We start from the raw sequence: 72089 nt of genomic DNA on the forward strand, positions 1-72089 counted from the left end.
AGAAACAATAAAACGTCAATTAGTTAATAAATATAATTAACACCAAAATAATCTTAGACACCAAAAATGAAGCAACATATTACGCAAAATTGGGAAATAAAAGAAGATTGAAAAGACAAAAAAAACCCTCACGCCCTGATCATATCCTGCGCCACGTGTTGGGCCAGGATACGTTCTCACCGTTCTCACACTTTAGGGCATTTGCTCCTGATCCCGTACCTATATATATACACACACACACACGCACATACTATCGTTAAATACGAGGCTACCGTTTTTTATCCAATAATATTATTTTGCCGCCAATTCTCATCAATAATATTCGTTCCCTGTTCCTGACCATTTTATATGTAATGTAATGTATATAGGGTTAGCATATACTAGGAAGTTTATTTGGGTAGGAATGATAGAAGTAATCTTAACCATCAATTGAGTAATCAAGGGCTTGGATTAAATGGATAGAATTAAACAAAAACCAGGAGGCGCATGAGATTCTCACGTGTATTCTAGTCCATCTACGTTAATAGTTTTCTCTCCTGTAATACCTGATCGTTTTTAACACGTTATTAACTTTTTCATACGATATTATTTTTTTTTATAAAATTGCACCATAAAAATGAGCGTTTTTTTATCTTTAAAACGAGTACACTATTGCTATACTTTTGAAAAAAAAAAGTTTCGATAACCCAGATGCGTAAAACGCAATGAACAAAAAACACAAAAAAGTTTTTTTTTTTTTTCTAATACGCAATGAACTAAAAACACAAAAGAAAGTGTTACTTCTAAAACGCAATGGACTAAAAACGCAAAAGAAATTGTTCTTTCTAAAACACAATGGATAAAAAAGGTGTATTTTCTAAAACACAATGGATAAAAAACACAAAACAAAGTGTTCTTTCTAAAACGCAATATACTAAACATACAAAAGAAAGTGTCTTTTCTAAAACGCAATTGACTATAAACATAAAAAAGTGTTCTTTCTAAAACGCAATTGACTAAAAACATAAAAAAAGTGTTTATTCTAAAACGCATTGGACTAAACACACAAAAGAAAGTGCTATTTCTAAAACGCAATGGACTAAAAACATAAAAGAAAATGTTCTTTCTAAAACGCAATAGACAAAAAAACACAAAAGAAAATGTTCTTTCTAAAACGTAATGGACAAAAAACACAAAAATGTATTTTTTGAAACGCAATAGATAAAAAACACATATAAAGTGTTCTTTTTAAAACGCAATACACTAAAAATACAAAAGAAAGTGTCTTTTCTAAAACGCAATTGGCTAAAAATATAAAAGAAAGTGTTCTTTCTAAAACGCAATTGACTAAAAACATAAAAGAAAATGTTCTTTTTAAAACGCAATTGACTAAAAACACAAAAGAAAACGTTTATTTTAAAACGCAATCGACTAAAAACACAAAAAAGTTTTTTTTTTTCTAAAACACAATGGACAAAAAGCTCACATAAAATGTATTTTTTCATTCTTTTGAAAAACGCAATAGAAAAAACCGTTGCTTTTTCATTTTTTGTAAAACGCAATGAACAAAAAACACACAAAAAATATGTTTTTTTTCATTATTTTATAAAACACTATTCTAAATGAAAGTTTAGAGTTTACAGTTTTTATAAGATTAGAATTACAAAATACTTTTCTTATCAAAATCATGGTCTTGCATATTTAAACATGTGATTTTTAGTTTTAAGATACACATAAAGTATTATTAATCACGGTCTTGCAAATTTAAACATGTGATTTTTAGTTTTGAGATACACATAAGGGTGTACGGTGTGGTGATTGGTAAAGGGTGGCAAACCCCTTTATCGATCGGTAAACACCACCGCCAACATGTGTTTAATCACCAAAGTTTGCCAAATCGGTGGTGGTATGCCGAATCGGTAAGGGAGGAAGGAAAGAGATAGGGGGTGTGTGGGTGGGGTCCATTCCATCTCTCAACCAATCACACTTTTTCCTTTTTTTTTTAAAAAAAAAAGTTTACCACTTTATCAAATGTCTAAACCATTGCCAACACTTTTCACCAAAGTTTAAACACTTTTCACTGATTGACATGGCGCTCTCTGATTGGCCGTTTTTTTAGTTTATCACTTCAAAGTGTTTAACCACTCCAAAGTGTTTAACCACTCCTTAGATTATTAAAGACATAGGGTACAAGGCAGATTTCAACTTATGAAGTGTATGTGAGAATCTTGGCCTTAGATTATTAAAGACAAAGGGTTACAATTTCAGTACTGACAATTTCGTAAATAAAGGGAGATTACGAAAAACAAATAACAAAAGGGTATTTTTTTTATCATTCAACTAAATACCCCATTGATTTTCAAATGGCTATAACTTTTTCATATAATATTTTTTTAAATTAAATGTATTAACGAGCATTTCATTCTCTTTAATTTGGGTAGAGTATTGCTATAGTTTCGTTAATTTTTAAAAGATTTTGTTTTACAAAGCTATGTGGTTACGTGAATACGTGATTTCATAAGCCTACGTAATTACGTAACATTCATTATATTCATAATCAAGTATATTGTTATGTGATTATGTACCAGTTCGTAATTACGTAATATGCTTTTTATTCGTTAAACAAAGGTTACGTGATTTTTGTATACTGTGACGTGATTTTGTGTTAAACAAGGGTAACATTACGTGATTTTTGTATATTGTTACGTGATTTTGTATAATGTTACGTGATTATGTTCAGCACAATTACGTAACACTACATGACTATGTACCATTACTTAACATTACGTGATTATGTATTTTCTGCTATGTGGTAAAAAGGCAAAAATACGGTGCCCACATAAGTATTATTACGTCTCTTGGTAAAAAGGCAAAAATAAAAAAAGACACGCGTTAGGCTCAAAATCTCACGTACTTTTCGCACGCCTTTTATCTCTTGTACTTGATTGAATGCCCACATTAGTATTATTAATGTCAATTTCACTTGTCCAATCTAGTTTTTAGTAAATAAGGTCACTGTGGTTGTAGCTAGTTCTGAGATCAATTCTTCCAGTTATTTTCACTTCATTTTTTGCTCGACGAATTCAAATTATCTTTGTATATGTTCCAATTAAATATATCATTGTTATAATAGACTTGGTAGTTTATATTTATGAGGCGTAAACGGTATTCATGGTCTCACTGGGCTCATGTCTCGGGTCGGCCCATTTAGGGCATCATTTTATAGTAAACCTAAGTGTGAATTTTGTAATGAAGGAACGGTCTTGTTCTTAGATCATTGTTAAAGCCCAAGTTTAGCAATTTTTGTATGGCCAACAAATAAAAGTCCGGCTACCGGGGTTAACCCAATGACAAAAGGCGACTCCATACGCCCATGAATCACAGACAACACTTGGTAGTACAAGCCCACCATCTCCAAAGAGATTCTTGAAAATAAGACGCAGAATCCTTGAAAATAAGACACATAATCCTTTTGAGACTCCTATTATGTTCCCTAAAGGGAAGTTCACGTGTAACCTATTGTCTGTTAGTCGATTAAGTAAAGATTTACACTTGGCAATAACGTTCTTACGTGATTTTTGTGTCATGCGAAAACTCCATACGAGTACCTTGATTGGTGCGGGTGAGTGCAGAAAGGGCTTGTACCAGATAAGGTTGTTTAAAGATGAGAAAAAAGGCAATGATATCTTGTGATATGTAGTATAAGAGGTCGGGGCATGCTTCCCCTGGAAAGCTTGGCTAAATTTCCTTAAAAATTTCTGTTTCAATAAATTGTGTGATTCTTGAAACCCCAAAGTTGGCGAACCATAACAAGGACGGAGGATGTTCCAGATTTTAAAGTGCTCAAAACCCAACTTCTCCACTTGACATTAAAACCCATAACCGCGTCAAGGTAAATCCAATTAACCGAGTCGAAAGCTTTATAAAAATCAACTTTAAAGAGCATACGTTTCTTTTTTATCGATTTGGCTATGCATGATATAATTGTGTTCATAAGCAGGGCTGATCCTATAGGCTTAGCATGCTAGGTAAAAGCCTAGGGCCCCAAAAATAAGAGCCTCTAAGTTTATATTATTTTTAGAAGAATGTCAAATGGCTTTTAATGGAATACTTTATTAGATTAGACCGCGGGGTGTGGGTTGGGGCGGCGTTGCCAAGCAACGCTGGCTAAACCACACTGGGTCATCGTTGTCCATGGCGTTGCCCCGCTGGCGTGGGTATTGAGCCTGGCGTGGGGCAGGGGGGGAGGTGACATGGCTGACTTATTGGCTGGTGGGATATGACTGTTGGGCTAGCCATTGGCCAACGACTATTTAATAAAAAAAACTTTTAATTATTTTCTATATAAACTAAACATTTCTTACTCATTTTTACTATCTAAAAATTCAAAAACCACTATCAAACTTCAAAAGAATATATAAAATGGATTCTTCAAGTTTAAGCGATTCGTATGATAAATTTGTTTTGTCATCCTCATCCGACGACAGGGCGGAATTATTATTATCAACAGTGGCGATGATGGTGAAGGCTATTGTTGAAGATTCAGATGAAGGGACTTCCCAACCCCAACCCAAACGGAGGAAGTATATTGTTCGTGAACGCGAAACCGCAAACGATTTGCTGGTAAGTGATTATTTCTCACCCGAACCAACGTATGATGAAAGAATGTTTAGCCGTCGTTTTCGTATGAGTAAATATTTATTTTTAAGAATATCAAAGGATTTAGAGGATAATTATACTTTTTTTCCGACAAAGAACCGATGCGCGTGGTAATTTAGGATTTACCTCGTGGCAAAAGGTCACGATCGCCCTAAGAAAAATGGCTTACGGCAATAGTTTTGACATAATGAACGACTATTTAAAAATGTCGGCACGAGTGGCTAGGGAAAGTCTCCACAATTTTTGTGCATATATCATTGAATTATATATGAAAAGATACTTGAGAAAACCGACGTTTAGTGATATGCAACAAATTTTGAAACATCACGCTGAATATCATGGTCACCCCGGGATGATAGGTAGTTTAGATTATATGAAATGGGAGTGGGAACTTTGTCCAACTAGATGGCAAGGCTCTCACACAAGCGGATATCATGGAATGCCGGCTATGATGCTTGAAGCGGTTGCATCACAAGATCTTTGGATCTGGCATGCATTCTTTGGTATTCCCGGTTCACATAACGATATAAACATTATACATCACTCGCCCCTTTTCATGATCTAATAAATAGTGTTGGACCGAAAAGAACATTTTTTTTGTAAATGAGGTTGAATACAAGTATGAGTACTATCTTGTTGATGGAATTTACCCTGAGTGGGCTGTTTTTGTGAAATCATTTTCAAGAGACGGAACCGTAGATTCGAAAAGAATAAAGTTTAACAAAGTTCAAATGGCGGCACACAAAGACATCGAACGAGCATTTGGTGTTTTGCTGGAAAGGTGGAGCATTTTGAGCATGCTTTGTCGATTGTATGAAAAAGACCAAATAAGAAACGTGATGTACGCGTGCATCATTCTACACAACATGATTTTAGAGGATGAAGAGTGTGCAATAGTTGAATATTATGGCGAGGAGCCGGAATCAAATAACGAAGACATTAATGATGAAGAGAGAACGCAAAACCAAAATCTAATCGAGTCAAGACAAATAAATTCAAACCTTCGAGCTGATTTGGTATAACATGTTTCAACATTTCCAAGATTCGATTCCAATGAAGATGAAGATGATTGATTTTTTGGTGATGTAATGTTATTTAATATAAATAAAATGTGTTTTAAAATAAGTTTACTAAATTCTATGATTAATATCAAAAAAAGAAATTTAGGTGACATGGTAGGGATGAGCAAATGGTACCGAGTACCAGTATCGAACCGGTACCGATACCAAATTTACCGAACCACGTACATTTTCGATACCGAATTTTGACATTTTCAGTACCGGTATTTACTGGTTTTTACACTAAAATACTGGTACGGTACCGGTACCGTACTGGCCATGTGAAAGGATAAAAACGGAAAAACGCTCATATACCCGTTTTCATCAACTAGTTGTAGGGAAAAAGCCTTTTAACTAGTCGAAAGTATGACATACATTTTGACTTCGAATTATCTGCAAAAAAAGGTTGACCTTATTAACATGAGATTCATGTTGTTTAAACTTTTTCATGTTATTTTTTTTTCTTTTTCACCTTAAATAGAGTGTTGGTACCATATGAATACCATAACGACCCGAATCCATATCGAATGAATTTCCACCGCATTTTGTGGGTTTGATGAGTTGTCGGTTTGCGAAACCACTTTATTAGAAGGGTATACCGCTCCTACTAGGATTCCTAGCCTTAGTAGCTTTGGTATGTGTTGTATGGTTCCTAAAGTCTTTTTTGGGTGACTTTGTGCTAGGTTTATCTAGGATACCCGTTTGTTTTTATATATATATATATACACACACACACACACACACACACACACATATATATATATATATATATATATATATATATATATATATATATGGGAGAGATGTATAGAAAACCCACTTTAATTTAGAAAACCCGGGAAACTCAAAGCTCCCGATGTTTTTTTTTTCTTGAAAAAATTTACACATGTTATATACATGTTTTTAAGGGTTTTGGGCAAAAAAAATCAAAAAAGTGCCAAGTAGATATTTAAAAAAAAAAAAAGTTTTGGTGTAACACATGTTACATTCATCTGACATATTTGTAACATGTGTTACACCAAAACTTGTTTATTTATTTTTTTTTAAATATCTACTCGGCGCTTTTTTGATTTTTTTTTTGCCCAAAACCCTTAAAAACATGTATATAACATGTGTAAATTTTTTCAAGAAAAAAAAACATCGGGAGCTTTGAGTTTCCCGAGTTTTCTAAATTAAAGTGGGTTTTCTATAGATACCTACATTATATATATATATATATATATATATATAGGGCCAGGATCATTTCAGAACCATAAATATTTACAGAACTCGCAGAACTACTAATAAACAATCTTTTTATTAATATATTTTTATGTTTATGATAATTTTATCATTTATTATGTGTATTTTTACGATTACATACATGTTAAGAGTAATTTTATCATTTTTTATATGTAATTTTATAATTACACATATGTAAACTAGTTTTTTTACATATATGTAATTAGTTATGACACATATATATAATTTTGGCAATTAAACATATGTAAACTACTTTTAACATGTATATAATCAAAGAAATACATATAATACATGATAAAAAGATCCTAAATACAAAAACTTATATATAAAAGAGTTAATTGCCCGGATGCTCCCTGTGGTTTTACGTTTTTTCACGTTTAGTCCCCACCTTTTGAAAATAGCATGTATGTTCCTTATGGTTTGTTATTTTGTTACTCGGATAGTCCCCCAACATTTACTCTGGGGACTATCCGAGTAACAAAATGACAAACCATAGGGAGCATACATGCAATTTCCAAACTAACTGACATCTACTCATGGACTATCCGAGTAACAAAATGACAAACCATAGGGAGCATACCTGCTATTTTCAAAAGTCGGGGACTAAACGTGAAAAAACGTGAAACCACAGGGACCATCTGGGCAATTAACTCTATATAAAATGATTGTTTATTAGGAGTTCTGGAAGTTCTGTAGTTATTTAGAGTTCTGAAATGAACTCAACCCTATATATATATATATATATATATATATATATATATATATATATATAAGACTAGTGTGTACAAAACGGTTAGATGAGTTGATTCCATTCTTGATTAAAGATGATATCATTGTTAGTCCCGAAAAACCCGAGATATCACTCAACGGTTCGATCGAATGCGGAAAGTAAGATCAAACCGACAAGAACAAAAAGAAAATATTCATTACATAACGTAGTGCCGCTGCTTAGATCGCACACAGTCTCAATGACTGTCTGGTACGATCTTCGAGAACTTTGCACACAATCCCTAGGATTGTCGGGTACAAGGCTCTCTATTGGGGCTACATGATTACTAGAATAGGAAAGCTCTACCACTAATAATCTAATAAGACTATTTATAGGAGCCTCTACCCCATTGGCCCACATGGCCTAGCCCAAGCCCAAAACATAAACTTAACCAAATAAACATAAAAGACTATAATAAAGATAAGCGTAAAACTTTGAACCTAACAATCTCCCCCTAGTTTTATGCTATCTTTATTACGGTTTAGGTAATCTCCAATCTTGGGTCTCCTCCTTTAGTGGCCCACGGATCCATTGAACGTTTTGCTACCCAAGTCAGACCAAATTTGAGCCCAAGAATAATACACTCCATTAATAGCCCAATCAAAAATTAAACCCCATGGCAAATTGTAAAATCACAACAATGACAACATCATTCTTAAAAAAATGTGGGCCACAATGTAGTTTTCTAAATTCTTTATTCCTGGCTTGAAGCATGAATGTAGGTGGGCCCAAGATAAAACATTTAACTCACCTGAGGAATCAAGTGTGGCCGTCAAAGAGCAGACAAACATTTTAGAGTCCATTAGCCATGTGCTTGGCCCAAATAACCATGCGAATATTCTGTTAAAATCAAACATTCTCATGATCCAAGCCCATGCTACCCTTTCCAAACCCTAGTCGCAACCTTTTGCAGCCGACAACATGCAGATGTGCAATCTCGACCGTTGATCAATTCCCCCATCTGACGGTTGACAAAGATTAGGGTTTTTGAAACCCATGATGAGACATCATATGTGGCTGACAAAGAATGTTCCAAAATTCTTGCTGATGTCATCATCGTCCATCACCACCAACATTTTCGGGAGTAAATCCCGATGATGTCTTCGATGATGACTCCGATGCAATAACATCTGCAGTCGCTAATAACTGATCACATTTCATCATCTAAACTTCGAACTCATTTTTCCGACAATATATTCTCCGACGATACCCTTTCATGCATAGTAACCGGACAAACAGATTTCGCCGGAATTGTAATATTCCGATTGTCGTAAACCAGGGCCTCTTGTAACGAGACAACCTTAGGATTCTTTATATCATTTCCATCAGGTTTCTTCATGACAGAGGGAGACGAGTTTACTGACTCATCTCTGGCCACCGTACAACCTTCCGACGACCACCACAACCATCTCCGTCATCAACTCTGGTCACATCTCTTGTCATCATTACATCTCCGACACTCTCCGTCACCGGCGACTGTACCATCTTCCTTCTCTGTTCCGTTACGAACCGACACCATCTTCTCCATATCCGTACATCTTTCATCTTCATCATCTCCGTGTACCACCTGCAACTTTTTGTTTACCTGTCGTCTTTATCACGTCGAAACCTGCAACTCTGTACATAATCTTCGGTCATAACCTCCACTGTTACTCACAACGACACCGATGGACCAACCTTTTCAGCTTATATCCACTGCGCGGTTCAGCTTCCGATCTTCGGCAGATCTTATATTTTTCAGATCTGTGGATGGATATCAGATTACATAAACCCGAGATCTCTCCTTTGACAAAACATACCACCCTCGACACTATGCAAAACTTCTTGTTCTTCGAGTGATATCAAAACCAAGCCTTTGAAAGGCTACAATGGCTCTGATACCACTTGTTAGTCCCGAAAAACCCGTGCCATCACTCGACGGTTCAATCGAACGCGGAATGTAAGATCAAACCGTATGAACAAAAAGAAATATTTCATTGAATAACTTAGTGTCGCTACTTAGATCGCACACAGTCTCAAGAACTGTCTGGTACGATCTTCGAGAACCTTGCACACAATCCCTAGGATTGTCAGGTACAAGGTTCTCTATTTGGGGCTACATGATTACACAAATGAGAGCTCTACCACTAATAATCTAATAAGACTATTTATAGGAGCCTCTACCCCATTGGCCCACATGGCCTAGCCCAAGCCCAAAACATAAACTTAACCAAATAAACATAAAAGACTATAATAAAGATAAGCGTAAAACTTTGAACCTAACAATCATAATGCACAAAACGGTTATTTATAATTTGTTAAGTCTGTTACTTTAAAACGAAAACAGTTACCCACACATACACTCTCTCTCTCTCTCTAACCTTCTCTCTCCCACTACGATGTCACACTTCTGGAGAATCTTACTTACACCATGGTTTATCCTCCTTTAGCTTCTTGGCTACCGTTCGCCGGAACCTATACTCACCTCGGGAGAGCACGTTGTTATCCCGGTGCCGCCAGCTGGCGTCGTCTCCGGTGATCTGCCAACTGGCTTCGTCTTTGGTGATCCGCCAAATGTCCACAATCAACTGGAATACTCAAGCTCATCCGCCGGCCTACTTTTCTCCTCCGTCTTCACCACCGAGCCACCGCTAGTGACCAATCGTCAACACCTCAACTCAATCAACAATTCCATTACCGCCGTTATAACGGATGCTGGATTCTTTGACGTAACGTCTCAGATTAATAACCTTTCCGGCCGAGTTGACGAAATCACTACGAATGTCGAGGCGATCACTTCGAATGTTGAGGAAATCACTACGAATGTGGAGGAACTCACTACGGATGTTGAGCAAATCACTACGAATGTCGATGAACTCCGTAGAGTTAGGGTTACACTCTCATTAGGTTAACGTCGTTGTCGTGAATGAGATGATTTGTAAACGTTCTTGATGCGATAATAATGTTGATTATAAAATGGCAGTTATGATCGGAAATTTCAGTGACGCGTGTAGATGTGGTAGTTGTTCTTATTATATATATATATATATATATATATATATATATATATATATATATATATATATATATATTGAGAAGATCATGCGAGAACCACCTCTTATTGTGAGAACCGCGAGAACCAATGTGAACACACCAAAAATGCCTAAAAATAGATAAAAATCACACAAATTTTTTTTTTGGATTTTTTAATATTTTTATAAAAAAATTGCTACTTTTCGAAGCAAAAAAAATTTTTTTTGGCTTCTAAAAGTAGCGATTTTAACATAAAAAATATTAAAAAAATTCAAAAAAAAATTTTAGATTTTTTTTGATTTTTTTAGGTTTTTTGGGGGTTTAGTTTTTAGCATTTTAGCTTGGGGGGGGGGTTAGGTTTGGGGGGGGGGTGGGGGTTAGGTTGGTTGTGTTCACATTGGTTCTCAAGGTTCTCACAATAAGGGTGGTTCTCGCATGAGCCCCTCCCTATATATATATATATATATAAGAAGTCAATTACGATTTGCTCCCAGATTGCCACCTGATCTCCAAAATCTCCAACCTCTTTTGTGTGAGGATGGTGAATATGACAGTTTTTAGGGTTTCTCCCGCGATTGGTGAGTCTGCAAAATGTGTGGCGTAAGATTGGAAATTAAAATTTTGGTTCCGTACATATTGTGTTTTTTGTTTGGCACATAAACTTTAGGGTTATAATTCAACATAATGATTATTTTTTCTGTTTGTTTGTTTGTCTTTTTTTTTTGGTAATAAGTAGTGTTATTATTAGTATTTAATCTAATACTAATAAAAGAGTAACTTGAATGCAACATGGCATTCTTTTAAAATAAAAAAATTTACCAAATGCCATGTGGTAATTTATCATGCTATCTCAACCTTATAATAAATAATAATAAATTAATATAAAGACTATTAAATACTTGAATTTAATATATATTAGAAATAATCTTATATTCATATATTTTTAATTCTTAATAATTAATATTAGTTATTTAACTTTAATATAATATCTCTACTTTAATAAATAAAAACATACTTATCAAAAGAAGATGGGATAACCAAAAATTTATACACCCATCACTATTTGACGTAAACAAAAATTTACAACCTCATCATGTTTATAATTTGTTATTATCGTTTTAACAAATGTTAAACATATGTATAAACGATATTTAAATATATATATATATATATATATAGGGAGAGGATAATGAGAAAACTACTTCTAAATGAGAAAACTAACTTAAAAAGCTAAAAAACATACCAATTTTTTTTTTTTTTACAATTTTTTATTAAAAAATCGTTATTTTTTATATATAAAAAAATTTTCAAAAAAAAAATTTTGTTGTACTACACATGTGCATTATATGTGTACTACACATGTGTACTATATCCGTAATAGTGCACGTATACACTATATCCGTAATAGTGCACATGTGCAATACAACAATCTTTTTTTAATTTTTTTCCATGCATAAAATATAGCGATTTTTATAAAAAGTGTAAAAAAAATGGTATGTTTTTTAGGCTTTTTTAGTTAGTTTTTGGCAAATTGGATTTAAATAATCCCAACTCACTGTTATTAGCCAATAATAATCCCAACTCATTTAATAACCAATAATAATCTGAACTATTCACTTTTGTTTGTAAAATACTCCCAGTTAAAAAAACACTAACTAGGTTAAAAATTTGCTGATGTGGCTTGCCACGTCACCTGCCACATCAGTTGCCACGTCATTAAAAAAGCCACGTAGACTGCCATATCAGCTGCCACGTCATCAAAAAATATCACATCAACTGCCACGTCATATGACACATCAGCTAAAAGGGCCACATCAGATCAGCAAATTTTTAACCTAGTTAGTGTTTTTTAACTGGGAGTATTTTACAAAAAAAAAGTGAATAGTTCGGATTATTATTGGTGATTAAATGAGTTGAGATTATTATTGGCCAATAACAGTGAGTTGAGATTATTTAAATCCAATTTGCGTTAGTTTTTTGGTTTTCTCATGATTCATCCCCTATATATATATATGTGTGTGTGTGTGTGTGTGTTTAATATATATAATCTTAGATCATGAACTAATTCCATTCCATCTTCTACTTTGATAACACTTTTTAAAACATGAAAATATTAATTTGAAATAAAATATACTAATTATTTTGTATTCAAAAACAAAATTCTTACTTCGTAAACGCATCATTTAAAACAAGTAATGTTATATTTTCTGTAGTTTTGTATGCATAGTTCATATTCGGGTTATATGTATTCATATCAAAATTTATATTTATAATGTGTGATGTAAAAAATAATATGAAATACAAAAAATAATTTAAAACTTATAATCGTTGTGTCCTTCAAACGTAACCAACCTCAACAATAACATATTTATTTTAAAAAACTCATTCAAGGTTATAAAAATGGAACACATTTATTTTCCCAAAAATTCGATCAACTCCATAATTATCTTAAAGTCTTTCATTTTCTATCATAAAACCCATGTAATACATGGGTCATTAATATATGCTTTAGTCCGCTATAAGTAACATGAGCCGCTCGAATTAATATATATAGTATATAATACTTATATTTAATCATAAGTAAGTACCTGTGTGCCACTAAAGCTTAGAAACACGTCGTATTTGCAAGATATCACCAATAAATAATTTAGACATCTTTGCCATCTTATGAATATCTCCCTGTTTGTTTATTATAAACATCCAAGCCTAGATTAACAAAGCTCAAGTAGTTAGTGACTAAAACCAAATTAGCATAATGTACCACAAGGTTAAACAAGATTATAATGGTGTAGTTAAACTTAACTTTCATTTATGCCAATTCTATAAAAAGTTAAGTCTATAATAATACTCTTGATATTTCTTCACGAGATATATATGGAACACTGTATATATAACATTTGACCAATATGACTATTTTAATATCATCAACTATTTTATTAGCAATACTAATTTAGTTGAAGTTTAAAACGTATTTTCATACTATAAACTAACATCTTGATGTTTTATGGAGTTCTACTGAAACCATAAGGAGTTTTCCAAAAAAAATTACTTTTCACTTCTAACCTAAAGGTTTTAATTTTTTATATTTTAACCCATTTGATTTTTTTATTTTTTAACTTAAAGATTTTCATCTTTTGCAATTTAAGCACAACTCTTTTTTTTCAACATTGACCCTCCACGCCTTTGATCTTTTGCAAAATTTTCATTTTACGTTTCGTTCTGAATTTTGCGAGTAAACACGCAGTAACGTGCGTGTGAGGTTCAACGTTTTTTCGCCTATTTTTTCCTATCTAACACCCCCCCCCCCCCGCAACGCGTCTATTATTCCATGTTTGACAGATTCGTCGCAACGCACACGGTCCTAGATAGACTTAGTTATTCTTTTCTATATTTTATGTTTTGGTCTAATTTATTCGCATTAACACGCCGCAACGAGCATGCGTGATTCAACGATTTCATGTCTGCTTTTCATTTGGTGTTATTTTTTCCTTTTTATTTACTTTGTTTTTATGAGCCTTTCCGGTATTACTAGTCACTAATAGTGGTGCAGCACCGGTGCTACTTGGCATGGTTTACGCCCCCGCCGCAACACAGGGGGTTAAATACTAGTTATATTTAATTGAAAGTATAGTATAGACGTATAGTGGCCTAGTGGGAGAAGATGGACAACACAGTGAGCAGCTTGCTAAATACAGTTAAGCTGCTTATCCAAAAATTACTTTACCTGTGTACGGACACTAAATGTATGATGAATAAGCAATAATGTATGATGAATAATGTATAAAAAGTAGCATAGGAATCGATCGATACCCAAAACATGTCGGCAGAACTTCAATTTTGTTGTAGATCTGGATTTCGGATTATTGTCGGCAGCGTACTATGGTCTAGCAGCAGCGTGGAGTGGGGGTGGAGATGGGTTATTGGGCTATGGGAAAAGATGAGCTAAAGAAATGAGATGGGAGACTGAGAAAGTGCAATCAGAAATGAGTAAAGGGCTCCTTTATATGGCGATGAGAGACAATGATAGTTCAAGGTTTCGGCGTAAGATCAGGGACTTGGAGGTGTTATCGTTTTCAAAACGATTGATATCATTGCTGGTATAGGACTGAACCGGTACTTTGACGCATGGTACTTACTATATAGTACTGAAATTTGGCTAAAACCAAAACCGAATGTGGTACCATATATGTTTGGTTGGTACTGATATGACATGGTATTGTTCAAAGTTCTGAACTGGTAGCGTACCGTATATGCTCGACCCATACCAATATAATGCACGATATATGTTTGTTAGGTACATATATGAAAAGATTCTTGTAAGTAGTGGTGGACCCATGATTTTTTTTTCATTGGGGTCCATTTATTGTGTAAGGATTTTTCAGAACGAAACATTAAAATTTTCGTGTCGGTCATTGTAATGGGGTCAGGGCTAAGAAATAATGTAGAAACATTTAGTAGACATAAAACCACTACATTATATGTTGGGAGTTTTTTCTGTAATCAAGTGTTAAATAAAAGCGGCATTCAATTTATCATTTTAAAGAATCAAATTAGAGGGTCAATGGGTGGTTATGCTATTTTAAAACACTAGTTTAATTTTGATAGAAAAAAATAAACTAAAAAAACAAGACATATAAGACTTGACCTTGGAATCTATTTGTTGGAACATAAAGAGATTTACAACCACACCATCTTTGCTTTTAATACTATAAAGTCCAATTAGTTTATTTTATGAGATCCTTGAAAAATTTAATATACCGGTTCTACTATTTTCTAAAAGATTGGGATCCATGGATGCCAACCCGAACCATATGGTTCCACCCTGCTTGTAAGGTACGTTAAAGTTGGCTTCTTTACTACTCCACCAATTAGATGCCATTAGCCATAATTTTCTTTCTTTGTCTTTAAAAAAAATGTGGGTCACGTTTTCTCCATTTAATCATTTAATTAATTTGTTTTACTGTGTTAATAGATAAACTTTGTCTGCCAATATGCAGCCAACAAAACACCAATGCTAACAATTAATATATAACTAGTAATGAATCGCGGGTGATGTGTCATGGGCCTGTTGAAAACATCGAATGGATTAGTCTAATAATTATGTCATACGTTAATCATATAAAAACACATGTCTCGATATATTCAATTCAACTTAATGTAAGCTATATAAGCATTGTGGTTGAACAAAGCGTAAAGTAGATCAAATTTATATCATACAGTTTCAGCGTGATGTACAAAAAATCATAAAGCATGTATAAAGAAAGAACTGACATGTGTAATAAAAAAGGGCTTATTATAGCATTAAAAAATAGAAACCACAAAAGAACAAAAGAAAACACATTCACATCAAGAAGCAACCATGAGTGTTTTGCCAAGTGAAAAGATTAAGGACGGGAGGTATGTACATCAACAACTATGGTTTTTAGTAAACATATATAATAATATAATTCTAATTTTACCCGTTTTACGTTGCTAGAGGTCGAAATATAGAATAACTCAAATTTATACCATGGAAATAAAATGTCTTATATTTAACCACACCTGGTTTGGTGCGTAACGCAAACGTATTATGTTTGCGCTGACTTGTTTCCTAAAAAGTGTTTACGTCTAAACGCAAATCAACAAGAATTCATATCGACACATACATAAAAAACCGCACGTAAAAAGTTAGTTCTTTTTAAGTAAAGGAACGAAAGGGGTAAAGTCAAAACTCTAAAAACTTAAGGATGTTAACGAGAAATTAGTTTTTTTAAAAGAAGTCAGTGAACGAAAATCATTACAGGAAATAATAGGTTAAAATGGAACATTAGAAACATCAGAGATTAAACATTGACGGTTGCAAAGCCAAGAGACTAAAATTGCAATGCGGTGAAACTTTGGGTTAAAAACATGTGAGGAAAAGCTAAGGGACTGAAGTGCAAGTTGGTGAAACTTTAGGTTAAAAACGTATTAGGGAAACCCGAGGGACTAAAAGTGCAAGTTGATGAAACATTAGGGGGGAGCCGGTGGAAAGACCACTTTCCCTTATAAGATATTTTAGAATAACTAGAATTGATTACCCGCGTTGCGGGGTCAGTTTTTTTTAACATGATTTGAGCGTACTAGTTCTTTTTTTTTTTTTTTTTTTGTAATTGCTTATCGATCAAACGTAGACCAATTGAAGACGTTCATAAAAATAAGCATAAAAACGTATTATATTTTACATGACTCATTTTTGAAATAAATTACGTCAAAAAGTAAACTAAATTCTATGTATACCGAAACGTTTATATGTTTATATATATATATATATATAGGGATGGGTACCTTGAGAACGCTAAATATTGCGAGAACCGTGAGAACGATTGAAAAAACCAATCAAAACCAATTTTTTAATACAAACCTCATTGTAATTAAGATACAACATCATAAAAAGAATTTACAACATCAAATAATTCATTTCTCCTTTCAAAATCACTTTTTTAGATTTTCTACACATGTGTAAATTTTCTTTATTTACAAATTCATGTAAATTTAAACGTGTAAATTAAATTTCTAACATTGTATTCGAATAATAATGATAAGTGTAGATTTTATTTTTTTGTTTTTAATTGTTTTTAACCAAGTTCTCACGGTTTTTTCATTTGTTCTCACGGTTCTCACAATATTTAGCTTTCTCATTTAAACCTTCCCACATATATATATATACACACACACACACAAAGGGTTAGGTTAACGTACAATGGCCCTTATCGTACAATATGTACGCGATTATTTTAGCCGTCCGATCTGGTGCGAATTCACTTTTGAACATGCGATTTGTGCTGAAAAACCAACATGCGAAATTGCTTTATATACCAACACACGATTTCATCATATTTACCAACATGCGAAATTGCTAAAAAACCAACATGCGATTTCATCAAAAATACCAACATGCGATTTCCAACATGTTTTTTTATAACGTGCGATTTCACAATATCGTACGTATTGTACGTTAAGGGATATTGTATTTTACACTTTCACTATATATATATATATATATATATATATATATATATAGAATGGTGAACTTCATGTATAACAGTATAAGGTTACCACACTCTCCAAATCAGAGAGACTCGTATTGCCCCACTTTGGCCAGGCTATGTTGTCTTAACCGGTCTCACTATGGCTTTAAAGTTTGGCTTTTTTTGGGCATTCCCCTGGGAAACCATACCGCCGGCTGCCACTTGATAGTCATTGTGCCACCACAAGAGCAGAACTCTCTGGCGTAACACACGGTGGGACGCAAAACCCGGTAGGGATCGGGAAACGGACTGACAACCTCACATAAGGCCTAGTCCAAATCCTTCATTGTCTATATCTACCCTAATATGACACAAGTGAGAGTTGAACTTGAGTCTCAATTGGAAAACCCAAGCCTCCTACCACTAGGCCACAAGTGGGGGGATTGTAAGCAATATATGAGAGTGGGCTTTTTGTTGCAGTAAGTAATAAATGCAGATGGAAAAAATCTTTCCTATGTTAGGAATAATCTTGATCGGGTCATTAGATATGTCACACCCCGATATTTCCACGTATTACTGGTGGGCGCGGTGGGGAGTATCGTGACGTAGTTGATATCATCATAGTCAAATAATCACAGTTCAAAGCACAGCGGAAGTCTAAAGTAAAATATATTACAAACCGAGTGAAAGTAACATAAGTATTACAAACGGAATGTAAGAGGATCCACAGGCGGATCTTAAAACAGAAATATAATACTGTTCAACAGACTTTAGACGTTTAGAACTTGCAAGATTCCCTATTAACGCCCTGAGCTCCCAGCCAATTTACGTACAATACCTGTCACTTAACCTTTTTGAAAAATACGTCAGTTTACACTGGTAAATATAATTAACTGACTCTTTTGAAAATCTTTATGAAAATTGATTTGAATGCACAAGGCACAAAAATTCTTTTATAACTTGGGACAATTATATTAATAACAATCTTGTATCAGATTTACATGTTTGTCCAACATTTAGGGCCGGTGATTATACAAACCGATCAAGATTAATCAACATACCACAAATATAATCTCACAAGAAGTTACCTTACGAGTGAGTATATCTTTTACATACGCAACAGGAGGTGTTATGCCAACACCTTGTGCTTAAGTCGTGGCCATTCACTTTTTAAACGAGCCAAGGATATCCAGGACACGGTCATTAACCCCCAATGTTATTTTTATCAAGCAATACCGATTAAAACGGGATTATGCAATTTAATCATCTCCGATTAAAAGGTTTCTACACCCGACCAAGCGGTATTTTTATAATACCATATCCCAAGCCCGTACAAGGGAAAATAAGTTAAAAGTATTTACCTAAGCTAAAATGCAATTTATACTCAGCCGTATATTCTAATCAGCAAGCACAAGTACCTCTACTGGGGCTCTCAATCTGGAACGAGGGTTTTATTAACCTATTAGATTCCTAACGGGTCTTATTTAAGTTGAAATTTAGACGGTTAGTTTTCAGGAAAAGTTTACGGTTCAAAACGCAAGATTAAGCGCAGACCGGATTAGAATGTGATTCAGACCCGACAAGTATGAATACTTGTATAATATGGGTAAACTAAACACATTCTGGATTTTGAAGTGAAAATGATAAGGTTTGACCCGTTTCGGTTAATTTATGCAAACTAGTTACATAAACCGTACCGAACGCGAAAGATGCATAACGGGTAACCAAAAGAGTCATGAACATGTTTCACAAGTTGGTATGCCTTAAATATGTTGTGATATCAGTAAGATACCTTCCATTATGCCCAAAACGAATTTAAAATCAATTTAAGCCCCGTAGGGGTATTTTGGTCATTTTAAAGTTTATAAAAGAGGTTAAATAATAATATGAGGTTCTGGTCTAAAAGGATCAGTAAAAATATTTAATTTAGTAAGTTATATCAGTAAAATATCTCATATGTGTGAAATTTATCATTTATGGCCAAACTATGCACCGTAGAGGCATTTTGGTCATTTCACATATGCTTTAAGGGTTAATTTTGGAAATCTGAGTTCAAAACTTTTACTTACTGTTAAAGTATAAAAACTTATTCATAACATCAGTAGGTATCAAGATTTAGGTGCCTAATATGGTTTTAAACCATACTATGCGCCTAAATCGCATAAAAGTCGGTATTTGACGATATTCGGTTTAAATGGGGAAATCTGAGATTTTGACCGGCCATTACAGTATAAAATAACTTATTTATCATATAAAATTAGTAGAAAAAGGTTTGACATGTAAAGGATGTACTAAACTCATTTTATTAGCAAAAAGTGCGTTATCGTCAATTACCGAGCCTATGCGAGAACTCAATGTTATCATTATCTTAAAATTTAATAAAAATTTCCAAAAATCCCAAAATATTATATTACATAAGTAGGTAAAAGGTTTGATGTTAAAATTTGGGTTTAAATAGGCTTTATGCCGAAAATGCCGTTTAATTAATAAAAAGCTTTCATTTTACGCTATTGCGCATAACTCCCATTTTAGACCACGAACTGAAGTGAAATTTTATGGACATGTTTATAATTCAGTAATACAGGTTTTTGTCCTTTCACATTTTCAAAAATCTCGTTTTAATATCAAAAGGGCATAATAGTCAACTTTAAGCATATAACGTAAACAAGCATATGAACTCTAATTCTAAAGGACCAAGTAGTATAACTTTAGGGGGTTATACTAACATATAATACGGTCACAAAGGAACCCTAAGGCATAATCAAACTAAGCTAATTCGGGTCAGAACTGAAAGTCAAAGCAAAAGTCTACTTTTGCGACTTTTGGTTCCGAACCGATTCTAAACTTAGAATGGTCGGGTTGAACATGCTTAGACATGTTCAACTAATATTTACCAAGTTATTAAAGTGACAAAATTGATTTTATAGCCTTTACATCATTAGTTATGAATTTTGTTTAAAAACGACTCGTTTGACTTTTATTTTAATTACTTTGACCCGACAATTAACTAAGTAAACGTGGTAATTAGGAGGTGCCCTTATGAGGGTTTAACACCTACCTAATTACGATCACGTAGCCATGTTCGTTGCAGACCATGGCTTGACCATACAAGGTCTAACTAAAAGTCAAAGCGTTTATCGAAACGTTTTGACTTTTCGGCTTTAAGAGCCAAATAAAATGAACTAGCCAAGATAGGACACTTACAAATGGTCCAAGGGACAGAAGATAACTCAAAAGGAGGTTCCCTAAGGTCAGGATCCTCAGATTTGAGAAGAGAGCAAGGAATGAAGTGAATGTGCAAGTTATAAGCCAAAAACCCACACCTATTTATAGTGATTTGGATTTTCAAGGATGATGACAAGTGTTAGAGAGGGGTAACAAGATCATAACAGGTGTAAAACCAGTTTTCTAAACCTTCAAAGGCCCCTAGAATCAAATGTGTGAGACAAAGAAGCAAAACCAAAGCTGGTTTTCAAATTCTGTTACTGGCACATATATACGGACCATATGGGTCCAGGTATACGGTCCGTAAGGACCAGGCCAGCTCACTACATATTTCATTTGTTGTCACCTTTGGTCCCTGCACTTGATAAATGTCATTTCCGACACATTTAAGGCCCGTTAAACCATTTTTAAGGCTCTAAAATGATGCCTAAACATAGGTAACATGAAACATGCTCAAAAATATGTCGGATGTCGGTTCGTTTGGTCGTACAGTCTCATTGTTCGGCTAATTACGACGAAACACGAACAGACGCGAAAAACGAACCAAATTACGCGACGAATGGAATTTTATCAAGCCAATCACTAAAATAAAATATTTTAATGATTACATAAATTTTTGAATGTCCGGATATATTCAGAACGTAATGCGCGAAAATGCAAACTTGTGCACTTTTTGACACTTTTAGTCCATGTTGATCAAATAAGTTTATTTTTGCGCACCAAACATCTCTAAGCCTATTTCTAAGCTATGTAAAGAATATTTAGGGCATGTTTAACTTATGATCATATCCCGTAAGGTTCGATACCACACGAATCGATAGACTTTTGCAGTTTGACGCAAATAGTCCCTCTAATGCGCAAACTTGCGCATATCATCATATAATAGCATTGAAGCCTTATCTAATCCATATTAGGCATTCTTGAGAGTATTATAAAACATCATAAGGCTTCGGGTTCATAAAAAGGTCATTCAGAGGTATAATTAAACATATTGACGCTGTTAACCCCTTAAACTTGCAAAGTTGCGCGTAACGTCACTTAAAGGCATAAAAACCTTAGACGGCCAATCATTGGCATTACCGAGAATATAATCAAATATCATGAAGCTCCCGGTTTGTTAAAAGGTCACTCAGAGGTACGAATTAACATGTTGACGCTTTTAACCCTTTATTGCGCAAACTTTCAATTAATTACGCAAACGGCTACACTCGATCAACAAGTGGCTCATTTGTGAATATAAATATTGTAAGAGGTTATTCAGAAACTTATTTTTGGTATGATAACACTTACAGTCCTTTCATAATCAAAGTTTTTGATTTTTCGGAAAATTAGTCCCTTAATTTCAATGTTTGACTTTATTAGGGTTTATTACACGTGTCAATACATCATTGGACGTGTTTTTACGAGGTGTTACAAGATACGGGTCAGATATTTTGAACGGGTCAAAATAGCTGATTATATTCAGCAGTCAGTTGATACGTGGTCGAATAACGGTGTTCGTAATTGCGTAACTTGATGTTTTTACATGGGTTTTAATTCCGACTAGCCTACTTTTAATTAAAATTGTGTTTTGCAGGTTTAATGAAGTTCAAGGTGCTTTTTGTGAGCTTTACAGACCATCGGGATGAAAAACGGACAACCAGGACACGAATTGGGTCAACCGAGAGCAAGGAAATGGAAAAACGGAGATCAAGGGTTCAAGGCACCGTAGCCGACACCGTGGAGGGCCGTCGGTGACGCCCTCAGATAAACTCTGTCGCCTGAAATACGTCGTATTGGTATCGAGTAGTTTCAACCATCAGAAGTGTTTTGGAGAAGCACTAGGCGTCGCCGACGCCACCCTTGGCCATCGGCGACGACCTTTATAAATGGGCGATGCAGATTTTTTGGTTAGTGAGTTGTTGGACGAGTTATATCGTGTTTTGACCATCTATTCGGGAGTTACACTATGGTTTGAAGTTGGAATCCATATTGGAGCCACAATACACCATCTTTATCATCTCTAATCCATCAATTAGACAAACCTTGATCCGAATCATTCAAATCCATCATCCAAATCATCATCACAACCATTCCCCAAACCTTAGTTCATCCACTCATTCATTCTTTCATCACCAACACTCACCAAACCCCTAACCATCATCCTTCATCCATTTCAAAGTTTCAAGATGACCAATTTCAAGTTCTCAACATCCGGTGATCAAGTCAATTCGATCATGAGCGGCTAATTTTGTGGAGGTTTCACCCCGGGGTAGACTATTGTAAGATTTAGGGTTTTATTACTTGTTTGATATTTGGTTTGTGACAAATTGAATTGCGTTTGAATCTTTAGACAATTGTCATACGTTTGTATTAAATTTGCGAATTGTCGAGTGAATTATTAAATTTGACTTTGTGAAATGTATATGCGTATTTATGCTTTGTCTTTTGAGATGATTTTCTAATCCAAGGTAATGAAGTGCATCGTGGTCCGTATCTATAACGTTGATAGCGATTGGCACCTACGCTTTGTGATTGTTAACCCGTTAATGAACTAATTCGATTAAACCAAATTAAAACATGTAGTAACCCTAGATCTTGCATTTGTTGAACCGGGCGTGAACCTTGTTATTCCATCTTATTTTATAATCGATAATCAAGTTTTCTTGCAATCATTTGATTTCTAGTAGTTAATTAATTCAATCAACTTTGTTAATTTAATTCAATATCTTTTCAAACAAACAAAAACCATAAAAATTAATCTAGAAATCTTCATAATAGTGATAACATAATAGTGATAACTCTTCGTGGTTCGACCCCTTACTACCACTAACACATTTGTTAAGGGTAATTTGGGAATATAAATCTTATCTTTGACTAGAGCGCGACATTCCGATCATCAGTTTATTTTTAATATGTTTTTATTATATGGGTTGAGTTATAATATAAAGGATTTTAAAATAAGAAGGGTAAGAAGCTACCATAGAGTGACAAGTGTCCAAAGATGAATCAATTGAGAAGGTTAATTTTGTCCAAAAGAATAAAAAGAATATGCACATGCAAGTCACATGCTATTTCTCTCATACTTTTTAAACGTCCGTAACTTTTTTATACTTCATTTGTTTTTTTTAAATCATAGCATAAAATCGAGTGTCTTTTCATCTATAATATGAGTACCCTATTGTTATAGTTTTTTTTTTTAAATTCGAAAACCAAGTTGCGTATTAAACAATAAACATAACGTAAAACACAATGAGTTTTAAAATAAAAAAACACAATGGCAAGTAAACCAAAAACATAATCGGTGACAACAGATAAAAGATACAATGAAAAAAGATACAATGAACAATAGACTAAAACACAATGGACATAACGTAAACACAATGTATATCAAACTAAAAAAACAATGTAAAGTAGTATATTATTAACCAATCGGTTACCAGTTAATCACTTCGGTTTATTCGATTAGATTGATGGTTTTCGGTTTGGTTAATTTAATTTCAGTTAATAGCAAAAACCAAACTTGGGCTAAAACTTTTGCTTAGAAATATGTGAAATTAAGGTATAAATACATGAAATGAAAGTAAATATATGAAATGGAGATATAAACTATGAAATATCTGAACTGGAGGTATAAAATCTATAAATATATGAAAATAGGAATGATTCGGTTCGATTCAGCTAATTTTGGTTTAACGGAAGTACAAAAAAATGATAACCCATTTTTGGTTAATTCGATTTTCAGTTAATTCGGTTTTTGGTTTGTTTCGTCTGTTTTTGGTTTGGTTTAGGTTAACTATTTAGTTATTGGTTAATAACCGATAAGATCGCACGCGATGCGGCGGGTGTAACACCCCCAAAATTCCACCTGCGGAAACCTCGCGAGGCGTGTTACGCATCAGAGTTCGAGCCACCAATCACATTGAACCAATGATAGATATTAAATAAGTCATGACATTAACTACTATTATAAAATGTCAACATGTTATCAATTCTCAAAAGTTGTGTAGCGGAAGCATGTATTAATTCGTTTAGTAATAGTTCCACGATAACATTCAAAATCAATGTAACGTTTATAAGTCACCCAAGAGTCTCGATCCATGACCACTCCAGCACTCACAGATAGCAAGTCCAAGTTCCAAACGTTAATGACCTACAAGCATGCAAACAAGTGTGTCAGACTACCCTGGTGAGTTCAAAGTGTTGCTTACGTGTTGTGTTACCAGTTATATGTTAATGCGATTCAATGATACGTTACGATGTTGCTCAAGTTAGTTACCCTAGGAACTATGCCCTTACGTAACCGAGGAGTGTGCCTCTTAGCAACCCACTATGTTGTCCAGTTAGTTACCCTAGGGGAACCGCCCTTACGTAACCGAGGAGTGTGCCTCTAAACAACCATAGTGAAACCCAGATAATTAGTACCTAATAGCGCTATCAACTAATCACCCCCATTGCCCTCCAGGCAATAACCAAAACCGATTAAGTTATTTACCCAATGTTTTCCCTTCCAAATGTTTACCAGTTGTCCCAAACCACCGGGACGCATGCTTGAGAAAAGTGCAGTGAACTCACCTTGGTTTGCTCGGTTAGACTTAGTTACTTGTATTATCGTTGGACACCCCAATCCCTAATATGGTTCCAATAATAATCAGTTTTGTTTACATAGAATTCACGTATTCAACAAACATTGTTTTACAGTCGATTTACAATTGATCGATACGTCCTATCATGGCTTACCAGTAACAATTAGTTGGGTATTCACATATAACTACATATTTTGTCTCAGGTTGCACTCATGAAACATATACACACAATATCATGCAACATGTAATAGTGGATCATGTAATACTCTCTAACCCTAGCATACATTACATTACTACATGTACTGGATACTTGCCCACCAGCTAGGTTATTTGTTTTCCATGTGAGGCAGCCCAAACTATATTCGATGATGTGTGTGTGTGGCCCAAGTTTAAGAAGCTAGCCGACATGTATGAATCCGACTATTGTGTGCGGCCCAAACCCAGTCCCTATTAACTCTTAACGAATCACAATCATATGTGTAACATCTACCCCTTTTTGTTTGAGATTTGCATTCCATACCATTCATCTAATTGATTAACCCAACCCAAATCAGCCCATAATGTGTCCAGCCCACTAGACATCAAAATCCAAGAACCTGCGCGGCCCAACAGTTGGATTTCCAATTCACAGAATTGGCTTTACCCCCACCGATCTACCCACTATTCCTATCATTCCAACTAATCTCAGCATAACGTTCAATTCATGCAGATTTCATTATTTATCAATCATCAATATAATCCGATTTATTATTTACGTGTCATGTAACATAATCATCATCCAGTTCAATCATTAAATCTATATGCATATATCATCCAGCCGACTGACATGCCATATCACCTAATCGACCCTATATCATCACATTCAAAACATGTAAATCATTCAATCAATATCCAAATACTAACCGTAATTATTCATTATAAAGCGATCATCATAATCTAGTTAGTCTATAACCGAGTCAATACTAATCATACTCTTCATGTTAACTATGATACATGATGATTCTAAATCAAGAACAATTAACAAGAATTGAATGTAACAACATTACTAACCGGTATGTATGATTACTGGATACACAACTATGAGCTTCGAATGAGGGGGAAGGGTTTCTCCTACTGCCGTACGTAATCGAATGCCAGAGGAATAGGGTGAAGTTTGTTATGCTTTTAAACTACATCAGATTAGATTTAGAATATAATACGTATGGGAGGTGTTGGGTCGGTTAACTTGGTTAACAAGGAGGGGCCGGTGGGTTATATAATCGGTCATGGGCTCAAGCCCAAGTGATTTAAGTGACTGATCGATTTTAGTTAATATACAAGTTAGGGCCGATGACTTTGTTTAATAGTGTTTGTACAAGTTGGGGCCGGTTAGTATATGGACTATCAAGAGTTAAGTTGGACCGGATAACTCATAAATTGGGTCGGTTATATACGATACAAGGGTTGGGTCAATTAACAATCTATCAAGCTTGGCGGACTACAACCTATCACATCAGCTTATCGGGCCTCATAACGGGCTTCACTAATACATTTAAACATAATTATGGCACGTTTACATTAATTAACTAGTCGTAACGAAAGTGAAGGAGGAATAACGAGGAATCGAAGTTAGCGAGATTAACCTTAAAAGTTCGGGTTGTCACATCATCCCCAACTTGAAGGAAATTTCGTCCCGAAATTGGCAAGCGTCAAGTGTAAGAGAAACGAAGTAAGAAATCAAAGTTGTTGCGGGTTTTGCTCAGTTGTGACATCATCCCCAACTTGAAGGAAATTTCGTCCCGAAATTCACCAGTGATATCAAGAGTTGGTTCAATTCCTTGAACAATTGAGAACATTGAAGTTTTAACCCATCCTTTCGTTCCTATGTGAACTTCAGTCCACGCTACGAAGTTTAACAAGCTCTCACGATTGTCATATGACTCATGCTAGCGGACCTTGACTTCAAATTCCGATAGTTAGCCCATGCTTTCGATAGATTCCCTGACATATACAACTGATCTGATGACCTCAAATTCCGGCAAGGGTATCTCCAAGATTTCATCGGGCAACCACTGCCTTAAACCTAGGGCATACATGCCATTACGATAGTTATCCCGTTTCATCAATTAGCCTGAGTTTGTGAGCCAAGTCACCGTTTGTTCCAGTAATCCGAATGTCTCACGCGTCGTAAAGTAAGGTTGCCAAAGAATGGGACCCAAATGCGTCCAGTTATGTAGTAAGCGTCGTCTGCCTTCTGTTCTAATCGCTGTCGTGAGCCACGTATGGCTTCGGCTTTGACATTTTCGGGTTTCAATGCTTCCACCTGAGCATTTCGTATTTGTGCTGGAAGGCTAGGCTGAATCGTAAGCTGTAGCACTCGCACGCGCCGAGGTAAAGTGTCCTTCCGACTGAGGGCGTCAGCCACATCCTTGGCCTTTGCCTGGATGGTACTTGATAACGCATTCGTAATCGTTCAGTAGTTCAACCCATCGTCGTTGACGCATGTTTGAATCCTCCTGCTTAAGAACACGCTCGAGACTCCTGTGATCGGTGTAAATCGTGCACCTGGTACCGTACAGGTAGTGTCGCCATATCTTAAGCGCGAAAACTGCAGATCTCAACTCTAATTCATGCGTCTTGCAGTTCCGTTCATGAACCTCATAAGCAATGACCTTGTCGCGCTGCATTAACACACATCCAAGACCTTGGACGGATGCGTCACAATATTCTACGAAATCGTCCGTGCCCTCTGGCAATGAGATAATAGGTGCGCCGCAAAGCCTATCCTTTAGGTGCTGAAAAGCAGTCTCCTGGGGATCTCCCCACGGTAGGTGACACCCCTCCGTGTCAGTAGTGTAAGTGGCTGCGCAATCTCTGAGAAGTCCTCGATAAACCGTCTGTAGTAACCTGCCTCACCCAAGAAATGGGTGTATCTCTTGTTGGCGTACGTGGTGCAGGCCAGTTCCTGATCGAGTCTACCTTGGATGGATCGACATGGATCCCATCCTTGTTCACTACGTGGCCTAGAAAGTAGACTTCACGAAGCCAGAAGTTGCATTTCAAAAACTTAGCGTACAGCTGTTCCTTCTGAAGAAACTCTAAAATAAGGTGTAGATGCTGCTCGTGTTCCTCCTGGCTCTTGGAGTAGATCGGAAATGTCGTCGATGAAAACAATGAAGAACTTGTCTAGTTAGGGTTTGCACACCCTGTTCACAAGGTTCATAGATACAGCAGGTGCGTTCAATAATATCAAACCATCCATCATATCAAACATAAAGTATAGTAGCTAAAGTAATTCATAAAACCCAATACGATTGATGTTCAAACCAAACTTTGTTTGAGTAGCGAAAACATAATAATGAAAACCCAAAATAAGTTATAAGTTCAAATATCGTTCATTGCGTCCCCTTGTCCTAACACGAAAGCTCGACCTCTTGCCCCGTTGCCATTGCTGTTGTTTCCAGCATTGTCGTTATTCTGGCGGTTGTTGTTGTTGGCGTTCTGGTTTAACTGAGGGCAATCCCGTTTAAAGTGACCCTCATCACCACACTGATAGCACCCCTTCCTGAAGCCCTGGTTCTGCTGAGGTGGTTGCCCCTGTTGTCCTTGGTTCTGCTGGTTCTGTTGCTGCTGGTGTTTGGGTTGTGAGGCCCTACAATCCCTGGCCTCATGGCCTGACTTACCACATTTGTTACACGTCCGACCACACGATCCCCAATGATGATAGCCACACCTGTTGCATCGTGGCTTCCTCCCTGCATACGAACCCTGGCTGTGGTCGCTTCCCTGGCCTGGATTGACAGAAGACGACTGGCTGATGTTGCGGCTGCCGTTGTCTGGCCTTTTCTGAGTCTGGCCAGCACCAGATGCTTTGTCATGATCACTCCACTTTCGCTTGTTATCATTAGTGGACGCAGTGGCAGTGGGTGTGGCAGCAGTAGCAGCCGAAATACGCGGAGGTAACGATTCGCTTTCCACCTCTTGGTCCACAATCTTATGAGTCAGACGAACAATCTGTGTCAAATCATTGAGATGGGCTGCAGTGACCAAGCTCTTCACACGCGAAGGCAACCCTTTGATGAATAACTCAATCCTCCGGGGCATAGGTCGGGATAAGTTTGGGCACATGTCGGCCAGTTCATACGATCGTTTCACATACGCTTCGACTTCAGATCCAACCATCTTCAAGTTGTAGTATTCGTTTTCCAACTTCTGGACCTCGTCCCGAGGACAGTACTCTTCCCTGATCAGCTCTTTAAAGTCTTCCCAAGTTGTGGCATTCGCGGCCTCAATGCCCAACAACTGCACTTGGGCGTTCCACCATGTTAGGGCACCATCAGCCAAGGTACCCGCAGCATATTTCACCCTGTCCCCAGCGGGACAGTTACAGATAGCGAACACAGACTCTGCTTTCTCGAACCATCTCAGAAGTCCCACAGCCCCTTCAGTCCCGGTGAAGGTCTGTGGCTTACAGTCCATAAACATTTTGAATGTGCACGCAGGCTGGTTTGGTTGAGGTTGCGCTTGTTGACCTAATTAACGGGAGGAAACACATTATAGGAATGAAAAGACGTGTACGTGGTATAAGAGTAAAAGTACTTGGTACATTCCGTACCAGCTTGATAGGCTGCTAAAGCCTCAGCCACGCGAGTATTGATTAGGTCAGTCAGCTCAGCCTGAGTCATGGTGATGTTACCACGTCCGTGTCCTCGTCCACTCATGTTTCTATAGTTGGGAATAAACCGATTTAGGAATCGAAACGAGATAGGAGTCAAGTATCATACTGATATTTACGTACTACCAAGTTCACACATAGTAAGGCAGAACCCTTCTCACGCTCGATAAGCCTCACTGGGACTTGCATGCACCCCGCGTTATTATTAAGTGTGCACCCATAATAATAAGGCAATTTGCATGTTTATCTCAGTGCCTCTTAGCTTGCGCTCAAAGCTTCCCCCGTTCAAACAACACAACAGATGATATCATAGTTCTATGGTTTACATGAGTCGAAGAGTAGTGTCACACTATCAAGTCACTATGGTGTTAAATGTTTCAGTTCATGTAAGCTGTGAGTGTGTGACTGCTAAGCAAGTAATGCATAAAGTGAGAGAGAGACGAACCTTGCAATCTGGAGCTGAGTGTCATGATCGATTTTCGAAGTTGTTCGGTTATAGTCTGGTTTTACAAAACGTTTTAAAACCTAGTTCACTATAACTAGTGGCTCTGATACCAACTGTAACACCCCCAAAATTCCACCTGCGGAAACCTCGCGAGGCGTGTTACGCATCAGAGTTCGAGCCACCAATCACATTGAACCAATGATAGATATTAAATAAGTCATGACATTAACTACTATTATAAAATGTCAACATGTTATCAATTCTCAAAAGTTGTGTAGCGGAAGCATGTATTAATTCGTTTAGTAATAGTTCCACGATAACATTCAAAATCAATGTAACGTTTATAAGTCACCCAAGAGTCTCGATCCATGACCACTCCAGCACTCACAGATAGCAAGTCCAAGTTCCAAACGTTAATGACCTACAAGCATGCAAACAAGTGTGTCAGACTACGCTGGTGAGTTCAAAGTGTTGCTTACGTGTTGTGTTACCAGTTATATGTTAATGCGATTCAATGATACGTTACGATGTTGCTCAAGTTAGTTACCCTAGGAACTATGCCCTTACGTAACCGAGGAGTGTGCCTCTTAGCAACCCACTATGTTGTCCAGTTAGTTACCCTAGGGGAACCGCCCTTACGTAACCGAGGAGTGTGCCTCTAAACAACCATAGTGAAACCCAGATAATTAGTACCTAATAGCGCTATCAACTAATCACCCACATTGCCCTCCAGGCAATAACCAAAACCGATTAAGTTATTTACCCAATGTTTTCCCTTCCAAATGTTTACCAGTTGTCCCAAACCACCGGGACGCATGCTTGAGAAAAGTGCAGTGAACTCACCTTGGTTTGCTCGGTTAGACTTAGTTACTTGTATTATCGTTGGACACCCCAATCCCTAATATGGTTCCAATAATAATCAGTTTTGTTTACATAGAATTCACGTATTCAACAAACATTGTTTTACAGTCGATTTACAATTGATCGATACGTCCTATCATGGCTTACCAGTAACAATTAGTTGGGTATTCACATATAACTACATATTTTGTCTCAGGTTGCACTCATGAAACATATACACACAATATCATGCAACATGTAATAGTGGATCATGTAATACTCTCTAACCCTAGCATACATTACATTACTACATGTACTGGATACTTGCCCACCAGCTAGGTTATTTGTTTTCCATGTGAGGCAGCCCAAACTATATTCGATGATGTGTGTGTGTGGCCCAAGTTTAAGAAGCTAGCCGACATGTATGAATCCGACTATTGTGTGCGGCCCAAACCCAGTCCCTATTAACTCTTAACGAATCACAATCATATGTGTAACATCTACCCCTTTTTGTTTGAGATTTGCATTCCATACCATTCATCTAATTGATTAACCCAACCCAAATCAGCCCATAATGTGTCCAGCCCACTAGACATCAAAATCCAAGAACCTGCGCGGCCCAACAGTTGGATTTCCAATTCACAGAATTGGCTTTACCCCCACCGATCTACCCACTATTCCTATCATTCCAACTAATCTCAGCATAACGTTCAATTCATGCAGATTTCATTATTTATCAATCATCAATATAATCCGATTTATTATTTACGTGTCATGTAACATAATCATCATCCAGTTCAATCATTAAATCTATATGCATATATCATCCAGCCGACTGACATGCCATATCACCTAATCGACCCTATATCATCACATTCAAAACATGTAAATCATTCAATCAATATCCAAATACTAACCGTAATTATTCATTATAAAGCGATCATCATAATCTAGTTAGTCTATAACCGAGTCAATACTAATCATACTCTTCATGTTAACTATGATACATGATGATTCTAAATCAAGAACAATTAACAAGAATTGAATGTAACAACATTACTAACCGGTATGTATGATTACTGGATACACAACTATGAGCTTCGAATGAGGGGGAAGGGTTTCTCCTACTGCCGTACGTAATCGAATGCCAGAGGAATAGGGTGAAGTTTGTTATGATTTTAAACTACATCAGATTAGATTTAGAATATAATACGTATGGGAGGTGTTGGGTCGGTTAACTTGGTTAACAAGGAGGGGCCGGTGGGTTATATAATCGGTCATGGGCTCAAGCCCAAGTGATTTAAGTGACTGATCGATTTTAGTTAATATACAAGTTAGGGCCGATGACTTTGTTTAATAGTGTTTGTACAAGTTGGGGCCGGTTAGTATATGGACTATCAAGAGTTAAGTTGGACCGGATAACTCATAAATTGGGTCGGTTATATACGATACAAGGGTTGGGTCAATTAACAATCTATCAAGCTTGGCGGACTACAACCTATCACATCAGCTTATCGGGCCTCATAACGGGCTTCACTAATACAATTTAACATAATTATGGCACGTTTACATTAATTAACTAGTCGTAACGAAAGTGAAGGAGGAATAACGAGGAATCGAAGTTAGCGAGATTAACCTTAAAAGTTCGGGTTGTCACATCATCCCCAACTTGAAGGAAATTTCGTCCCGAAATTGGCAAGCGTCAAGTGTAAGAGAAACGAAGTAAGAAATCAGAGTTGTTGCGGGTTTTGCTCAGTTGTGACAGCGGGAAACACAGACATTTGCACAACGTGCATTGTTCGGTTGGTTAGATTATTATCCTCAACCAAAATCGAGGTCACTGATTAGTCTATTTTATTTACCAATCCGTTTTCAGTTAATCGGTTTGGTTTATTCAGTTGACGGTTTTTTTGTTTTATTCATTTAATTTCGGTTAATAGCACGGTTTTTTTGTTTTATTCATTTAATTTCGGTTAATAGCTAAAACCAAACTTGGCTAAAACTTTTGATTAGTACTACAAGAAATTGATGTATAGGTACATGAAATAGAAAAATACATAAAATGCGGGTATAAATATTAATACATGAATTAAAGGGATAAAAGCTAGAAATATATGAAAATATGAATGGTTCAGATCAGTTAATTTTGATTAAATGAGGGTACAAAAAAATCGGTAACCGTTTTTTGTTAATTCGGGTTTCGGTTAATCATTTTTCAGTTAACTCAATTTTTGGTTGATTTCGGGTTTGGTTTCAGTTAACGGTTTAGTTATTACTCACCGTATACAACGTAATATATCAATTTTTTAATTACAAAAACTATTTCAATACTATACTCAAATTAAAGAGAATAAAATACTCGTTTAAATGGTGTAATTTAAAAAATTATTAACATACCAAAATGTTATCTATTTTTGTTAAATATGAGGGTTTTATAAGGGGATAAAGTGTCACTACTAACTAATTATCTATAATTTTGTTAAATATGGTGGTTTAATCACTTGGCATTCTATAGCTATTAAATAATCTATCATAATGACTAAGTACATTGGACTTTAATCACTTGTACATTAAGGCATTATCTACTTGTACTTTTTAATCCACACGTCAATACTGACCAAGACAGCTATCGAAACGTTGACAAAAATGAGTAGGTCGTCATAGTATTTTTGGAATTTTTTTTTAAAAACATTATAGTTTACAAGATATGATAAGAATTACGTAAAAAAAATTATAAGTTTGTTGCGGGGGGATAAAAGTGTAACTAATAACCCATAATTATGTTAAAACTTAGTGATTTAAGTGTAATAAAATGGTGGGCTAAAATATATGTATTGTTTAAAAGACCAGTTTACCCTCATTTAAGGGTGTATATATAAATTAAGAAGTAAAAAATTCTTTTTGGTATCTTAAAATGCCTCCCACTCATGCATTATAATATAGTATAGATAATATAGTATGCATATCTTGGAGGATTCCATTTAACGTATTGAGTTAAATGCCATTTTAGTCCCTGTAGTTTGGGTCATTTTGCCAGTTTAGTCAAAAGGTTTCATTTTTCACATGTGGGTCCAAAAATGTTTCACCGTTGCCATTTTAGTCCACTGGATTAACTTCATCCACTTTTTCTGTTCACGAGAAGGGCAAATCGGTCATTTTATATGTAATTCTATTAACTAGAAAGGCAATTCGTCCATATAAAATTACCAAATTGCCCTTCTCGTTAACAAAAAAATGGATGAAGTTAACCTAGTGGACTAAAATGGCAGGGATGAAACCTTTTTGGACCCACATGTGAAAAATGAAACATTTGGACTAAACTGACAAAATGATACAAACCACATGGACTAAAATGACACTTAACTCTAACGTATTTCATTCACAAAACACGATTTAGTGATCTCCTTTTGGGCAATGCATCATGTGAAGAAACACTTTGGATGGACATAATGTTTTGTAAAGTTGGAATTAGAATACATAAAAGGGTTATTGGATTTTAATAATCCTAAGTTTCACCAGTTGGCCGATAATAATCTCAACTTTAAAAATTCCCTCCAATAATCCCAACTTGTAAAAGTTTGGCCGCCATTGATCATTTTCAAACATATAAAAATTTGGTCTCCTCAATAGATTCAATTACACCTAGAGACTCCTTAATTGATTTAATTGCACCTATGTTAGAAAAGGATCAATGACGGCCAAACTTTTATAAGTTGGGATTATTGGAGGGAATTTTTAAAGTTTGGATTATTATCAACCAACTAGTGAAACTTAGGATCATTAAAATCCAATAACCCTACATAAAAAATATTAAAGTTAAAACACTTATCCTTGATGAAGAGAATGGCGTCTAAATCTTCTAAATACTTTTTATGTTAAAATTTGCAACATTATGTTTTGTAAGGTTAGAATTAGAATACATAAAGAAAGGATCTAATGATCTATATTCACCACTAAATAAATTTCTATGGACAATTTTTATATTGAGATAATATAAAAAAAAAAAAAAAAAAAAAAGACACTGTGCTTTCTTATTCACGAAAAAGTTTTCAAACATAACTTTGGACACATGTACATAAATAAAATTTTCCTATTTGTTCCTCTTTTATGCCAAAGTTGACTGACCATCTATCGTTTCTTTGTATTGATAAGGATAGTGGATCCTAGAAAAGAAAAAAAAAAGGACAGAAAGTTATAATCAGTGAGCTTTTAGCAAAGAAATTGGAAGGTACATGACTATCTCATAATCTTCAAGCTTAAGATCATTGTCAAGTCTTTAAGTTAGAAAGACAAGCCAATATCTTCTAGAAATGTTTAAAAATGTGTAACCTTGAAATCCATTGAATATAATGTTGTAGCTAGATTGAGCCAAAGAAAATGACACAGAAGTATGGTTTAGTTTTAAGGGTTACATATTCATGTATGGACGACTGGCCTTTTCGTCAAACTTTTGAATTCTTAATCGAGCCACTGTGTCCCTCATAAATCAGCAATTGAGCAATTTAACAGCAGTTGATCTGTGATCAGCTTAGCAACATTAGTTCAGATCTGATGATATGATTATTTACAAACCTGCCCGCTGCACCTGTTAAAATAAGAAAGTAAAGATAATTCTCATATAATTGTTTATAAAGTTACATGTAATCATATCTATTTCAGATACCAAAAACAAAGTAAGATAAGCCTCAGATATTCATCCTACAGCCTTCAAGGTGTAACTTCTTGAGATACAAATGCTGCTTGGAATCTTTCTAATTGACCAAAGATAAAGGTCCAAAGCGTTCAGTTGTTTCAATGTACACATGCTGCTCGGAATATCTCTCATACTATAACACCATGATGGATCTAAATCATACAAAGATTCTAACTGACCGACATCATCCGGTAACTTTTCAAGAACTACACAACACTGAAGAATGAGTATTTTCAAATGTTTTAGCAAACAAATGCTATCAGGGAGATGTATAACTTAAATTTAGCTCTTCTAAACATTCTAATTGCCCAAGGGCCTCGGGCAATTCCTCTATGACACATCTTCTAAGGTCAAGTGTTCTTAGAAATTGAAAACCCTGTCTATATAGTATATATATATATACTGACACTTCATTTGCTTTGTGATTTAACGTTTCACCTCGAAAACCCAGATTTGACATAAATTTTATATACATTGAAGAAAATCCCATTGTTACATTAGTCATACAGCACTTGATCCATATGGATTTTATATTTAGAGAGTAATGTTTGACCTCAAAAATCAAAGTGGGTGATAAACTAACATGTACATGATGATAAAAACTACCTTCTAAACAAATTAGCTTCCTGGTCAAATATCAATTTCATGGCCTTTTTAAACTTCCTGTCTATAAGAATGAAAAACAATTCCTACCTATGAAAATGAAAATCAAATGCTCTTTAAGTAGATGGTTCAAGATATTTGAATATTTTAATAAGATTCAAAATGATAAAACCGAAATCAAATGGTTGAAGAAATGACCTCTCGGAGCATATCACGGAAGGCATAGTGATGGGGAGGATTTGATACAAAAAGAGTTCCATCCGTATCGAAAATGATTGCTGCATAAATAAATCACATTTTAGTAAAGAATAGCAAGTTGATTACAGGTCAGATGCACGAATATTAAAACACTGAATTATGTGATTTATGTATGTTTTGAGTAATAACTGAACACCACATAAACGTCTGTAACAAGTAGTATATGCATATGAGCGTGCAAGGTGCCAAATTAGCTAAAACACGAATAAATCGTAGACTTAAATGCAACACCTTTAGACCAGTAGCAATGGTAGTGTGAATCCGGTTAGGCTACATTTTCAAAAACATAGAAATTCAGTGCTAAAATTTGTTTCAGAATCACAATTAGTACTTTTATGTTCCTACAATGAAAGAACAAAAATCTTGAGTTATAAGGTCAAACATCTTGATGTCCAAAATTGATAGATTATGAAACCCTCAAATTGGGAGCGAAAGCCTACTGAATTAAGCATCTAACAAAAATCTTGAATTCAGGGTGCACTGTTTCGTCTAATCAATTTAATCTCCATGAACTCATAACCATAAAAACCATGTCCCAATGGAACGAAGTTATCTCAAGAACAACACACCTACAGTCAAATTTCACTATTTACGTATGTAAAAAACAAACAGAATAAAAAATCATGATATTGGAGTAATTTGTGAAGAAACATACCTGTTTATTGGTTGTAGAAAACGTAAAATTGGACAACTGGGGAAGAGGTGAAAAACATATTTGTTGATCATTCTGTGTTGTACTTCCAATTGTCAGCCTTCCTCCATTGCTTCTTGAAAGCATCTAATATTCCATTCCATGTTTCAGTTTTCAAACCTTTAAAGGAAGAAATGCTCTGTGGAAGCTGAGTTATGCCAGTTCCCCAAACACTTAATAACTGTAAACATTTTAAGTTTCCTAGTTCCTCTGGCAAATGTTTAAGCCCCGTACATTTTTCAAGCCGCAACTCTTTGAGACAATTCAACTTACAGATGCTGTTGGGAATTTCTCTTAAATGAAAGCAAAATCCTAGATCTAATATCTCCAAAGATTCTAATTGGCCAACATCCTCAGGTAACTTCTCAAGATAAGTACAAAATTTAAGAATTAGGGTTTTGAGATGTTTCAACATACAAATGCTACCAGGGAGATGTTTAACTATTGTATCACTTAAATTTAGCTCTTCTAAACATTCCAGTTGACCAAAGTCCTCTGGCAATTCCTCTATGCGAGTGCAAGAAAGGTTAAGAGTTCTCAAATGTTGTAACCTACAAATGCTTCCTGGAAGACTCTTGAAATTAAAATTATAGCAATCGGAAAGATCTAGAGAGACAAGCTTATTAAGATTTCCAATTGATGAGGGTATTTCTTCTATGTTATTGCGTGAAAGATGAAGCTCTAACAAATTATTCTTGGAGTGCTCTGTGATTATATATTCCGGGAATTCTCTCAGATCTAAATAACTTAGATGAAGAACCTCAAGAGATTCCAACCGCTTGATAAAAGATATAGACTTCAAATTCAAACTATGGCATCTATTTAGGTTTAAATAGACAAGGCTTTTTAGACATTCACCGTGCACGTCAAGTGCTACCAATTTATAACAACAATGAAGAGTTAACCTCTCAAGATTGGGTGTGAGCCGAAGGTCAAGGCTCCTTAAATTTGAATAACTCAAATCAAGAAATCTGAGCTTCCTCATAACCTATTATAAAATGTAAAGAGAAACAAAAAAAAAAGTAAAAATATGTTGGTGTGATGACTATCTAATAGATATATACACTGGCGGGTCTTGACCTTAATTTTCGGTAAAATAACTAAATAAGGGGTTCTCAAAATCCAATATTTTATACACTAAAAAAATAAAAAAGTTTCAGTAAAACTAACACTACGAAGCGAAAAATCAGGGGGGTCAGGGACCCCATGGCCCATGAAAAGATCCGCCAGTGGATATACATATATCATTACAATAAATCATACAAAACAATTAATTAACCATATTACCTTTTCACCTTCCCAAAGTTGTTCGATTTTGCTGTCGCGCATTTCAAGTGCAACAAGATTATTTGCTTCAAATGTTTTGGGTAAACACAAATGAGGGTATTCATCCCAATATAGATATTGTAACGAGTTTGGAAAATACTGGCGAGCTTTGTCATGTTTCCAAAACATTCCAAAAAAATTCCACAGGTCGCTCACAAGGTCATGAGAACATTTGTGCTTTCCATGGTTCACAATAAGGCATTTAAGTTTCTTCATATTTTCAAGACCTTCCAAAAAAATACCACAAGTTATCTTTAGATCTACACATCTTGTTGCTTCACTACCCTGCAATTCAAAAACAATCATAACAGTTGTGTTATAAGTTATAACTGATGAAAAATTTGAGAGTTTCATCTCCACCTTATTAAAAAATGGATTCTTACCGAGTTACTAGCCAAGACATGTGCGATTTTCTCTTGAATCCACAATCGACTATGTTTGTTAGGCTCCTCCGGATGCTCACGACATACAATATTCTTGCCCATTTCTACTAGATGGTCATGCATGCCTATGATTCCGCCACGTTTTCCATCTAAAGTTACGATTAGAGATTTTTGCTCAAGAACTCTTAAACCATATTTAGCATTAAATCCACAACTTTCAAGCATTCTTATTGCATCGTCTTTATACCAACCTTGAAGGAAGCATGCCACATCTAGGAATATTTTCTTGTGATCTTCCTCTAGGCTTTCATAACTTAGTTCCAACTTTCTAAGAGGGAACTTAATTGTTTTGAGTTCTTCTAGTGTAGACGTCCATTCCCTATTATCTTTACCACAGAGTTGTGAACCTAAAACTTTGATTGTTAAGGGAAGACCATCAGCATAACGTACAACTTCGAGTGATAAAATTTCATACTCTTTAGTTGGAACACCTTCTCGAAATGCATACCTACGGAAGAGGCGAATTGCTTCCTTATTTGACAGCATAGTGACATCATGGATACATTTCACTCTGTGTGCTATGAGCACTTGCTCGTCCCTAGTTGTAATTATAATTCTGCTTCCCAACTTGAACCAATTAGGATTACCTGCTAATGCCTCAAGTTGGTTTATTTGATCCACGTCATCGAGAACAAGTAGAACCTTTTTCCCACATAACATTGTTTTCATTAGCTTTATCCCTTCATAAACACCACTTACAGTGATGCCTTTATCCTTTAATACATCTCTAAGGACTTGTTCTTGCAACTTCTCTAAACCTAACCGAGAGGCTTTTTCCCTAACATTTTCAACACAGCTAATACCCTCGAAATTAGGGGTCAACTTATCAAAAATGGCATAGGCCAAAGTAGTCTTTCCAATACCCCCCACGCCCTTAATCCCTACCATGCGAACATTATTCAAACCAATCTCTAAATAAGGATCGAGAGCTTGCATCCTTTGTTCCATGCCTACTAAATTCTCATCAACCCCTATATTAATGGAACGTAACTCAAGTGAAACCCGCTCAACCATTAATTTGATAACTTTAGCTTCATGCCTATAGATCAAAGAAGAATATTCAATTAGATTGCTCAATGACCCACATGAGAAATTATTTTTCATTTCTATAACACACAAATTGAATTGTAAAATAAGTGTAACATATTTCATGGTTAATATTCATCTTTTAACTAGACTGAAATGTACTTTATAATTTGACAATAAAACATGAGATATAATGAAGGACTTACCCATTAGCAGTCTTTGACACGTCCAAACCAGACAAATTGGCTGCTTCTTTAAGAGCCTCTCTCCATTTTCTAACCTCTAATTCATCCTTATCTTTATGATTGGCAAGGGCTTCTCCAACAGATCCAGTTTGTTTTCGGACTTCAGAGGGATCCACATGGTAGAACACGGGGAAGGCAAACCTCTCGCCCTTGTTATGACACTCCATGATCTTCAGTAACTCGCTTAAGCACCATGATGAAGATGCATATTTCTTGGAGAAAACAATAATGTAGACTCTGGAGTCTTCAATGGATTGTAAGAGCTCATTGTTGATCTTTTTTCCTATCTCAAGTCTCTCGTCATCCTTGAACGTGCGAATACCATGTTGATCAAGAGCAACATAAAGATGATCAACGAAGGTCTTGCGGGTGTCTTCACCACTGAAGCTAAGAAATACATCATACAGGTAGCTCTTGTTGTGAACGCTTGAACTTGAAGAAGCCATTGAAGGTATGCTTATGCTTAACAGATCCTAAAGAACCAAATAGATTTTAAAGAACTTTTTACCAGATGGTTGCAAAGAAAGTTGAAGAAATGAATTTTAAATAGCAGAATGTATGTTAAGGTAAAGTCGGTCAAGATGTGAACCACACCACAGGGAGACAATTATACAAAAGGAGCTACAAAAGAAGCTAATATAATGTCGAAATAATGTATTTATACAATCTTTTACTTTGTGGAATTAAATTATCTAATTTTCTTAACTACAAATGAATTTAAATCATAAATAAGATTGGTTTGTGGCATTTTGATACTACTAACCTGATTAATTACAATTTAATTGTGGCTGTTGGTTTGATTTGCGGTTAGTATACTTTCAGTCCCACATGAAATGAAACCTAAATAAGGTCTTACTGAAAATTATAAAATTATAATTTAAAATATATTTTAGTATTTTTTTAATGGCCAACAGAAAATTTTTATCCATTGTAGCAAGATGCTACCACTATAATTACATGATTTTACATAAGTACCCCTTGGGATTTAAAATTCTTAACAACTACAATAATTTTATGTTCTTAAGTCTTAACAACTACAATAAATTATTAATGATTGGATAGATTCATTGTATTTCATAAATCATGTTTGTAAAACATACTGAATAATACATACCTAACCCGGGCAAAGATGACATGATAAATTAAAAAAGCAACCATAATTTCATTTATATACAGGGGTTATGATATAATAAAAAGATTTTTTTGGATAGGAAGGTAAAAAAACAATCATATCCATTATCCATTAGATTTAAAATAAATTGCTAAGACTAAACGAGTGAAATTGAAAAAAGAAAAGAGGCGCGTAAATTTGTGTAAAGGTATTATAGTTCATCTAAAGCAATAGTTTTCTCTCCTCCAATCCTCCGTCCCCGGTTTTTAAAACGTTAATAACTTTTTATACGACATTATTTTTTATATAAGAATTACACCATAAAAACGAACGTTTTTTATCTTTAAAACGGGCATACTATTGCTAGATTTTAGAATTTTTTTTCCTCAGAACCCAGATCTTAAAACACAATGGTAAAACCCAGTCCGTTAAACGCAATTCAAAATGGTAAAACCCATATTGTAAAACGAAATTCAAAAACCCAGGTCGTAAAACGCAATTCCTAATGGTAAAACCCAGATCGTAAATTGTAATTCGAAACACAAATCGTAAAACGCAATTCAAAATGGTGAAAAACCTGGAACGTAAAACGCAATTTACAATGATAAAACTAAGATCGTAAAACGCAATGGTAAAACCCAGGTCGTAAAACGTAATCCACAATGTTTAAACCCAGATGGTAAACGAAAATTGAATGTTAGAAACATTAATGAACAAATTGATTGATTCGCTTCAAAAAAAATATAAAAAATGAGAAAATTGTGTAAAATTGAACTCGGTTTCTTCAAAAAAGTTGAAGAACACGTTGATTAAGTGTTTGAATAATTGATTGATAAAGAAAATCGCAAATATGATGTAGTGATTATAGAAAGAGAGTGAAGAAAATGTTGAAGTTGATGTGTTTTAAAAATAGTAGGTTTTAAAGATACAATAAAAATAAAAGGAAGAAAATAAGATTGATTAAAATACTCCTTACATTTGTTTTTCAATTTTGACACATGACACAACCACATTTCATCCTACCCAGACTATACCTCCTATATGATATCTCCATAATATACAATATGTTTAATAATAAGAAAAAAACTATATACACTCAAATCTCTACCTAATTAGATTGACAAATTAAAAATATTTCACTTCTTCAACGCTCATTACTTCCTTCGCAGATAGGATTGACCGAGTAAATCCTTTAATAATTACTTAATAGACAGACTCATATAGTAAGTAGTAAAATATGTGGGTCGTATTATTGGCATACCTGAACCCTTAAATCGACACATTTAATACGCGTTATATAGGCCTATACAGGTCGTATTACTTTTTCAATTTCCAATAAAGACTGATGTGTCATATTTTCTCTACTTGACTGGACTTATATGGGTCGTATGTGCCTATACGGGTCGTATAGACCCCCTGAATTCTAAAAAAAACAAGTGGTTAATTGATAAATCGTATAGACCCCCTGATTTATCAATTAACCCCCCTTTTTTTTTGAGAATTCATGGGGTCTACATGATAAAGTTATAGAAATGTTTTTGTTTTAAAAATAACAAAATTCTTTTATGAAACTTTGTTAAAACTATGATTAAATATATACAAAAATTTGTAAAAAAAACCCCAATTAACCCCGTGATTTATCAATTAACCCTTTGTTTTTTTAGAATTCAGGAGGTCTACATGATAAAGTTTTAAAAATGTTTTTTATTTGAAAAATAAAAGATTTCTTTTGTTAAACTTTGTTAAAACTATGATTAAATGTATACAAAAATTTGTAAAAAAAAAACAAAGCAATACGGCCCGTATAGGCCTATAGGACCCGTATAGGTCCAATTAAATAGACAAAATCTGACACATCAGTCTTTATTGGAAATTGAAAAAGCAATACGACCCGTATAGACCTATACGGCCCGTATTGAAAAATTAAAATGTACGGATAAATTGGCTGATGTGACAATAGAATTCCCCAAATATATAAACAATCAATACTCATTTTTTGGTTGATGTAAAGTTGTATTGCTTTGTTAAAAGTGTTTTTAAATTTTGTAATTTTGTTGTATAAATATATTATTAAAATTAGTATTTAACAAAATGGTGTATGAACAGAAAGTATAATCTGGTGGGCTTATAAATAAATACTATTGTGTTAGTAGTGACAGAAACGTTGACCAAGATCTCTGGGGCGGCATAAAATAACCGGGAAGAGTAGACATCGTCTCCTCCGGTTTCACACAGTCGGCCGGAGAAACGATTTCGGTGACTTAGTTTACAGTAGGTATGATGGAAAAACTCATATAATATAACTAATACATGAGAAGGAATATTCTTACTTGAGCAATAAATAGGCAGTAGATAGATCGGAACTTCGTTTAGATAACTTAGTTGGATCTCCTCCGGGATTGAGGTGGGGTTTTTACTGAAAGGGGCGGCAAGTGCAGAGTCGTTTCACTTCAAATGGGAAGAAGCATCAAGCATGGCATGCACATACTCACTATATATATTTTTGTTTTGTCAACGCTCTTCACTTCCCTTGAGGATCAGCCTTGACCGAGTAGCAAATCCTTTAATTACTTATAAATTTATGGGATAAGAAAGTAAATTGAAATGTAACTAAAAAAATTTATTAGTATGTAACTAAAAAAAATTTATTAGTATGTAACGAAAAAAATAAAAAATATTGTGGGCAGTCAAGATACGAACCACACAAAAGGAGCCTTTGTGGAATTAAAATATCTGCTTTTCTTTAGTGGAAATGAACATGTATAAGATTTTTTTTAACAAATTTCTGTTAATTCTTGTTGTTTGTGAGACTTCGATTTAATACCTTTCCTTTGCAAATTCAAGTGTTTAAAGAATTATAGGCTTTATCTTTGTTAATGGATCACCATCTCATTGGTAAATCATAAATAAGATTAGTTTACGGAGTTTAACACTACAAACCAGATTAAAAACAAATAGTCGTGGTTGTTGATTTGATTTACGATTAGTATATTTTGCCGGTTCCCATTTGAAACTCGAAACCTAAATACAGTCTTGCTGAAAATAATTAAGTATAATTTAAAATATAAGTTGAAACCTAAATACCGTCTTGCTGAAAATAAATAAGTATAATTTAAAGTGGCCGGATCACGTACAAGACCAAATTTACATACGAAGCATACGCGGGAAGGAGAGGATGACAAGTGTCAGGCAGGAAGGGTATATAATTAAGTTTTCTTCGCACTTGGACAACTCCACCATTGATTTTCAAACAATTATAACTTTTTCATACGTTAATGTTTTTTAAAGAAATTTCACAATATTAACGAACATTTCATTATGTCTAATTCAAGTAGCATATTGCTATAGTTTTCTTAAAAAAAATTACAGGATTTTGAATACCCATTAGTTCATTACGTGATTTTGAATATCCAACACATGACCACGTGAATTTGAATACTCATTACGTGATTACACATTCAATATCCATTACATGATTACACATTCAATATGATTTTTTATTACTGATGTTATTACAATTATGCTTATTACGTGACTATACATTCAATAATAAAACCGGATTGTTTACGCTTTAATAGGTGATTAAATCTCTAGTATACAGCATTATGTGGTTATTATAGGTTGATTTGGCTAATGTTTTGTATATAATTTAGGGTTATTGGATTTTATCACCCCCAACTATTGGTCTTTGGCCGTTGCCACCCCCAACTAACACTTTGACACCCAGCACCCCCAACTTGACTTTTAGTTTGTGCTGGCACCACTCAGTTAAATCTTTACTAACTGAATTTGTTTCTTATCCTACGTGGCACAGACTTGCTGAAATGGACAGGATTACGTGGCGAATGACGTGTCACTAACATCATCTCCTTCTTTATAAATCTTATCTCCTTCTTTATAACACCAGAGATCATATATCGAACCCTAATTTCGTCATAAACATCTGGTATTCACAGGCTTGCCATACTCTGGATTGATTATCCTGTTCTTCTCTCTGCCTGCTTCCAAAACATGAAGATGATAAACTCACAAAAGTTAAACTTGATCCGGAAAATCACAAAAGTTAAACTCGATTCGTCACAAAAGTAATCAAAATCGCTACAAAAGTTTAATAGGTTCGACGGAAAATCAATCAGAGAAGATGATAAACTCACCTCCAACTGGATTCGCAGTTGTTAAACTCGATTCGAAACTGTTCGCCGATATCTTCATTGCTCGTTGTTCAAATTAAATCACTGAAAAACAGCGTCATATTACGGATAACCTGAGTGTTCTACCGCCAGAAATTCATCGGAGCTTTCAATTACTGTAAATCAGATCGAAGAAAACGCCTAAAATCACTGATAAACGGCGTCGTATTACACACGACCGGAGAGTCCTACCGCCGGAGATTCAGTTACTGAAAATCAAATCGGAGAAAATGCCTAAAATCACCGACAAACGGCGTCGTATAACAGACGAAAAAAGAGTCCTACAGCCGGAGATTCACCGGAGCTTTCAGTCACCAGAACTTTCAGTCCTAAAAGTGTATGTATGTAAGTATGTATATATCTGAATCTGTATCTTCCTCCCTTTTCTGGTATGAAAGAAAGAAAAGGATATGAAGATGCAGGTTTTTATTTCCACATAATGTGCCATGTAATCAAGATTCTCCACATAATCCTATCCACTTAATCAAGATTATGCCATGTAGGATCAGAAACTAACCTAGTTAGTAAAGATTTAACTGAATAGTGCCAGCACAAACTAAAAGTCAAGTTGGGGGTGCCGGGTGTCAAAGTGTTAGTTGGGGGTGGTAACGGCCAAAGGCCAATAGTTGGGGCGATAAAATCCAATAACCCTATAATTTATTAGGGGTGCTAAACAAGTCGTACTCGGTTGGCGCGTTTAACCCGCCCCGAACCCAAAAATTTTAGATGAACGCGAACCTGACCTGAACCCGAAAATCATGTCAAACATATGAACATGAACTCGGCTCGAATATTCGCAGGCTGACCCGAACCCATCCCGTTCAACCCGGTTTTTTACTTTTTTAGCAAATTCACATATTAAAATTAACATCTACTACAAAATAACACAAATTATATAATAAATAAAACTACATTTAAAATCATAAAAATATTGTCTCAATTTTCCTTTTTGAGTTATAATTATAGCATGGTATACACATCCAATTTAATTTTTGACATAAAACGTATTATAAAAATATAAGTTTGATAGAATTGGGTTAAACGAGTCAACCCGCCAACACGACCGGGTTGACCCGAACCTGACCCGCTTACCTAAACAAGTTCGCGGGTTCTACCTAAAACTGACCCAAACCTATTTAGACTAAACTTAAACCCGCAAATTTCGCATTGTATTTTCAGGTCGTGTCAGAAATTCACACCCATATAATTTATCCTTCATACGTGATTAGACCTAAAATATAAGGTATTCCATATGAAAGATTATGTATTACATGCTTTGTTTTTACGTAATTAAGTAATCACTCAATATGGTTTCACATAAAATACTATAATGAAATCACGTAATCACGAAATGGGTTTCAAAATCACGTAGCCGTGTAATAATACATAGTCAGCTATTGTTACATAATTGCGTAATCATTTAGTGGGGGTTCACATAAAATACTATAATGAAATCACATAATGGGTATTCAAAATCATATAGTCATGTGCTGGATATTCAAAATAATGTAATTACGTAATGGGTATTCAAAATCCTCTAATTTTCAAAAAAAAAAAAAAAAAACTATAGCAATAGGCTGCTCAAATTAAGGATAATACGGTGTAATTTAAAAAAAATACTAACATATGAAAAAATTATAGCCGTTTGAAAATCAAGGGGGGAAAGAAATTCAAGTGAGAAAAGGCCAAAATCCTCTTCATCTATTTGTTTCTTCAATTGTTTGAACATGAGATTTACAAATTGTCAGAGCCTAATTTTCAACCATTAATTATGGGAGATCGAATTTGTCTCCTATACTTCGTACAAGATGGCTCTCTTGTTGAAGTTCGGTTTTTACCGTATTGATTTGGGTCCCATGTGAGTGGTTGGTTCAAGAGGTTCATGAGATTGGTTTGGTTGTGATTATACTCGCCAAAACCGGTTCCATAGGCGGTTGGTCGGGTGAAAGCTGGAGCAACGGGTTGGTTAGGAGCGTTCTATTGGTTCGGGTTGCCGCTTGATCGAGGAGGAACGGAACGCAAGTTTTATGGATAAATATTTTCTAGAGTAAAATCTTGAGTTTTTATAAAATATAGAGTGAAGAAAATGATAGTAGAAAGAGTAGTAAAAAACATAGAAATAAAAGGTTTATATAAGGTTTGTCCCTAATGTAAATTGTAATGTAACTAGTTTTTGTCCTGCTCGTGTTGTGGGACACTAAGCCGAATATTTCTCACTCATAACATTTACGTTTGTGTTTCGGTTACTTGTAGATACTACTTATGACACGATCTCAAAAAAATTACATCGAGTCAACTAATAAAAACAAAAACCGCCATACTTTTGCTTAAAAAAAACTAAAACGATGGGAACACTATAATTTTGAAATAGGGACAAAATTGTATTTTTTAGGACAAATGAGCGTGTGTCAGGAAGCCGCCTGAAACGAATAAAAATTTACACCAATTTAAACACTTAAAACAAAACCCTACCCTAATTTTGTCAAAAAAAAAAAACAAACAAAACAAAACGATGTTATGATTGTAATTTTACATTGCGAGCAAAATTGCAATTTTGACAGGGGAAAAAAACAAAAATGATGGCAAAACTGTAAATTTGAACTAAGGGCAAAATTGTAATTTGGTTGAGAGGGTAAAAAACAAACCAATAACAAAACTATAAATTTAAACAGGGACAAAATTGTAAATTGACTTAACCAACGGGTGAATGAAATGTGGCATTCATCACTACCCATTTCAACTAACGGAAACACTATTCCCTCTCTGCCATCTGCTTTGTAGTGTATATAAACTAGTTGATGCCCCGCCCGCGTTGTGGGGCGGTGGCCGAATAATTCTCAATCAATTAAAGAAACACAACTATAATTTTTCCAGGGAAAAAACTAAAACGATTATAAGACCGTAATTTTCGGCTCAGGGCAAATATGTAATTTTTCAGAACTAAGAACTAATGAGCAAGTGTTAGGCAGCTCTTTGACACGAAAAAAAAATAAACGGAGTAAACCAATTAAAACAAAAAACTTTTATAGTTTTACCAAAAAAAAAATGATGGGAAAAACGTAATTTTGAACCGAGGGCGAGAATTTAGGGCTGTAAACGAACCGAACGTTCAGCGAACAGTTCGTGAACCGTTCGGCGGGAAGTTCATTTATTTTCGATCGTTTAATAAATGAACGAACATGAACAAGAAATTCCGTTCGATTAGTTAAATGAACGAACATGAACAGAGGTCTCGTTCGTTCGATTGTGTTCGTGAACGTTAGGGGTGTTCAAAAAACTCGTGGCTCGCAGCTCGCTCGAAAAAAGCTCGAAGAAAGCTCGGCTCGAAATTGGCTCGGTTGTAAACGAGCCAGCTCGGCTCGGCTCGGTTTGTAAACGAGCCGAGCTTGAGCTTGGCCTAGCTCGGCTCGTGAGCTCGTGAGCTGGCTCGATAAGGTTTACATCTCTCATTTTTTTTGGTCCCACATTGTTTAGAAAACAAAAACTAAGGGAGTATCTCCCCTATAAAAGAAGGTAAAGACAATGTACAATGTGAATTAACTATTTATACTTGCATATTTAGCCATATGGTTAATTTAAATGACAATTATGACACTTAGTCTATGAAGAAATTCATTTTTAAGGGCTTTTTAAGTAGTAAATTTTGTGGTTCTTTGTGAGTTCGAGCTAGATCGAGCCGAGCTAAGCTAGCTCGAATTCTAATCGAGTCGAGCTCGTGCTGGGTCTAGCTCGGCTCGACTCGGCTCGTTTACAGCCCTAGTGAACGTTTGGTAAGGTGTTCGTGAACATTCGTTGATTTTCGTTTGTTTATGTTCGTATGTTTGTGTTTTAATTGAAGATATTTGTACTTTCTTATATTTTATTTGTACTTTTTATATTATTAAACTTTTATTTATTTTATTTCCCTAACAATTAAACTAGGAAACCCACTTTCACCTTGTTTATGCATAATTTTCCCTTCATTTCTCATTATTTACCTCCAGAATACAATCGCCCTCCGTTCCACAATAAGGGATTCAAGTTCGAGTGCTACTCTTTGGGTCATTTATCTTTATCCTTTGTCACGTTACCCAAATTTATTTGTGTTCGTTTATGTTCGTGAACCGTGCCCGAACACACTCATTTCCTTAATGAACGAACACGAACATAAAATCTCGTTCGGTAAGTGTTCATGAACCGTTCGTGAGCACATTTATTTCCTTAACGAACGAACACGAACAAGGCAGCCCTAGGCGAGTTGATAATTTCAATTTAGGGATGAAATCGTAAATTAAAAGTACCAACGGGGGAGTGTCAGGCACCTGCCGGCATGGCTGCAGATTTACACTTAGGGCAAAATTGTAATTTAATCAGGAAAACAAACAAAAACGATGGAGAAAATATAAATTTAAGTTGGGGAAATAATTATAATTTGGCTATGAGAAAAAAAAAACTAATGGCAAAACTCTAAATTTAAACGGGGCAAAATCGTAATTTTTAAACGAAGGCAAAATTGAAATTTTTAGCTGGGTGCAAAAGCGTACATTTATTTTTAAGTGGGGGTAAAAACATAATTTTAAACTAATGCCAAAATCGTATGTTTAAGGAAAAAACTAACGGTAAAAGTGTAAATTTAAATGAGGCAAAATCGTAATTTTTAACCGAGGGCAAAATCGAAATTTTTAGCTGAGATCAAAAGCGCAAATTTATTTTTAACTGGGGGATAAAAATAGAATTTTGAACTGATGGCAAAATCGTAATTTTAAGGGAAAAAAACTAATGGCGAAAGTGTAAATTTAAACGGGGCAAAAGCGTAATTTTTAACCGAGGGCAAAATCGAAATTTTTAGCTGGGAGTAAAAGCGCAAATTTATTTTTAAGTGGTGGAAAAACATAATTTTATACTGATGATAAAATCGTAATTTTAAGGCGGGATAAAATCATAAATTTGTTGGGCCAATAAGGAAGTGTCAGACAACTGCCTGGCACTGTTGACTATGCCGCCCATTTAAACCAATAGGGGGCAGAAACTACTCCCGCCGACACTTTAATTTGTAGTTGTTGAAAATGTAATGAGTTTTTTAATAGTTAGATCGATTATATATGACGTGTTTGAATACTAATAATACTTTTTAATTTGTAAATACAAAATTTAATGACAAAATGTAATATAATGAGTTTTTTAATAGTTAGATCCACTGTATACGCCGTGTTTGAATACTAATAATATATTTTAGTTTGTAAATGCAAGCAAGATCGTTGACCTTTATGTTGCGTTGGTGGATGCATCTTCAAGGCCGAGTAGCAGTAGTTCGCATCCACATGAAGAGATTATGACATTCGTGTATTTTTAGTAGAAAAGCTGTACAATTTCATATGATAAAAGGGTATTAACGCGTTATTAATGCATTGACTTATATTTATTATAATGTGTAGAAACATGTCATATTTGAGGGCAATGGCTTTTTTTAAGTTATATTTAATTATAACTAGTATTTGTATTAAGCCCCCGGTGGGGACGTAAAACCGTGACAAATAGCACTAAGGCCACAGCACCGTTAGTGATCACCAACATTGAAGTTGCGACGTGTTAATGCGGAGAAATTAGACCGAAACATAAAACATAGAAAATAATAACTAAGTCGATTTAGGACCCGTGCGATGAACCTATCAAACGGGAAAAAATAGATGACTATAAAAACGTTGAACCACACACGCATGTTGCGTAATGTTAACTCACAAAATTTAGAACGAAGCGTAAAATAAAATGTAAATAAGTTGAACCACACATGAACGTTGCGTCGTGTTAACTCGCAAAATTTAGAACAAAACGTAAAACGAATTTTTGCGAAATATGAAAAGTATAGTATACCAAAGTTGAAAGTAAAAAAGTTCTTAGGTTAAATTGACAAATATAAAAAGCTTTGAGGTTAAAAGTAAAAAACCAAAATAGTTTTAGGTTAAAAGTGCAACTATCAAAATCTCCCTAAGCATAGAGTACAACCACTCTATACATAACATGTTGATCATTTATAATGGATAAATTAGAGACTAAAAATATATCTTTGTTTGTAAATACAATTAGAAACTAAATAATATTTGCTTTTTTAACGATAATGTTACCGTCACTCTACTTTACACCAATAATCCTAAAGAATTATTTTTGCCTAGTTTTGAATAAAAATAATAACCTTTTTTTAACACTGTCTGCTCTTTAACATTGTCTTATTCTCATCACGTTGTTCCTTTTTTTTTGGCACCTAAGTGTCCTTTTAAGTGTAACAATATGTTTTTCAATCTCTTTCTTTAGTGAGTGAAATGGATAATCTTTGAGGGCTTGGTTGACCACCTTCCTCTTGCAAAACCATCTGCTTCTTCTTAAGACTAGTGGGTATAGAGAGTCTCATCCTCAAGGGGATGGACCGCCACGTAGGCTTGGTTTGAAGGGGATGGACCTAGTGGGTGGGGGATGAACCCCTTTATATATATATATATATGTATGTATAGATGTGTGTGTGTTAAGAGAGAGGGAGAGGGGCGTCAAGATCGGCTGTGGGGAGCCGAAGTTCATGGGTCGGAGGAGTGGGGGTGGTGTGGGGGGCCGGCGCCGGGCCTCAGCCGGCCCCCATACCCACTAGTCTAATATATATAACTAGTTGGTGATCCCACGCTTCACTACGCACCATATCATTTACCAAAAAGTTAAATGGATAAACTTTGTCTGCCAATTCACAATCAAACAGTACACCATATGTTAACAGTTAAATGGTGATCCCACCAGTGGCGGAGTCACACTTTGAACAACGGTGTCGTCCGACACCATTGATTTTTGTATAGCAAATACAACGTATAATAGGAAAAATTTGAGCGACACCATTGTTTTTTTACGAGCGACACCATTGTGTTATTTACAAACGACACCATTGTTTTGTTTTCTTCTAAAACAATTACATAATAAACAAATTTATATTTAAAAAATTAAGCCCAATTACTTGAATTTAATTAGTATACTTTAAATCATTAAAGGTCCATGCTTAATTTTTATTTTTTCTAATCCAGTAAGCATTATAGCCACATGTCTAATTGGTTTTGTTTCAATTGTTTAACCTAAAAAGATGTTTGATGATGGTGCACTTGTTTTTTATAATGAAAAGGAGGTTTTTCTTTCAAGTTGCCATTGAAAACATTATGAATCGTTTTCAAAACATGAAAATGCGTACAGAGCAACTATTAAATACATCGAGGGTCCGTTTGTGGTCTTCATCGTTGCGTTTTGTTTTGTTACTCGAACACCGAGTCTTATTGCTTTATCTATTGAGACGAAGTCATGGCTTGCTCCTGTGTCAACTAGTGCCTTAACGGGTGTCCCGTTTACCACCATGTTGACGAGTTGAAGTCCTTTTTCCGACTTCTTTTTTGTTTTGTGGTTCTGGATCTGGATCTTTTCTTTCTCTTGTTCGGGAGCTGTTTGATGTTATGTTCTTCCCGTGTTTTGGGAGTTTCTTGTGTGTTTAAAGTATTAAGATGACTTAGTTGCATGGACCCCAGACATGCTTCTGGTTGTGCCTTGTTGGTGTCGATTAATTTTGCTTCTAACTCAACAAAGTTTTTGTGAAAGTTTTGGTTCTTGGCGTCTACCTCACTCCGCAGCCTCGCGATTTCCTCCGGGATCATGGCTTGCATCTCGAGGCGTATGACGTGGATAGTGGTTTTGAAGTCTTCTTTGAGTCCTCTTAACACATCTCGCAATGTTCCCAAAGTGTCTAGCTTTTCCAAGGAACAATTGACAAGAATTCCAAGTTGTGTGACCGAAGCTTCGACATTAGTATTTATTTTGTCTAAGGGTCCGGCCAAATCCATAGACACGCTTTCAACTTCTTGTTGATTCTGGTTGTGATTGTGTGTCTCTTCTTTACTAGAGACGATTTTCTTGTTCGTTGCTCCCTTCTTGCTTTTCTTGTTCGCCATCCCGATGAACCGACGCGGCTCTGATACCAAGTTGTCACGGGGTTACTTTTCGACCCCTGCGTGGCGTCCCCCAAGTCCCCGGGGACAAGCCAATCCATCCTGCTTCTTTGTGTGGGTCACTGGTTTCGTCCTGCCTTTGACTCATCTCGAGAGCGGCGCCAGCTCTCGACCAGTGATGCGTTCGTCGTTTGCACGACTAGGCACATACACCTTTTCATTGACACTGACTCCGTCTCCCGATAAAGTCCAGGACTAGCCAGTAACCCAAGCATTCAAGCACAACTCACAACATTGCGACCTTCAAATATTTGGCCCGTGACATATTGGTTTCAAGCAACTTATTGATCACCAAAATTTGATAACTTGATTCTTAAAAATGGTTCTTAATAACGTAGTGGTTTCATGTCCACTAAATGCTTCTACATTATTTCCTAGCCCCGACCTGACTACGGTGACCGACCCGAAAATTTTAACGTTTGGTTGTGAAAAATTCTAACACAAAAAATGGACCCCAATGAAAAAAATCCTGGGTCCGCCACTGGCCCTATTCAATCGGCGCGTGTAGTGTCCATTATTATTATTGTTATTATTATTGTTATTATTATTATTATTATTATTATTATTATTATTATTATTATTATTATTATTATTATTGAGAGGACAGGGTGAGAGAGCAGAAAGCTGCCAACGGAGAGAATTGAGAGGTTAGAGAGGAAGAGAGCAGAAAGTCGCCGTCGCTGACGGTTTGTTGGTTCCTAGGCCAGAGAGCCACCATCACAGCGATGTTCGTTGGTCCGAGTGTGCCTATGCCTTTCGTCGGAACCCCTGATTATGACATAGCATCTGGATCTTGAGGCAATAGCGTTCGGAAACACAACGTCAAAGCGATATCAAACTTTCATCGGTTCTTAAATCGAAAAAATAAATCAAGTTGAATCAAACCCTAAATAGCTAACCCCAATGATACAACCCTAAATCGCTAACCCCAATCGCCTTTAGGCTGAATCTTGGATCAATATATCCATATCGTTTACTTCTTCATCACTACACCGGAAACGTCCGTTGAGTTCACCACTCCTAACGCATCACCAGTGTACTTGCTGATTTGAATGAAGAAATCATACCATTATTTGTTATAGCATGTTAAAATCCTTTCTTGAATACGATATGCTTTATATAGACAATTTTTCTTACCGGAAGAAATTATACATTTGGGAAAAGTTTGATTTGTTAACAGAAAATTTGTACTTTTGTTATTATTAACCAGTTAACTGACATAGATAATTCTATTTTATTTTGTAAGCAAAGCGATTGTGCCTTTTTGCAATTGACTGGGGATTTCTATTTTTTGAAACTAGGTGTTGAATTGAACCATTTAGGTCCGCCAGATGTTCATGACATCTGCGGTGTCTCTGACATATCGTCGTTGTTGGCTAAAATGAACTAAGAACTTATCCTTGAGATCATTCCAGGAAGTTAGTTTACCTGTTAGCAAGTTGTCAAACCATAGGCGCACAACACCTGTGAGGGTTTAAATAAACAAGTGAAACCACATAGGCAACGTCCATCCGCTAATAAGCCTTGTGCTGGTGAACAAGCGTAGATGATCGTCTGGATTAGTCATGCCGTTAAACTTCCCGACGTTGGATGGTAACTTTGCGTGCTCAGGGGGACCAACGCGATTTCCTTGACAAACTTAGACTGTTCTGCTGCTTCAGCCGGTCGATATATCAAATTATAATTATGCTTAGCCTCTGGGTTATACACCGCGCATATCTTCGGTTTATAATCAGGATGATCCTTCTGCAATCGACTAAAAACACTCGCACTATCGCCCTCATCATATGTTTTGTCGTATTCATCGGACTGGGTGTCCCGCTTTTGCGACATGCGCGGGCCCAACCTTGAATGAACAGATGTACGTTTCTGATAATGCTGCTCCTCCTGATAATCTCGACGCCTAGTGTCGGAATGCGTAGACTCATACCCGGTTCTTGACTGAGAATAAATCTCCGTGTCTTCTGCAGAAGGGTATGATGGTGAATCATAGTTCAATACTCGAGGTGCAGGCGAGGCTCGCACATGAGTTGCAGGTATTTGCACATGTGGTGCTGTTGTACCAGTTTGTACTCAAAGTTGTGCATAAGTGACATTTAAAGCACTTTGAGATTTAACATACCACGAGATTGGAGTTTCGCCGGGAGGTAATATTGAGCTAACCGGAACTTCTGGTTGAACTCCGGGAGTGACATGATTATTCACATGATTATTATCATGATGAACAACATTATCACTGGAAAATGCTTCCTCCACGTGTCCATCGGTATGAGAAACATAGGCAAAGTTGCCCCTGATCTCAGACCGAGGACCTTGTAGATGATTTGCCAGAATTTCTGCCATGGAAACAGAAAAGAGAAATCAAACGAGAAGATGAAATCAAAAAATAAGTAATCGGTGGGCACCAATGAAGAAACACCATATCTCGATTGACCGGAATCAATCTAGATCTGAGGACATGGTCTCTGCATAAAAATGGTTAATCTCCTTGTATGATGACCGCCGGAAAACTCTTCACCTAAATCACTGCAAAACAGACAACGCTGTCAGCCTCGCCACGGAGAGAATCGGGGTTCTCTCTGTGACCACCCTCCGGCGTGAGAATAAGTCCTGTGATTGAAGAAGATGAAGTAGTAAAGAGTGAAAGTATGTGAGAATGAATGAATAGCTTGTACCTTAAGTCACTTATTTATATCCGAAGGTTTTGGCGCTTAAAATGTAACGGAGAATTAACGGAATCTTGTTTTCCATTTGCGGTTATTTCCCCATCTGTCACAACCCCCAACCCTTATCCCGGGAGCGAGCGGCGTGAACCAGTTTCGGTGGTATCTTATTTTGGTCTAATTTGGCAGCGGAATTTTCATTAGGACCGTAGTTAGGAAATATTTTATCAGAGTAAAATACCACATTTCCATAACATTAAACACATGGGTAAAACCCAAGTTTGCAGTACACACATTTTCATAGGAATAAATCCTATTTTATTTAATAAAAACATCTATTTTATTTTAGGTAACTTTATTGCCACTTTTCCAAGCCTTTAGTGCTCTCCAGCTGGTTTTTATTGGCTTGACACTAAGTTACCTGAAACACGTGTTTAAAACATATTATCAGCAGGAAATACTGGTGAGTGAATCCCAGTTTAATCAAGTTATCCTAAAAACCATTTTACAGTATTGAGGGCGCATTCGCAGTTACATTTGTTTCCAAGTTATATCAATTACCGCCACACGGTACTGTCGTTCCGACTTATGGTCATGTTACTCCTATCCAGGTTGTAACAAATTTTGTATACAAAACCCCAAATTTACCGAATGTAATTGTATTCTTACAAATACTCAATAACTGCTATTCACATGGAAAATATTTAAGGTTTTGTAAAACAGTTCACAAAATAGGTTTACAAAAAGAGGATAAACTCACAAAAAGGTTTACACAAAAAGAAGGATTACTCACAAAAAGGTTTACATAAAAAGAGGATTACTCACATTGCTATTATAGGGTTTTCCTTTGTGACTTTCTGGTTATAATCTAATTAAATAAACAATGCACACGTGTTAGTATAATAACCCATTTTAACATTAGTAATACCCTCCCCGAGACGGCATTCCAACGACTACGTCGGGCAGAACCACGACAGCCGTTACGGAACCCTAGATCTATCGGGCAGAGTATCTAATATGTATCCAGGGATTATGATACTTACAACGAGGCAGAGCTTCGCTAATTAGGGGGTATTATACTCGCGTATAATGCCTACACTTTAGAATTGAGAGAAAGAAAACGATTTTGAACGAATTCGAATGAAGATCCGATGGCCTGCTTATAGTGCTTCACGTGGGTTTTCTCGTGGCCCGCGTAAAACAAGGCAAGGTCTTACGTGGCCCGCGTCAACTCTAGTCAACGCGTAGCTGGGCTGGTTCATCGAGTAAGTTTGCCGGGTGTTGGGCCACGTGGCCGCACCGGGCTTTGCCAGGTTTTTAAGTTGTCGCGGCCCGCGTAAGGGTTAAGGTTCCTTTACGCGGCCCGCCTAAAAACCAAAAACAATATTTTTAATTAAATTTAATAATATTTAATGTATTTGGGGGCCCGTTTTCATGTATGGGGTGTATTTTAGGAAGTGTAGGGTGTCAGGGGTGTTTTAGGAGGGTTGTTATATTTTGGGTATAACTCCTGGGTTATTTAATAAAATATATAGTGCACTCATATTAAGTATAGTAACCCAATTCTACTTTATCCCTACGTCACGAGACAGAACCCCAACGAATTTAGATAGAGCCTTGACATACGTTACGGGGCCCTACGTCAATCGGACAGGACATCAGTGATCAGGGGCTACAATACTTAAAACGGGGCAGGACCTTATTATTATTATTATAAATAAAGTATAGAATTTTTAGAGAGAGGGGGTTTCGTGAGAGACATGAGAGGGGTATAGGCAAATATTTCTGAATCAAGGGGACCTTATTTATAGTTAGGATTTTATAGCTTGGAGGCAACGCAAAACATACACGTATCCTTTCTCATTAAATGTAAAGTTTGACTACATACAATTCATACACGTAGGTGCATAAAGAATCTAATTCTTTTTCTTTTCTTCAATTGTTATCTTACAGAACCAATGGCATTATAACCTAGTGGTATCTTGGTGGTGGGATAAGGCTTATGACCATTAGGTTATGAGTTCGATTCCCACAAAGGGGGTTTTCCCAGATTTATTGGGTTTCCTCCTAAATTGGTGTATAGGCATTATTGCCTAGTGGAGATGGATATGATCGGATGGTTTTGCTGGTGGCACGATGATACTCCAGTATTCCGTCAGTGATACAAATTTGCCGTTAAAAAAAATTGTTATCTTACAGAGAGCACACGTGCACTTTATAATTTAAGTTTACAATATTAATATTATTATTATTATTATTGTTGATTTTGATTTCTTCTTATTACTAGCATACGTAAACCATTCAACATTTTTCAAATGTGTTGATTATTTTATTATTTTACTTAATATACATATTATAACTAGTTTAGAACCTCGTGTATTATACGGGGTTGAATAAATACAATTTTATATACTAAATAGTAAAAAAAAATATATCTTTAAAAATCTCGTTTAATACACGGGTTGAATAAATGCAATTTTATATACCAAATAATAAAACAATATATATTTAAAAATATCGTTTATTACATTGGTTGAATAAATGTAATTTTATATATTAAATAATGAAAAAAGTTATATCTTTAAGAACCCCATGTATTGTACGGGTTGAGTAAATTTAATTTTATATATTAAATAATAAAAAAGTTACATTTTTAAGAACCTCGTCGAGCTGAGGAGCGAGACTAAGTTCGACCGTTAGGGAGACTAAAGCGGGAGGCTGTGTTATACGGGTTGAACACATGTAATTTTATATACCAAACAATAAAAAGTTATATCTTTATAAATCCTATGTATTATATGTATTGAATAAATCTAATTTTGTATACTACATAATAAAAAAAGTTATATCTTTAAAACCCCGAGTATTAGACGAGTTGCATAAATGTAATTTTGTATAGTAAAAAATAAAAATGTTATATATCTTTAAAAAAACCTCGTTTATTACACGGGTTGAATGAAGCTAATAAAAATTTATATCTTAAAAAAAACTAACGGATATACTCGATATACGATGGATGGGGTGATTACGGTGATTGTTTTTATAAATGTCACGTAAACATAGTGATTATCATATTTGAGTTGAGAATTGAACACGAAAATATAAGTATAGAACCAAGAAACACCTTTTAAACATTTTTGAAATAGGTTCTACCCTTAACTATTTTAGTTTAATAAAATAAATAAATCATTTAAATTAACTGAGTTAGGGCTAAAGAACATAACTTGCAAGGGTTTGCAAACATCGAGTACGTTTTCTATAATTATTGAAGACAAAGGACACAGTTTGCAATAAGTGACATACATACAAGACGGTTTTTGTAATTTACTCTATCTTAAAATATTATATTATATTATCTCCTATATGAATTGTTTAAATTTATATTAAATTTAATTGTATAATTATCTTTTAATTGATATTAATTATCTATAAAAATAGATGGCTTCAATGAATGACACGTGTCCAAAACTTGGTTTCTTTTATTATAGTAAATAGATTAACAATTTAGATTTGAGGATAATATTTTGTTAAAGTATGATATAATTTAATATTAATTTTGTTATTTATTTAGTTAATATAAGATAAATATAAATTTGAGGATACATTCAATGAATGACACGTGTCCAAAATTTGGTTTCTTTTATTATAGTAGATAGATTAATTTAACTGCTTCACTTATTTGGCGTTTATAACTTCGAAAATATGATGTTTTATAAAACAATGAATATATCATTAAAACGAGAATATTTGTATCTACATTTTGAACCAAGTTTCATAAAAAAACGGAGTAGGTTCAAATATAATGTATTAGTTATTAGACGGTTCTTACGCTTGCCCAAAATATCTCATATTTCCATTGGTCAACTTACCCATGACGCGTCCCTTTTAGTAACATAAGTTTTTATATATATTATATAAATAAAAATTTTGGGAATGTTACACTATCCATGCACAGGATCATGGGTTGATCGACGGCTGAGGAGATGCCACGTGGAAAGTGATTTAATCTAGATCTGCATGTTAATTATGCCATCATCGTGAAATTGGATGAGTGCTCAAGATGCTGCCACGTCATATTCGGTTGTAACCAAATGAGGCCTTGCACGATAGACGATAGTTATTTAATGCTTCTAGAAGATTTACAGTTGTGAAGCCTTGATCACTTTGCCACGTGTCCAGTTAGTTATAATAGAAAAGATTTCCTTTGTCCAATCCTAAGTTCTCTTCGCGCGGATATGTTTGAGACTTGAGAGCTTTAGTCGTTATATCTTCAAGCTGAATCGTATCCGTGCGCGGGCCTGCGCAAGGGTGTTAAATGAATATTAGGCCTCTCAAAGCTCCGGCGCATGGTTATTAGTAACTGATCCTCCCAGATCTGTTTACATCGCTTGCACATGGCGCGCAAGACTTACTTAAGATGATCCTGGAGTATAACAATGGTATGGTCCTCTGCGCTGGCGCAGGGTTTTTGGGACCATACCCCTTCAATATCCGATTGTCCAATCTCAAGTTCTTCCCAAATGTGTCGGATTTTGAATTTACTAGTTCTATTGCCATCCCTAGGATAAACCAAAAAGAGGAGTTCCGATTTAAAATTGTGGGCTCGCTAAATTACCCCAAGCCTAGCCTTTTGTTGTGTACTGATAATATAAAGAGGAGTTCCGATCTAACTCTACTTCGTCTTCTAGACTCGATTTATGTTGAACACGGTCAACGGCATCCAAATGATCCTTTAGGCAAATTGTCATCTCTAGCAATTCCTATGTTAGTCTTATTCTTCGAATGGACAATACCCTACCACTAAGAGAAAAGACACTTTCCGAAGCTACCGTGGAAGCTTGGACCGTTCATGAGCCATGGTGGCTATAATCGGGAATTCCGATTCTTTTGATTTCAACCATGCCAAAATATCAAAGTTGGTATATTCCTCGTCGGTCATAGTACGCGGATAATTCGTTATTTTATATCGACCGAGTTCACTTGATGGTTCGTTACCCTTTTGTAGTTTGGCCGTTTCATCTCTAACGACATTCAACATGGTTAAGATCGGGTCTCCAATCATTTCATCGTTAGAGGCCGACGATCGAGACTCAAACAAATTGGCATGATGTTTTCCCCATATTTTTTTAAATAATGATCATAAAGCTTGGACAAATACATGTTGAATAATTTTTTCGTTTTATCTTTCAATGTTGGATCCTCCTCATGCATATCCAACTTGTCATCAAATTCCTCAACATGTCACTTGAATTTTCAAACTTTTTAAAATTTGTTGTCATCAAATACAATTCGGATAGAACTTTAGAACTTGTGGGATAATAAACACTAGAAATCAAAGTTGTTGAGGTTTTGAAAACTTTTAAAAAATTACTTAGTGTTTGAATATTAGCCCAAGCCGTGTCGGGAAAAGGGTCGACTTGGTAGTCATCACTTAAATTTGTATGAAATGATTTTAAAGCGCACATTTGTTTTAAGGCCATTTCAAACATATGACAAGTTGAATTCCACCGAGTTGGTATATCCCAATTAGGTCCAATTATTTTTGGTTAACATCTTTACAAAGTTTTTTGTAATCTTGGTATCTTCTTTGCCACTTTTATAAACATCTTGAAGCGTAGCTCTAAAAGCTATAACAAAATCCGATACAAATTTATCTTTTCAACCGGTTTGCACAACTAAATTAATAATATGTGCAACACACTGTGTGTGGAAAAAAACACCATCAACAATTTGTTTGTACTTCAACTTTAATTTATCGATCGAATTTGAGTTGTTTGAAGCATTGTCAAATGATATTAAAAAAATTTTATCCTCTAAACAATATTTAATTATTGTGGCATTTATAATTTTATAAATATTTTCTCCCGTTTGAGGAGAAGGAAACTCGTCAAATGCAATCGTACGCTTCATCATTTGCCATGTATCGGGATCAACCCAATGAGCGGTGACACAAATGTACGATTCAGGTAAACCGTGTGGAGCCGACCACACATCACTAGTCAAGTTTACACTAGTTTTTAAATTAAAAAAAAACAATTAAAACTTTCTTGCATTTTCCCATAAATTTAAACAATGGCGTTTTAAAGTACGACGACTTACATGTTTGTAGCGAGGTTGAAACTGTAACGCCCTGCTTTTTCATACTTTCCATAATTAGAAAGCTCGCCTTGTAATGCTATTTTTGGAAATCTCGTATTATTGTAGTCGTCTTTTCGTTGTAAAATCCGAGACTTAGATCATAAGTAAAATTCGTATTTCTTTAAATTCACCATCTACATATTCATACATGTTCATACGTTGGAATTCATTGTACATCGAATCCTTATTTGTAATTCATACTTATACGATACTTATTCACGATGCATGTCCATGCTTGTCCTCAAATTGTTGATACCTAAAAACCCCTAATAATATGCTTATTTATACAACGGTTAATCATCTAATATGTGACATATACTTGTCACTTACAAACATGTTACATACTTGTACATTACACTTTTTACCTAGTTAAATCATGTTTTATTTCATATTTCACCTTGTTACAAGTTAGGGGAAACATTGTTGCATATTATTACACAACTTAATTAACAAAATTACTCATTATAATGTTTTAAAAAAATAAAAAAATAAAGAAATATGGCAGCCCAAATTCAGCCCCATATAGTTGGGTTTTGTGGGCTAGTTTCAAGGTGTAACCCCTTCTAAACACTTCCAAAGCCCAACCCATTGAAACCCTAATCCTTCCCCCTATAAATACCACTTATAACCAGCCTCCCTACCACTTTTGCAACACTAAAAACTCTCAAAACATCCTCCAAACCGTAGCTGAAAGCAAAGGTTCGAGCAGATTGACACCCCTTCACGAAAATGAGCATAACACACTCAATTCTTATCCGATTCACTTGATTCTTTTTCCTACTTGCTTGGATAATCACGGGGTTCGATTCCTAGACTTCTCCTTGGAGAAATCAGACCTGGAAATGCCCCGAAATAGTCCATAAACTTTCTGTTTGATTTTTATGTTCTTCAAAACTTGTTTAAACCTATGCAACTTGTGTCTAACACATCTCATGCATATGTCCTAATGCTTACAACTTATCCCATGGTTGGTTAAGCTTAAAAACAAGGTTGAGACATTTGAAATCAGAGGATTAAACCTCATAAACTTGGTGTTTTGTCTAGGGTTTCAACCCATAAATCATGTCAAATATAGTCTTTGATACATGAGTGATTATGGAACAACTTGGGTTGTCCAAACATACAATCCTCACATGATTTGATGATTTCTATTAGTTAGTTTACTTTACATACATGTAAAGACCTTAGTTCATGACCCTCCTTGGTTGTTTTTACATCAAGTGTAGTGGTGAACATCAAAGGGGTACCTAAATGGAAGCCTTGTCTTCCTACCCCATCCATGACACCCATGACTCAACTTGAGGTACCTAAATGAAGATGTAATCTTCTACCTCTTACTTGAATACTTGAACATTTGGACTTAATAATATGTGTATAATATACGACCTACATACTATCTATGTACACTCGAATCTTTGATGTTGGAAATCATATTCATTTGTCAAAGTAGTAGGTTATCATCTAAGGACCTAAACCTTGTTATGATTCTTATGGGTGTTCAACTCATGAAATCATTATAACCCTTGTGGTTACCAAGTGTCATACAAGTGTTATGTGTGAAGATGAATATTTTGATATAATATTTTCATGTCACTTTCATTCCGAATCTCGACTCTAAACATGCTTGAACTTAAACCTTTACGCATTCAACCTTCCAACCTCGTCAACTTTGTCACATTGGATAGTCGGAAAACATATGCAAACTTTGTGAGTATACTCGTATTTCCCCCTTTTTACTTTTACCACTTTTGGGGTGTAACATGTTTATCTATCAACAAACTTACACATGAACATTTTGCTTAAACACATGAACATTCCTACAACATGCTTGTATACGTGATGGCTTGATGCTTTAAACTTGGACTTATCTTATGTGTTGAATTTATCATTAACTTCGTACGAGCCAAACCGTGACATATGTAGCGCTATAGGATTAACGACCCGCCTCTTTATCTTCGGTTATGTCATGAGCATATTGCGTTTCCTTGGTTTGATATGTTAGACACATACCATATTTAAATGTTCATCTTGAATCACATGCTTGCTATGAGGAATTGTTCAAACTTATCTTTTGCTATGTACGTATCAAACTTGTATACTCGCCTTTGCTTTTGCATTGAACTTTATTTTAACATGTTACAGGTGGATGTTGACGATGCATGGAATCTAGTAGGATGCTTAGATACATGTATTGTATCATTTTATTATTTATGTTGTTGTATTTTGTTTCAAAACCTTGTACTTGATTCTTTAGAAATGAAATGAAACGATTATTTAAATACTTGTCACAATTATTAGCGTTATGATGTCTCGAGCAATCTTCACACTTCGTCTCATCCCGATGTTTCCGCCATTGGTTGGGGTGTGACAGATTGGTATCAGAGCCATAACTATAGGGAATTAGGAAAAGTAGGAATGCTTTCACCTAGTCTATAGTTTTAGAGCCTTATTCGTATGCTTTGCTTGGGCTACTACATGATACTTTATTTGTTACTTATTTGTGCTCTTTTAAACATGTATGTTACTCGTGTGTAATATTTGACATGTTGTTCTTACGCATTAATGCTTGTTTTATTATGTGTTAACACTTGTTTCGTTGTTCGATTCTTTATGTGTTATTCTTGACATATTTCTCTATGTGTTAATACTTGTTTTATCATTTCATTATTTAAGTACCATTCTTGATATGCTTTCCTATGTGTTTATACTTGTTTGTGTATCTCCTTCGATATACACTTCCCTCATGCATTTTACTCGATTTTTTTTTCTAACACTCATATTATACGAACGAGACGAGTTTACCAAAATAGGCGTGAAACCCACAATTTGGTAAACGACTCTCACCCCGCTTGATTCTATTTTTCGCACGAAATTCACCATTAAGTTAGGAGTGAAATCCACATCTTAACGGAAATTTCAAATCTCAAATTCTAGTGGACCCTCGTCAAAATGTTGAAATTAAATTTTGGCCCGATGAGTACCAACCACACTTAGGATACGAAATCGTCAAGTTAGGGGTGAAACCCGCACCTTGGCGACTAGTTCCACTCCTTGATATTTTTGTTAAATCCCGCCAAGTCTCGAAATTTCGATTGATTTGGGACATGTAGTAACCGGAAGGGTAAATACCGTTAACCGACTTGTCGGCGAGAGTATTTTACCTATTAGGCCAAAGCATGCTCCTCAAATTCAAAAGGCTTTTCGACCACTTTGGTTAGTCAAAGTTCCGGTTGGAACACTCCAAACTTTGGTCAAACATGTGTTTCTATTGTGCATTTTATACGACGCAATCTTTCAACCTCGAGTTTGTTGGTGCATGTTTGTGACAACAGCTTAGATTTGGTCTTTGGATATCTTGTAATTAGTTAAACGATAAACAGTTAGCGGGTTTAGCTTTGTAATAGTTAGTTGTAATGTTTGGGCTTACTAAACCCAAGGAATTGGGTGATGGGGGCGAATTGGGCCTGTCCAATTCGCAGCCCAAGAGTCTTGACCTAGCCCACTTGTAAACCTTGTGTTATATAAACAAGGTTAGACATTAGGGTTAAGGTTAATCAGCCAAAACAGTTATTAGAGAGCAAATTCGTGAGAGCAATTAGGCTTGGACGAAAATTAGGGTTAGGGTTTGATTGATTGTAATACGTTTGTTTGATAATCAATAGAAACCCGGTTGAAAGTGATTTGCTGTTTCCTACACGTTTTCTGCTACAATCTGATCTAGAGGATTCCGCACTCTAGGTTAGATAGACGATTCTGTGACGATCCATACACATCAAGGGGACCTAAAATTGGTATCAGAGCTTTAGGCTCTTGATTGCTCGGTTCAGAATTGTTTGCTGCAGAAACAGGGAGTAAAATTTTCGAAATTTTTGAAACCTGATAATTAGGGTTCTTAAAATTTTCGAATTTTTTTTTGTGTGTTTGATCTTGATTTTCGAATTTTGTTGGCTGATTTGATATTCTGGTGGTTTGTTTGCTGATTTTCAGGTTTTCAGGATAGTTTCTGATTGATTGTTTGAAGGATTTTGGCTGATAGACTTGAAGATTCGAAGACTGTTCTTCGTGTTCTTGAGTTTATTCAATCTGTTCTTGATAAATTTTCGAAATTTTTTGCTGATTTGCTGCTTTGATTTTGCAGGAAGTTGTTAGAAAATCCAGAAAATCATCAAAAATTTCGAACAGATTGACTTTCCAAAGTTACCGGGCGAATTTGACTGTTTTTGGCGAATTTGGTTAATTTTGCTGACTGACCAGCGAAATTAACTGTTTCTGGCGATTTTGACTGATCTGCGAACTTAACCCAGCAAACTTACCGGCGAAGCTAAATCCAAAGGCGACTTTGGTGACCGTGTAAATTTTCCACAGCGAAATTAACACGGTTTCTCGGCAAATTTACTGGTCGTCGTAATAGCGAAATTGACCAGCGAATTTGACGATTTTGGAGCGAAGTTGTCAGCGAATTTGACCTGCGAACTTGACCTGATTTTCCAGCGAAATTGAACTTGGACTGACCAGCGAACTTGACCTGATTTTCCAGCGAAATTGAACTTGGACTGACCTAGCGAAATTAACTTAAAACCAGCGAAATTAAGAGAGAACCAAGTGGTGGAATTTCAGTTGGCAAGCGTCGGAAATTTTTCGGTGTTTTGCAAATAGAAATTGATCCGTAACTCGTTAGACAGAACCGTTTGCACCGTTGAACTCGTGTGATTTTTAGGACAAAAAAAAAAAAAAAGAGTCTGGAAAATCCCGAATTCGGTTTTTGACATTATATATCATTGGATTCGTCTTTTCGAGACGATTCTAACGGTGTAATTTGATAACCACTGTTTTCGGAAAAATTTTGTACGGTTTTCTCAGTCTGTTACGTTAAAATGTCGAACATGTCTAGTTTGAACGAGCTGTTGAGAATGGAGCACGAGGTTGGCACTACCAACAAACCACCTAAGATGATGAAGGTGGAGAACTATTTGACATGGAAGGATCGTTTTCAGTCCTTCATTGAATATCAGGATACGCGCATGTGGATATGCATCGAAGATGGTTACGTGAATCCAACACACGACTTTGAGGGCAGACCACGTCGAACAGAATATGTGAACATGCAAGACAATGATAAAAAGATGTATGAGGCTGAAAAGAGAGCCTTGGCTGCAATCAAAATGTCGTTGCCTGATAGCATCAAACATACCTTCAAAAAGTACACTAACTCAAAGGATATGTGGGATGCTTTGGAGAAAAGATACGCTGGTAATGCTGATGTCAAGAAGAACAAGATTGATCTACTGAAGAAGCAGTTTGCTGTTTTCAAGTACATGAAGCATGAGTCACTTGAAGACGTCATCACACGTTACTACCATCTGATGTCAGAAATGGACAATTATGAGATCGATTGCTATTCTGATGTAGAGAAGAATGACAAGCTGCTAGATGCTTTGCCTACTAAGTGGGATATCTACACTTTAATGATCAAGGGTGAAGCAGATTATGAAACAAAAGAGCTTGAAGAGGTTGTAGGAAAGTTGAGAGCTTATGAGCTCAGCATGAAGAAGAAAGATACTGGATATGATCAGGTTCAAGATCCGGCAGTGTACAATGGGCTTACATCTTCTTCATCTCACAACGCTTCTAGCGACTCTGCTACTGCGTTTTTATCATGTGAGAATGAGCAGGTTATGGTGAATCAGGATGGTGATGTGTGTTTTGTTGCTGCTTCAGGAGGTTCATCAGGAGTTAAGAAATCGTCAGCTTCTAAGCAGAGTACTACTGCTAAGTCAATGCCAATGAGTGTGAAGTCTGCTGAAGAGCATCTGGCTCTCCTTGCTTCGTTTGTTGCCTCCTATGAAAACTATATTCAGGGAAAGATTTCTGATCCTGCTACTTTAGATGAAGACTATGATCAGATTGACCCTGATGATCTTGAAGAGATGGATTTGCAATGGCAAATGGCCATGATTTCTAGGCGTGTGAAGAGGTTTATGAATAGAACTGGGAGGAAATTTGTTGGAAGGAGCGTTGGTTTTGACAAGACCAAAGTGAGGTGCTTTAATTGTCAAAGTTATGGGCATTTTGCTAGGGAATGTCAGAAACAAAAGCAAGATAATTCGAGCCAGAGTTCAAACAACAGAAATGCATCAAACAACTCTAGCTCAAAGGCGTTGATCTCTACTGCAAGAGAGGGTTCATATGATTGGAGCATTCACTTAGAAAATGATGGGGATGTTTCTCAAGCATTCATGGCAGAGATTACTCCAATCGATGATGGTGAAGCCAAAGTAGATGATGCAGAAGTGAAAGTGGATGCTGAGGTGAAGGTAGAGAATAGAGCTGAAGAAAAGAAAGTTGATCAGACAACAGGTGCTGAAGATGAAAAACAAAAGTCAGAATATGAAAGAGAAGCTGAGGAAAAGGATGCTAAGTATAAACAATTGGAAGCTCAGCTTGCTGCTCTAATGGCCAACCTTGACAAACAAACAGGAGAGGTAAAATCTAATTCTGTGTGTTTAAAATGTCGTGAACTGCAGGGTGAGGTTGACAGGTTGTCTGCACAAAACAAAAGTTTGGTAAGCGAAATGTCTAACATTAAAGAATCAAACTTTTTTGCTAAAAGAAACGAAACGTCATACTTGAAGAAAATAAAAGGTTATGAAAGTGAACTTGAAGCCGTAACCTGCAAATTAAATGAAAAACTTCAAGTCATTGACTGTAACACCCCGTGTTTTCCAATAGTCAAAGTCAAAGTCAAGTGTTGACTGTTATTGGAATTAAAGATTAATAAAGAGTAATTTCATTTTAGTTTCCTTTTAATTTTCGTATTATTTGGAGTAAGTGTTGTATAATCAAACTAATCGACCGATAATCGAACTGTGAATCAACGATCGACTGTGAATGATAGGAAGTAACAATGCAATAAAGCTAGTCAATCAATAACCAAGGTGAATCGAATCAATCATCAAGCTCAAGTGTGGGGATTTTAGTACTTTTTATACGTGTGTGTGTGTGCCTTATGTGTTACTTGTGCATGTTTACTTTTATGTTAAAGTGTGTGGTGAATCAATCAAATCAATCAAGACTCAAGGGTGAATCAAACTCAATGGAAATCGAACCCGAAATGGTTATAAGGATGCTTGTATGTAGATATAGTAGTTGGAACTAAAAGTAATTTGATTAGGAATTCTATCATTCTCAAATCATCGTTCATCGAAGTCGAAATATCAAAAATCGTCGCGAAACACTCAAAAACCAGGCAAGCCGATCGAACAGGGCAACCTGATCGAACAGGCTAGCCGATCGAACAGGGCAACCTGATCGAACAGGCTAGCCGATCGAACAGGGCAACCTGATCGAACAGGCTAGCCGATCGAACAGGCTGTTCGATCGGACAACTGCTCGATCAGGAATGCTGTTCGACCAGCTGACCCTTTCCTCTTTTGGAAGCCTATAAATAGGGCTGTCTTTGTCAAGCTTTCCACTTTTGGAAAAGCTCTGACCGACCAGCCTCTTCTTCTCACTAAATCTCAGATTTCTCTTAAACCGGTAAGTATTTCACTCTAATCCTTGTACGTTTTTGTTCATTAATCGATTCTCCATCTTTCTATCTTTCAAAATCTGAATTTCATCCATGAAATCACCAAGATCTAGGTGTTCTTGAGTGATGTCATCATGGTGTTCTTGGTGTTCATCAAGAACTTCATGTTCTTGACTTCATTCAACCATGAATAAGCTAGATCTAACCGATTTCCACATCAATAACTTAAAATCTTCCAAAGATCTTAACATTTCACGGTGGAAAAAGGATTGGAAGATGGGTTTTCATCTATCTTTCAACTCTTTTACACTCAAAAAGGTGGAAACAAAGCTTGAACCGATTTACAAATCAATCTAAACAAACACATGGTTCAAGATTCGGGTTCTACCGAGAGGTATACGGATTTCGGGTTAAATGTTAAACTTGGGTTCCAAACCGTCTCTGACCGGGTTTGGGTGATTCCTGCTCGAGTCAGTAGGCTAAGTGGGGACTTCAGCTTTGTGGTTCAACTCGTAGTCAAAATATCTCTAAAACATCAACAATTAAAGGGAATAACCAAGTGTTAAGTGATAGGTTAACCAAATCGAGAAGCTGGCCGAACGGCTAGGCTGTTCGATCGAACAGCCCAACCGAACGACTATGCCAGCCGATCGGCTAGGCTAACCGATCGACTAGCACTTAGTCCCACAAACTCATGAAGTGTAGTATTGACGAGGTACTGTTCGATCGACTACGCCACTCGATTGTAATCATTACTGCTCGAATCATGAAATACTATACTTCAAAACACTTAGACTTTTCGAAGCATTGGAATGTCACCCGATCGAACATGCCAACCGATCGAGTGACATATTTGAGAACAATGAAGTGCTAACCGATCGGTTGGGCTAACCGATCGAACAGCTGTTCGATCGGCCAACCTGAAAGGTAGTACAAACCATCATACACAAACACATCCTTCACATCAAAGGAAGAAACAATCCACTTGAAGGAACCAGCCGATCGAGCCAGCCGGCCGATCGAATGGATGTTCGAACGGACTTTCCAACCAATCGAACAGCCCACTCGATCGAACTGCTGTCCGATCGAATGGCCTACTCGATTCAAGTACATTGTTTACTTTTTCCGCGTTACTCATCGTTGTGTTATCGAACTATTCAGGCTAACCTATTCTCAGTGCTCCCTTCAATCCACGATCAACCACTGTGAGTATACTCGATCCCTTTTTGCTTTCAGCACTTTTGGGTGTTACATACGTAATCTATCAAATTCACAAACAACACAAACTATTTGAACGCTAACCTACTTGCATGTATTACTTGTCTAAATGACTGTTGTTTATTATGTTTACACGTGGAGTGCTATCTACCTGCTTTAGCAACATAGTACTATAGTTTGGACTCAGCACCCGTTCACACGGGGGTTGCTAAGGACAATTTCTTGCATGGATTACGGTGGTAATCATGTATTGCGAACTGTCTCGGACAGTCAACCCGAAGTCGTTGGTATCGATGGTCCCATGTTGATAATTTACATGCATCGTTTGCCCTTGTGTACGTGCTTGGTTATGCGTAAACTATTCGAACTCTATATGCTATATCAAACTTGTGTACTCACCTTTACATTATATGTATTGACGTTTATTTTAACGTATGTGACAGGTGTTTAAGCTACTAGCGTGCTAGGGAAGCGAGGCAATAATAAGCTTCTAGGAGCTTGTGACCTTAGGACAGT

The 72089-nt window shown here is 35.8% G+C and overlaps 1 protein-coding gene and 1 long non-coding RNA gene across 6 annotated transcripts; both read right to left on the reverse strand.

Annotated features, from left to right (window-relative positions):
* Nucleotides 1-11208: 11208 nt before the first annotated feature.
* Nucleotides 11209-14801, reverse strand: LOC110891860. Its single transcript, XR_002565612.2, has 3 exons — nucleotides 14530-14801; nucleotides 13308-13425; nucleotides 11209-11303 (listed from the first exon to the last, which is right to left on the reverse strand). It is a non-coding gene; the product is annotated as an uncharacterized LOC110891860 (long non-coding RNA).
* Nucleotides 14802-35629: 20828 nt separating this feature from the next.
* LOC110910157 (TMV resistance protein N) lies at nucleotides 35630-44331 on the reverse strand. Of its 5 annotated transcripts, none has more exons than XM_035985907.1 (7): nucleotides 44164-44331; nucleotides 40684-41195; nucleotides 39392-40490; nucleotides 38970-39293; nucleotides 38588-38670; nucleotides 37647-37769; nucleotides 35630-37011 (listed from the first exon to the last, which is right to left on the reverse strand). In XM_035985907.1, the coding sequence occupies exons 2-6, from the start codon at nucleotides 41166-41168 to the stop codon at nucleotides 37739-37741; spliced, it is 2022 nt and encodes a 673-aa protein (XP_035841800.1). In that variant the 5' UTR covers nucleotides 41169-41195; nucleotides 44164-44331; the 3' UTR covers nucleotides 35630-37011; nucleotides 37647-37738. The 5 variants fall into 5 exon arrangements, with proteins under 5 accessions (XP_035841800.1, XP_035841797.1, XP_035841799.1 ...); XM_035985904.1 differs by having other exon boundaries at nucleotides 35630-36022; nucleotides 36932-37011; nucleotides 37647-38670; nucleotides 44164-44327; XM_035985906.1 differs by having other exon boundaries at nucleotides 35630-36346; nucleotides 36932-37011; nucleotides 37647-38670; nucleotides 44164-44327.
* Nucleotides 44332-72089: the final 27758 nt, after the last annotated feature.

The sequence above is a fragment of the Helianthus annuus genome, chromosome 16, assembly GCF_002127325.2.
Source record: "Helianthus annuus cultivar XRQ/B chromosome 16, HanXRQr2.0-SUNRISE, whole genome shotgun sequence".
Lineage (NCBI taxonomy): Eukaryota > Viridiplantae > Streptophyta > Magnoliopsida > Asterales > Asteraceae > Helianthus > Helianthus annuus.

What these genes read in the sequence shown, in the direction of transcription:
- LOC110910157 (XM_035985904.1), bottom strand. Translation starts at nt 41,168, where the DNA reads ATGGCTTCTTCAAGTTCAAGCGTTCACAACAAGAGCTACCTGTATGAT. An exon ending in ATGTCTTGGCTAGTAACTCG is followed by an intron (nt 39,294 to 39,391) that starts GTAAGAATCCAT and finishes TTTGAATTGCAG; the next exon opens with GGTAGTGAAGCAACAAGATG. An exon ending in AACTTTGGGAAGGTGAAAAG is followed by an intron (nt 38,671 to 38,969) that starts GTAATATGGTTA and finishes ATTTTATAATAG; the next exon opens with GTTATGAGGAAGCTCAGATT.